The sequence below is a fragment of the Amblyomma americanum genome, chromosome 1 (assembly GCF_052857255.1).
Source record: "Amblyomma americanum isolate KBUSLIRL-KWMA chromosome 1, ASM5285725v1, whole genome shotgun sequence".
Classification (NCBI taxonomy): domain Eukaryota; kingdom Metazoa; phylum Arthropoda; class Arachnida; order Ixodida; family Ixodidae; genus Amblyomma; species Amblyomma americanum.
The window spans coordinates 330,680,215-330,752,303 of NC_135497.1; the positions used below are offsets into that span (position 1 = coordinate 330,680,215).

General features: G+C 47.5%; 1 pseudogene; it reads right to left on the bottom strand.

The window, feature by feature from the left end:
- Positions 1–7,056: 7,056 nt before the first annotated feature.
- Positions 7,057–32,340, bottom strand: LOC144120824 (nose resistant to fluoxetine protein 6-like; annotated as a pseudogene).
- Positions 32,341–72,089: the final 39,749 nt, after the last annotated feature.

Sequence of the window (72,089 nt, forward strand, 5' to 3'; positions counted from 1 at the left end):
TTGCCCGAAGTAAAAAAATGTGTGCCTCTATTTTTCTTCGTCGCTGTTCCATGCAAGTGCTTCCTTCTCTGGAGATTGTGTTACTTAAGAGAGCCTTTACTTCGGTAGAATTCTCGAGGCGTTTGATTGACGCTTTCTTGTGATGTATAAAAGTATCGTTACTTGGAGCTACCATTATTAGGGTAGACCTCATAAACGAGCTTGGTATTCTCCACCTTATGACACAAGGAACAGTTTTTTGTTCATTCGTAAGACAGTTTTATCCGAGATGCTGTTTACAAGGGTTTTCAAGCAATGGATTCAATATTACTAGGTATGAAGACCAATAATCATCTATTAAGGCTGATCATCTGTCGTTGTCATTACCAACTGCATCACAGAACATGGTCTTGCTGTGGGTTCACAAAAAAAAAACTCTGTGAGACCACCTGATTTAAAACGGGTTTAAATTCAGGGACATGAATGAATTCATACAGGACAACATTTTTGGCTACTTCTGCACTTGGATGGGTGTCACGAGAGCGAAGACGATGACGAATGGTTCGTCGAGCGGTCGGCAGGAGCCCCATAATTTTCCAGGCCCTCCCTCAAACTCGGAAGACTGAATGTCGCGTAAGACATGCAGCGCAGCCTTCAGATATCCTCAAACCTGCGGAAAGGAAAGACAGCTGGCAGCTTCTCGACTCCTCAAGCTGGGGCTAAAACCACCCCGAATCAAGGCGACACCTACAGCGTGATAGATGCTACCGTCTGAAGTGTTGCCTGTGTTCGGGCTGGAATTGAGCCAGCAGCTTCAGTCGAAGTCGCTGCCTATCCCAGGACGCCGTAATCCCTGGTTTTTGAACCAGTCTGTATCCGAGCTAGTGCTCCGCGCATCTATAGAAGGACGGCTTCAGTGGGACGCGCCTCGCCAAAGCATTTGGCTCCTCAAGGTTTCTTTAAATCACTGCAAGTCCCTTGAAGCTGCTAACCTGGAGCTCATGTCTGCCACCACGAACACAGTGGCAGCTCTGCTGAAGGAGTGGCTCCAGCAACTTCCGACCGCCCTGTTGCCCTTGCCCATCGCCAGGTACCTCGTGAGGTACCGGGAGGAGGCCGGCATAGACCCAGTGCTACTGGGGTTGCTGCGGCTCCCCGAAGATCGACTCTCTTGCCTGCGGCACCTTTTAGTAGGGCTGGGAAAGGTAGCACAAAGTCGCAGTGGCTCCACGAACTCCCTATGGACCGAGATCGCACCGTCCATCTACGGTATCTCCACGGCGGAAGAAGCAACCGTGAAGGACGTAGCCGGCTTCGTATCACTCGTGGGGGCTCTTATTGGATCCGCGAAGCTCGTGGGCTACATCCCGCCTCCAGGGCCAGAGAGTCACTGCAACCGCAGCACCTTACGGTATCCTTCAATATACCCGCTGCTGAAGACGCTGCGCAGCATAATACCGTTTCACAAGACGCACGTAAACTTAGGCGATGAAGCAGTGTCTACCACCAAGGCCAGCTTACAACAGCGACGAAAGCTGGCGAGAAAGTTTCCTCAGGTACTTCCGTGCTGGATGAATACGACGTGGCATAAGAATACGACCAGCAGGGAGCAGCCGACGAACGCCGGCCCTGCAAACAAACTGCCGGAAGAATGCATTGGTGAAATCTCTGGAAAAAAACACTGAACTGAAAGCCCAAGAGATCTCTCAAGATGCAGGCCACACTGCCAAGAATCGAAATGCTGACTTCGGTTCCGCAAGCCCATTGTCTAAGCCGCTGAGACAAGGCCTGGAAGTCCATTCAAAAAGTTCATGTGCGACCTGCCATGTGCTTATGACTTCTACTGCGGGAGCAATCCTACCGGTGGCAGTCATCGAAATGGAGTCCTAAACTCCGTGCCATTCACGCCAACCACTGTGAAGCTATATCGTGAGAGACGGTCCATACTTAAGCCCCCCAGCACTAACGCGAAGCGAATAAAGCGCTTCAGGAAATTCCCGCGGAGATCCACCGAACGTAGAGTGCAGTTTGCACCGGAATTGTGCATTGAACGCTCACCTCCATTTATGCACAAGGCTGGTGTATCACAAGTAGGCAGTGCTCAACTTGAAGCCGAGCGAATAACTATCGGCGTGAGTGGCCATGTGAACAACACTAGACACAACTCGCCGTACCGCACGCATGGAGATTTGAATGAATACCAGCGGAGGACCTCAATTTCTTGGCCTTGGCGGATAGGTTTGAAACTGGTTCCGGCGAAATGTCGCCTTCAACAGTACTCCGAATTCGGCTGCAAAGTCAGCCAAACTGCGAGCTCACTACACCGTTTTAGCTGTGTCTGTCGGAGACTCGGGCGCCGCTCCTAGACCGCACCAATTGCGTAGCGAATGGCACGTAGACAACATAAGTCCTTCTAAAGACGCGGCTAGAAATCCGCGCTGTAGCCCTACCAGGATGAGATTTCGTAACGTGTCACAGGCTTCTTGCAGCACGGAGCCGCTCAACGCAGCCCCGGCGTGGACGAACGTAAAGTCATCCAAGCGCTGTCAGCAAACGCCCGCTATAGGCCATTTGTACAGTCAGCGGCGCTAAACATGGCACTCCGTGAAGTGTCACCGCTGCCCAACATGTGTTTCTTCTCCGCCAGTCCGCACTCCACTTATCACGACGTTGTGGCATTTTACACCAAGTAGTCTACTGCGTTTACGTTATGGTGCTGCCGCGTTCACGGCCATTTCGAAAAAGACCAGGTAAGAAGAAGCAAGACAATATTTCTAGTGATTGCGAAAGGTTTTAGAAGTAAATTGTGTTTGTAAAAATTTTGAAACGCTGAAGTTGTGAATCAAAGCAAGACTAATTCTCAGAGCTCAAGAAAGGTTCCAAGCGACGCGAAACGCCCTTTTAACACCTTCTTTTGCACAAAGTAGTGGTTCAAGGAAAGTGGTTCGAAGAATCCGTACCCAAGTGTTAGAAGCTGGAAAATGCGCCAAGAAGACGACGGAGGAGGAATGCTTCGAGGGACACTATCTTACTCCTTTCACCGATGGCTCCACGAGGAAAGAGGACGGCCTGAGCGGTCATCAGCCGTGGATGCTTATTCCGAACTGTGGAGTGCAAACTACAGAACGTAAACAGCGCTGAACGCACATACAGCGCCTACGCAAGCAGCTTGTAAGCTGTGCTTTGAAAGCGCGCGTGCGTTCGCCCGATTTCATCGACGCAAGGTGAGGCACGTTATACACACGGGCGCCGCACCTTCTACTGCCCACGTCGCAGTTCTCAACCCTGTAAAAGGCTCGTCTTTTACTGGGTAACAAAGCTGTAGCCCAGCCTAACCCCTGCTCTTCGTGGGTGAGAAGGAAGCATCGGCACACGCTTCGGCACACAGGCTGTAGCCAATGAGAGAGACGGAACACTGCGGAACTATGTGGTTCTCGGGCCGGTCTGTGCATATATCGACGAAATTTGAAAACCTCACACTGCCTACTTTAACGTTACTTCCGCTGCGAAGAAACATGTCTCATCTCCTCCTAACCCACCCGGCCAATCGTCTCGTAGGCGCTCCGTAACCGATCTTAGAACTGCTGACAACTGTACTGGCCTTTGGTTCGTTGGTTTATGGTTTATGCTGGTTTAACGTTCCAAAGCGACTCAGGCTATGAGAGACGCCGTAGTGAAGGGCTCCGGAAATTTCGACCACCTGGGGTTCTTTAGCTTGCACTTACATCGCGCAGTACACGGGCCTCTGGAATTTCACCTCGATCGAAATTCGACCGCCGCGGCCGGGATCGAACCTGCGTCTTTCGGGCCAGCAGCTGAGCGCCATAACCACTAAGCCTCCGCGGCGGCTCCTTTGGTTCGTGGCGTTGTTTGATTACTGAGAACTGTTTTAAGGAAGAAAATGCGGGGCTCTAACCATGTCCCGGCATTTTAAGAGCGTCGGCAAAACCCAGGCTTCATCATCGTGCGCACGTGAAGGTTGCGCTGATATGGTTCAGTTGATGGCCTAATCTGCAAAGCACACGCTGAGACCCACTAGTTAGAATTAAGGGCTGGGTGAAGGTGGATGCCCAATCAGTTATTTTGTAGGTGGCCGTCATGGCAAGGCAACCCCAAGTTATTTCCCATTAAGGAAAGTACAGGCGCTGAGAGATACGGGCAGAGCACGCTGATCTTCAGTGGAAGTTGGGGGGGGGGGCATAATGTGAGCATGTGGAACAATGTCGCAGATGCAGTCTCCGTGGTACCACCGGACCGCACTCGACAGTGATCGCACAATCGCCGTTACAGTCACAACACGGAAACATGCTTTATTAAGGCATGTTTCAATGGCTCAATGGCTTTCAATGGCTCATACTGGCATCCGTTCGTTACATTTTAGGCCTCATGACCTTTAGATCACGTGACATCACATGGTCATGTTACCTAAGGTCCACGTGACATTAAGATCTCGTGACATCACGGCGCAGCGCGTCGTTATGTCCCGTGATCTTTCTGCACGCTTCGGCCAGCAGCTCTTCTCCTCTGTCGTGAAATGAATTCAAGCCCGGCAAATTCAAATCAGTGCAATGAGTCGCGAACAGCTTTCACCTTAACGCAGTTAAGAGATATCGAATTGCCTCCAACGAATTTTTTGCCTCTGGCCTGGTCAGCATGAGTAAAATCTGGTTTAATTTCACTGCGCTTACTGATAACCGCTGTAAATTAGATTCCACTGCCATCTTTTCTGCGATTTTCGTATGTCTTGATGACCCTTTGACAGGGGTCGACTTTTTCATTTTTGACACTGCATTGCTATGAATTGTTTTGTCTACACTGGTTCCTTGTTTTCGCCTTTTTCTTTTTTCTAGTTCGACGAAGCCTGGCTAAGAGATATACAATTCGGCGTTGATAAACACAGGATATTTTTCTTTATTCCAGATTATAAGCCGATTTTATGTCATATTTCTTGTTTTTTACTGTGGAGAACTGTGGTATGTCCAGTTAATAAGCAAAGACTGTACGGGGCAATAAGGTTTATCGCTGGATCGTGTGATAGATGTTTTGCATGGGTGATGGTCATACCTATGCCCCTTTGGAACTAAATAAATCAGTTGGTAGTCGGCGCCCGTCTTGTAAATATCCCTTCTCATCTTCCACGCCATCTCGGCGCTTTTTCTAACAGTTCAAGGAAAAAGCAGTTTTTTTTTTTATCACAACGAATCTGCCGGGCACGACGTATTGCAAGAAGAATCCATAGATGTCACCAGTTGCACTAGGAAGGAAGACCGCGGAAAACGCTACACGCCAGGCAGCCATGCTCACTTTTGTGAGCCGCCGAACTATTTAACGCAATCGTATCATCACGGACGCTTCGCCCCGGTAGCCTTTTATGCAAAGAAGTAATTTATTACCGGTAAACGGTAACATAACGTTAACTGAATGCCCCGAAACGCTACCGTTTGAAAAAGAAATCGATTGGTTACAAATCTACACAAAATGTAGTTAGTTACAAGGAATCGATTATGTAAAATCGAATATTGACGCATGTGAAATTGAATATCGAGTAAGGTAGACTTCTTCGAAGCATGTTATGTGTATACGACTGGGATTTGATTGGCTAATCAAACCGTGGCAGACGATGATTGGGAACGTCGCCATCCGCAAGTGCACTTGGTGTTTGTAAATTGCTTTCTGTGGAAAGGAAATGACGCAATATCTGTCGCACATCTCGGCGGACATCTGAACGGCGCCGTAAGGGAAGGGATATAGGAGGGACGGAGAGAAGAAAGGAAGAAAGAGGTGCGGTAGTGAAGGTCTCCGGAATATTTTAGACCACCTGGGCATCTTTAACGTGCCCTGTCATCGCACAGAACACGGGCGCCTTTGCGTTTCGCCTCCATCGGAACGCGGCCGCCACGGTCAGGTTTGAATCCGGGTGCTCTTTTATGTTTGTAAACTCGTCACTTGTGTATATATTGCTTGCATCTGACCTTAAGGGTGCCACAGTGAAACAACACGCCTCGCTGATACGAAGTTTTCACAGTTCAGGTCGCGACAAGCCGCTTAGACAAGCGCGCGAATTTTTGCCGTGATCCTTGTCCACCAACATGATGGCCATCTGGCATGCGCCAGTGGAAGCTGTCTATACGTTCCTACATAGAAAGCGACGGGGGGAAGGGGGGGGGGGCAGGTGGAGAACGCTTGAGCTACTGGAATACTGTTTCTTCGCGTGCATTAATTTTCCCAGCATGGCCACTTGTATGAAAAATTGAATAAGTTTAGTCAGTGAATAAGGGGTCTATATACCATTGAATGGGAAAGTGCCTATATACCATTGAATGGGAAATTCCTGAGCATTTCGGCTGTTGTGGGTCTTTTCCTTGCCCGCGTTACTTCTCGTATAAACACTCGTAATTTAGTTCGAAATTGAGTTCTTTGGGATGTCGCCTCAGCTTCTACCACGAATCCGTGTAGGCAAAGAAACAGTGAGGGTGCAGTTATTTTCTGTTGTACTTCTTTTTTAATTTCCGAAAGAGTGCAATATGAAGAACTTTCGGTGCTGCTTAACGAACAAATTTTGTATTCGGAATGGAATTCACCACTGCTTCTTTTTCTCACTTAGGAACACAAGTGGCATAGAGGAGCTTTAGCCAGTTCAAATCCTTAGACCGTGCCCTGTAGAGCCATTTTATTACGCGAGAAGAAAAACATGACAGTGTGCGTCATTTGAAGAAGTGGATCATTCCTCGATTTCGCACCGATATCAGGCTGCAATCTTCAAAGCACAATCGTCCTGTTATATGGAATCGGTGTAAAAAAAATGAAGATATTTAACACAGAAAACTCCGACATTATTTCAGTCAACTGTACTTTCTCATCTAATATTTCATGTCTTGTTTTGAACCTGATATTTTTTACAATTTCTTTATTCTGGTTTCGTGTCTCTGCATACGTGTCAACTTTTGTACGCTTTGTATTTATCTATGTATCTTTCATATCCCTCGCATCACCTTGTTTTTTTCCTCCGTTTAGATATGCCGTGTATGAACAGGTCAATAGGTTTCTGCATAAGTTCTATAAACACACCAACAACCGAAATGAAGGCAAAACGAACTATTTACACATTTGAGCACCTAGACAGACAACATGCCCTCAAAAATTCACTGTGATCACGGTGGCACCGGGTGCAGTGTCCTTTTCGCTAAATTCACTTTCACATGCGCTGTTGACGTAGCCGTTGAGGTTACGTCCGTTGATAGCGTTTTTCGTGACGTCAGGGAAGCCGTTCATGCACTCATGCATGGGCAGCGCCATGTCCCATGTTTTGCCGGCGGCGTCTCCGCTGGAGACTTGGATGGCTTTCAGTTCCTGATTTTCGTCCTTAATTTTGGAGTTGTCACTCATGATCGATTTCTTGGGTATGATTTTGGTTAATAATGCATTGTCCAGACAGGCCACGGGACACTCGATGAAGATGTACACGATGGAACCCACTACATAAGACATGATGGCCTGGGACAGGTATGCTTGAGCCTGCAAGCATCAAAAATGGCTGAGGTTAGCAGCGTGTTTGGACACCGAGCTGCAGTTACTCTGCGTTTCCGCTGCCGCGCCAGCGACTAACAACGGGCTGTCCCACATTTGAACGCCGGATCAAGAGGCCACTTATCAAACACAAAGGCAGCACTGATTAAAGATCCCTAACGTGTAATCAAGTTAGTAAAGAATCCTTTCATTGCAGTTTGGTCTGTGAAAGTTAGCCGATCTTTGTGGCGTTGGACGATATGCCTGTGCTTGTTTCGGGATTCAAGCGACGTATGCGAGTCAGACGCGTTTCATTCACGTACCTGCAGGAATGGCTGCTGACTGATGTTCTCTCGGCTGAGGATGGCGTTGCAGCCCATCAGGGTGACGTGCACGAGGTAGACGGAGAAGGAGAGCCTTCACAGGGGTTACATATGGGCTAGGCGAGGAGGTTGTTGACGAAGCCGCCGTGGCCCGTCGCACACGCGTACATGACCCAGGAGGCGCCCAAGCTCCAGGAGGCGCGGTGGAGGACCGCGTAGAAGGCCGACTCCAGCCTCTCCGGCTGCCAGCCATCGAACCAGGTGCGCACTCCCAGCAGCGCGGCCAGGGATGCGGTGGCGGCCAGAGCCCATGCGGCGCCCTGGATGAGCCTTGACAGCTGGTTTTGCCGCACGGCAAGGCAACCGAAGGTCATGCCGACGAACAGGGAAGCCGCATGCGTGTACGCCTTGATGTAGATGTTGATGATACTCCTGCGCAGTTCACAGAGGTAGAAGGTATAATGGCATGCCCTCATCCTCTATAGAGATGATCTAGCAAACGTTAAAGGCCGCTAATGATAGGTACGCAGGTACACTGAAAGACGGAAACCAAGGGAGCGAGACTCTGTGAAGCTCCCGCTACTCCAGAATGTGAAATTAGGAAGAAAAAGAAGCCCCTCAACCCACATCTCGTGCTTTTCTTCTTTTAAGGGCATGATCGACACACGAATGCAACCAATGCGATCAGGTATACTCATTGCAGTCGGGGGCAAGTTCAGAATTTGTTTCACGTTGTAGACGTTTCCGTTCTAGCTATGCCGATCGTGCAGAGTTTATACCTTTTGTGAGCACCTGACGTTTCCATGCTACACCCCGTGCACGCCCTTCAGGGCCATGACGGTTTCAACAGCATTTCACGCCTGCTCCTTTGTACAAGCCCCAATCTGACGACGAAGCTTTCTGTTCATGCTTACAGGCAGGCGCATATGAAGCTGTACGCATATCATTTGCCATGCATACACTGTACTCAAGGAGCTTGCATTGCTCCTCCTCTGCGTCGTCGTTACCATAGCCCCACCAGTATCATGCTCATTCTCGCTCCGCACCTTTTGTCGCAACTACTAAGAATCTTATAAACGCCCACTTTTTCAAAGACTTACGTCGTGTTCGCAAAACAAGCCTGCACGTGTACTGCCAGAATGACTTACTGGACGTCTGCAGTAAAGACAATGTTGAATTGTGTGTAGTTTTTGACGTAGACTTGGATGCCCGCCGTCAGGCAAGCGGCAGCTACGGAAGCTCCCGTAAGCCACAAAGCTACCTTAGGCCACCTGAAAAATGCACATGAAAGAAACGTTTCTTCACATTTCTCTTTCACTCATAACTGAACGTGCGCAGACAAACTCAGAGGAAAACGCCAAGGGATCAAAAAGAGAAGAGCTTAACTGAATGTAGTTGATGCGCCAGGCTTTATGGTTTTTCTTTTACGCCGGTTGGCAGCGTAGACCGTAGGTAATGCCAATATTTAGGGCATATTGAAGGAACTGAGCGACAAAAAGGCTTTCACGCTGATACTACACAATAATGACATTCTTGCGTATGAATCAGCGGCTCCGTTTGCTTTACGCTTATGTAGACGATTATCCATTGCCTGTTACGACTAAACATGACAGCACACTTCAATTTCAAACAGATTATAAGCTTCGGAATACACCTCACATTGATTCAAAAGAAGATAGGTTACTATTTGAAATAGATCAAAATAGCAACACGTCAGCTCTAATGCTTACACTAAGTCTCTTTGGCAAAGATGGAAAATGAGTCACTCGATGTAAATAGCAGTTTATCTCAAGCAAGCAAAGTCTCCCATAGCAGTGACAACACGAGAAATAATGTTCACCTGGGGAAGATGGCAACCATGACTATAGTGCTGTGAACTGCAATCTGGTATTCCATGGAGATGTACCAGTAGTGTGGCATACACTGCAATCCAGAGAATAAACCATGAGCAGCTCATAAAATACCTTCTGACAAGCGAGATACACAAAATACAAATGTTTCAGTTACACGTTGCAGTTAAGATTTACGGTTTATGGTTTATGAGGGTTTAACGTCCCAAAGTGGCTCAGGCTTTGAGAGACTTCGTAGTGAAGTACTCGGGAAATTTCGACCACCTGGGGTTCCTTAACGTGCGCTGACATCGCACAGTAACCAGGTCTCAAGAATTTCGCATCCATCGAAAGTGGACCGCCGCGGCCGGGATCGAACCGGACGCTTTCAGGTCAGCAGCCGAGCACCATTACCACTGAGCTACCGCGGCGGGCTGAAGTTAAGTTTTTGCATTGTTTAATGGGAGAAAAAAAATGTAATCGTTCGTCAACGAACGAACAACGTACACTTTTATTCTTGCTCTATAGGTAACGGCTTCAGGCGCATTAGACAGCAGAGTGATGTAAGTTTACATCGGTGCATCCTTATACGTGCCTGCTCGTGTGGGGTCTTTGAATCTAAAGTTTATGGCAATAATAATAATGCGACAGCCCACACTGCCATAGAAAGAGACTTATATCCCGAACACAACAAAGCGCAGTACGGGGTCTGTCAGCGTGCCCGTTAAATGGCCACACACGTCACAGCCTCCCAATTATCGTTTCAAGTAGGAAAATCGAACTTCTGCACAAGCAGCTGAACGCGCTTCAACGCGAAGACTCACCAGGTCCTTGTAGTCGTCCATGTACTTCTGGCTCATGGTGAATGTCTTCCACCAGTTCTTGTCGCACGGCTTCATCAAAAGCGGCCAGTAGTCGTGCAGCGGGGGTCCGTCCACGATGGCCGGTATGAGGTACACGAATCCCAGCAACGCAGCCATCGGCACCATCAGTCTGTGCAGATGCAGTGGATGCATGCGTTATAGCCTACCCGAGCACGCGTACAGGTGCGAGCAGCTATGGAGACAGCTTGGGCGTGACGTCATAGGCGCCGCGAAAGTGGACCATGCTTCCTCAGTACACGTTGGCGTAGTTGGCACTAAGAGGATTAGAAGAGCGCGCAGCCTTTCACCGTGGTCTGGATCCGCCAACATGGCAGCTGCTGTGATGTCGGTGCAAGCTATCCAGAGGTTATCCCGAAACTCAGGAACGCCTCAAACGGAAACAGAGAAACAGACCAACTAAGAAAGAGTGTGACTGCTACAGAATGACCCTTGGGCGATATGGATAAAGGCGGCGCAAGTGATGAGTGCTTGTGTATAGGTCCTCTGTGCTGATTGCGCTAGTGGCATTTGCAGGATCAACAGTGTACTTCTCAGGAAACGAGTACCACGATGTCTACCGACAGAGTTATCAGCGCCAATAACCAGCTTTGAAACACGAACTACCTGTGGGTGTGTAACTACATACAGCAGTGCCGTTATTAGTTCGGAACATCAACGGCCATCGGCTGTTCACAGTCACCATTTCGTAAAAAAAAATAACAAAGACGATTTCTGGCGTGAACTCGCGTGCGTTTGTTGCCTTTTTATCGCTCCTTTCTCTGTAAGCAGTGCTCACCCAAGCTTTCGATACGCATGAGGCTCGCTGCAACAGAAAGGAGGTAAATAGCTCTGTGTGTGTAGCCGGAAGAAACAATAAGTCGTCGTAGTTTTCTTGCAGCCCCGTCACTTGGACAATGCGCCGTCACTTGTACAATGAGCTTCGTGAACATAAAGAAGTGAACATATTCCCTCTCATGGGATAAAACACACAGGAAGGATATGAAGAGAGGTTAAGTACGCAGTCTTTTCTTCGCATTTATCTTCTGTCAAAAACTCTACTTATCTATACCCTTTCTTTTCGTTCAGTAAAACACGTCACAAATCGAAGCTCGTAGTTCAAGCCGTGCAGTGTAAATCATTCTATTCTAAACTATGTATCGGCACAATACACGGCGGCATTCCTTCCCATTCCGGCTCACCTGATATAGCGTCTCACGAGCGGCATGATGTAGAGCAATACCGGCGAAACGTCCCTCCCCAGGACGCCGGAAATGAATGCGCTGCAAAAGTTTGATTTTGGTGCAGATGAATCCTCTCTCGTTTATTCAAGCGGTGCTCATGAAGAAAACAGACTTAGGATAGAAGAGAAAAACATATGAGGGTCACTGTGGGAAGTCCGGTTAGCATTTAGATTGGGTATGATAATTTAAGTAAGGAGCTTATTTTTATATTAGTGCTCTTTTGGGTCAATTTAACCAATAAACTGGATATGTCATGGAACTGCAAGAGGAGAATAATGATACGGAGTTTTTTTTTCCCCAAAATTCAGTGGTTGAGTAGAGAATCACATTTTCAACTTTCGATTCCTGTGCTCTCTAATGATTCTCATTTCCCGGTGATAGTTTTCAATCGGGAAATTCGAGTGGCAGGAGCAGAAGGGTATGTCTCCGCGCGGTCATTTTCACTGCCTGTTTTACAACAAGCGTGGAATTAACGATATAAACAAACTTTTCTCTCGCAGTCGTGCGCGATTCCTCTCTCATCAGCCAAACGCTGAGCCTGGAACCATTTGGGTAGAGTTGCTACAGTGCTGGTCGAAGTGTTATCCGTCTACTGTCGCCATCAGTCCCAGTTCAAGCGCTGCTATAGCCCCCTCATCCGTTAAACCGTTATCCGCTAAAGCAACGACATTGCGATACTTACGTTATGGCGAGAAATGTCTCCACAGCCATGAAGGAGTTCAAATGGACAGTAAGCAAGATGTCCTTTTCTACCCGACGCATGAGGCGAATCGTGTTAGCTGAACGGAAAGGAAAAATCGTAAATATACAAATGTTTAATGTCATCCTGAGTCATTGCTGAGGTCTGCTGACTGGACTACCCGCGCTCGATTTTGCATTAATTCTGGCATACATCCGACCAAACTAAATCGTAGCTATCGTGTTAAGTTCATGCTGTGATATCGTTGTATGTGGTACATGAGTTTCGACGTCCCGAAGCTCCACGCGGGTTATGAGAAGCGCTATAATAAAGGACTCCGAATTAAATTCGACTGCTTGGGGGTCTTTTACATACGCGTTCAGCGCACAGCACTCGAGCGTACTTTGCATTTCGCCTTTGTCGAAATGAGACCGCGTTTCGGTTCCACGAGGCTGCACTCGTCAGCCAGACGCCACATCCACCGAGCCACCGCGGCAGGTTGCCTTCCAGCATTCTGGCGCCCCTTCCACTTTTTCTCCCGCTTAGGTTTCGCGCCAGCACCCTGGCGCGTCCTTGATACTCACAGCTGGCGTGAAGGTCTCGAAGCATGTGGTTGTGTCCCAGCACCACCCACGTGGCCGAGAAGACCCGCACGCCGTGGTTGAATCCGAGCTTGTTTGAGTAGTCTCCCATATTGGGCATCTCCATCAGCTTCTTGAAGGCCCTCCGCAGGGAGACAGACTGCACGGCTTCGTGCACGAAGCCTGCGAAATGGCGCCAGCGATTTTCACAGCTGCGACAGAGGCAAAGTGATCGGACATCATCGCGTTGCCGAATCACAGAACGCGTCGTGAGGTTTGCTGGAAGCTGTTCGATTATTCTTGTCTCCCAACATTGTGAAAACACTTTCCTTGAGGCTTCAACGCTCTGATAGAGTCCCAGGCTGTTGTTTGTGGCCGGATACGATACAACCTTTTACACTAGCCCCGAAGGTTTCCTTTGTACGCTAGGATGCCTCTATTGTCCGCCTTACTCTGTTTTATTTACTTTTTTGCCAGAATAATTGTGCTGTACGTACAACTGTGCTTTGTACATTGAAGCAATAATTCAAGTTGACGAATGTGCCTATGAGTACACAGGCGACTGCAGCCGACGCAGCGCTGGCTATCGGAATTACACAATACCTTTCGGGCGAGAAGGAGCGCCGCAGCACACAGACACTATGTGTGCGTGTGTGTGCATTGGTGCGCGCGTGCGTGGAGTTTGTAGATACTGCGCTCGCGACCGGAGAGCGAAGAAATGAACTTGACAAGACTTGTTACTTCGGCTTATTATGTATACATAGTTCCGCAGGAAGGAATGGCGCGCCAAAAACAGTTAACGTTGGAAGAAAAACACCCGCGCATGTTGTGTTCTTATTCCAAAGTCCAGTTTTTGTTGCGCCATTCGTTCGAGCGAATTCACGCGACCGAAAAACTTTCTTACCCGTGAAGGCGTTGTATTTCGTCAACTTGTCTTCTGCCGCCACCACCGTCCTATAGATGTCGTATGCAGTTCCGAAGAGGATGAAAGCCGTCCACAGCACAAATATGCACCTGCAAAAAGTGCGTAAAAAAGAAGTGTCTTAGGTTGTGCCTAAGGGCAGTGCAACATTCGTAGAGCCCACAACCACTAAGAGGCGAGTTACTTACAAAAACTGGTTACACGACTCGCATTCGCACAAAAGCGAAACAGAAACGACAACAAAACAGGGTCTGAACATTTTGAGTCGACGAAAGTTTACGCAAGTGACAAGAGAGAATACGTATGGGCCCACAAAAGTTTCTGGAACGCCAAAAGCGCGCAAGTCTTGGATTACCTCGCTACGTACAGGCACAACCATTCATCGATGCATGTCTCGCAAGAAACTGCGGAGCACATTTCTTCAATTTGTGGCTATGCGCGTAGACTGGTCAGGAATTAAGCTTTGTTGTAATTTTCTTCTTCCGAACGCTCTTGTGGGCACCGGCACGTTTTGGCTGTAATTGCCGAGGTGTTGACCACAAGACAAGCACACTGATATGAGAGGAATGTACTCGCATATTCACTAACTGCTGCTGCCTGCAGTACCAACCACACTTGGTTTAGTGGTCGAGACTTTTTAGAGTAGATCGCTCGTGGGCAGACTGCGAAACTGCCGTAATAGAAGCAATGCGCTCAATCACAGCGCAGTAAATGGGTCAAGAGTGAACTGAAAGCAATCGGTGTTTGAGGGAGAGAAAGGAAATCCATACACATGGAATAATACACGTACCCACACATAGGAAAAGGAAGCACGATTGTGTTTGCCAAAAGAAGAAACATTTGCATAAATAAATAAACAAACAAACAAACAAACAAATAAATAAATAAATAAATAAATAAATAAATAAATAAATAAATAAATAAATAAATAAATAAATCAATAAATAAATAAATAAATCAATCAATAAATAAATAAATAAATAAATAAATAAATAAATAAATAAATAAATAAATAAATAAATAAATAAATAAATAAATAAATAAATAAATAAATAAATAATGCCTCCGGGGCCGACGAAACGGGGCTTGTGGCGGTGGAGCATAAAAGGCTGGGCTGCTACGGTAGGCGGCAAGGGTGGGAGAGCGACGTGTACTGGTGACTGCTTCAGCATAGGTGAGCGGTGCTGCCTCAGGCAGAAGTGGGCGGCTGGACAGCAGAACTGCAGCGACCTGCTCCTGAATAGCACGGCGGATAGTGGGCGTGAGGGATGCCGCCTGGTGGAGAGTAGGGCAGGCGAGGTCGAGAATGTGATGTAGCAGAGAAAGCTGGCGAGCGACTTCTTCGCGGCCGAAGTCTTCGACGTGCTGCATGAACAGGCACTGTTCAGAAGACGATACATTATGGGCCAAGCCAGCAAGACCCTCCACCCGCGCGCCGGACTGGCGCGTAGAACCGCGTTGCTTTCGTAGTTGTCGTAGCATTGGCACAATTTGGATGACGATAGTGACGGAGCTGGGGTTCTTCGCCAGGAGCATCTGAAAAACGTCATCGGCAATCCCTTTAATGATATGGTTGACTTTGTCAGTTTCGGTCGTGGACGGGTTGACATGCTTGCACAAGTCAACGATATCTTCAAGATAACTAGTGAATGCCACTGGCGGTAACTGAGCTAGAGTACAAAGACGTTGCTCGGCGCGAATTTTCCGGACGGCGAGGCGGCCGAAAACGTCGACGAAGATCGTCTTAAAGGACGACCAGGTGGGAAGGTCGGCTTCATGGTTGCGAAACCATAGGTTGCCAACGTCCGTGGGGTAGAAGAGGACGTTGATCAGTTTAACGGAATCGTACCACAGATTGCAACTGCTGACACGCTCGTAGGAGGCCAGCCAATCGTTGACGTCCTGGTCGTTGGTGCCACTAAAGAGTGAAGGGTCACGCTGGCGCTGCAAGCCGGAACAGGGGATGGTGGTAAGTATGGGCTGCGATGGTTCGCTTGGACTTCCCGACGAGAAGCGTTCCGCTTTGAAGTTCCAGGATGAGGAGCGGGACGGGAACCGAAACACACCCACGAAGTGTAGAGGTGTTTATTAGAAGCGCCGGTTAGTGTGTGTTGGTCGAACAGCGACGCGATGGACACACTCACAGGCATAACTCGAAATCCCAGCTGCACTTCGTCTACATCTTCGCTGCGCTGCTTGAACTGCTGCCGGTCGGTCCCATTACAATGTAGATAAATAAATAAATAAATAAATAAATAAATAAATAAATAAATAAATAAATAAATAAACGAATAAATGGGCGTCTGAAGGCTTGCATATTCCTCATTTTTTACCCAATCAGGGTTTGGCGTTGGTCCAGCTTGACTGGCCGGTCAATATAAGACCTCGCAGCCTTGATATTAACCTTGAGATCACCCACTACTGCATGGAAGAAATGGAGACGCGGGTGTCCGATATGCAAACACGAGAACATTGAAGCCGATATTCATTACTTACTGTGGGAGTGCCCAGCTCTCAAGCCTACAAGGATCCGGCACCTCAATGTAGCGGGTCTTTCACCAAGCAACCCTGCTTCATACACTGCCTGGACGTAGGGACCGTACCATCGTTCGCCACTGGACTTCATCAAATCAGCTAGCCTTTTTCCATACATTTAATTACGGATTCATATTTAGTCACACGTTCACCCATAATTGATACCCTGTGGCAAAAAATTACGTTTTAGAAAAATGGAAATGCCAGTTGTAAGAGTTCGTGGTATGAGAAGCTGTACCTCGGTTAGAACATGGGAATACTGTAAGGTCAGCTGACTTGTGGTACTGACTTGTGACTGACTTGTGACTTGTGGCACTCCGTCAACTGTTGTTCACACGCTGACAGAGATCCGTTCCGAACACTTATGGTCAGAAAAGACGATGCCAAGACAGGGTTTCTTTTTATTCATTTTAATAACAAAAGTCTCCCAGCGTGCGCTGGGAATTATAGATAAAGTCTACAAATAGTCTGCACTTTTTTTAGCTTTTCTCTGGTTCTCTTTGCCAAAGGTGCATTATGATATACACTGTCAACAAGCAGCTGTTCACGACAGGCACCTGCTTACTTAACTGGACGGAACCTGGCCCTGTTCGCTGCTGCGTGACCTATTAACTCTGCTGTAGTGATTAAAAATCGACTGTAGAAATTAAAGTCAACAGGGGATTAGAATAAGTGTTCTAATTGATGTGAATTAATTGGTCATTTCTGCAAGTCGATCACTGGTCCTAGTAAAGTTTCAAAAAAAAAAAGAAAGGTGTGCGAGTGTATTTTCGCTAGTCCAAACTCAGAGTTCCGTTTTTAGGTACAGAAATCTTAGCGAGGCGTAGATGTATACGACACCTGTCACGACATGGGAACAATAAATGCGCCATTATGACGAAGAATAGAGCTTAGTAATTTCAACTGTTTTTGTTTTTTTTTCTTAACGCCTATTCCGTACGTATTATCATGGTGATTATCACGGTACGTATTATCACGGTGGAGGCGAGGATGCAGTTCTCTTCAAATACGTCACGTATTTACGTGGATGGCGAGGTTTTTCTGAAGAGCGATGTGCAGCCACTTCAGCAGAGACACACTTCTCAATTAACTTTTTAATTAGCGCAGTCTGGTCGTTACGGCCAACGGCGAGGTCGCAGCTGCTGTGAAAATGATGTGAAATTGGTTTTTGAAATGATGAAAACGTCTTTCTCAAAAACCATGTAGCGCGAGGAAATCTGGTGATGTTTTGCCCGAAATCGTAATCGTAGCCCATGATGAGTGCTGGAAGTTCGGTGCAGAAGCATTTTACTCTGGTGACGTGATGCAATTCGTACGGTGCCCGATTCGAGCCGCCTCCGCTATTGTACCGCGGCATGCATTTTGTCATTCACTTAACAATAATAATAGTAATTGGTTTTGGGGGAAAGGAAATGGCGCAGTATCAGTCTCATATATCGTTGGACACTTGAACCGCGCCGTATAAGAAGGGATAAAGCAGGGAGTGAAAGAAGAAAGGAAAAAATAGGTGCCGTAGTGGAGGGCTCCGGAATAATTTCGACCACCTGGGGATCTTTAACGTGCACTGACATCGCAGAGCACACGGGCGGCTTAGCGTTTTTCCTCCACAAAAACGCAGCCGTCGCGGTCGGGTTCGAACCCGGGAACTCCGGCTCAGTAGTCGAGCGCCCTAACCACTGAGCCACCGCGGCGGGTCATCATCATCATCATTCACTTCGTCGCTTACAAAAACGACGGCAGCGAAGTAGGGAAAATAGAAGAAGGATAGTGGATATAGTTGAAAGAAGGAGAGCATCGAAAGGTGGCTCGTCCGCCACAGACACTCTGTGTGCCAAAGACAACAGTCCGTCCGGTAATCTGTTAGCCTCATATACCAAGAAATTCTGGACAAGCGCAATTTTCCAATAGGAAGTTAACTTCTCGGTTACAAACACTTATGCCCCGACGTTTTCTCAATCATAAATTGCTCCATGACAATCAATACACCCACAGAACACTACTTCGGACGCTCGTACTTTTCTGCTATTTGTTGTCAAAGGCGTCCCTTATTGGATTTCAATGGCCATCACTACTCGGCGCCAGCGCAGGACAAACTTTAAAAGCAAGATTTTGCTACGGCTCAGGACGTTTCACCATTCCCGCCAATATGTTCATAACAGTATCTTATAATACTCCACAGTTGCCTCACAAATCAAAGTGTTGTCCAAGAAAGCTCGACTTGGGGTGGCCGTTGAAATCTATGTCCTCCAAGAAGGCCAGAAAATCCAAGAAGGCCTTGGTAGAAGGAATATAATGTACGTCGCGGTATCTGTTGGAGGCCCAGGCGTCGGAACCTGCATGCAATTCGTCGTGGAACGAAGTTGAGGCACTGACAAATATTTGCTCCGCATCTCCTCAGGGGCGCCACAACGTGGGCAATCGCCGGCCAGGGAGAGGAGGTCATGTCGGCAAAGACGCGAGCCAGTCCAGCAGCATACCAATCGTAGCCACACGTGTTCAGGCAAGCGAGGCACCTTCCTGCAGCCGGACAGGGAGGCGTTGGAGACGCCGGGATCGCGAGAAGTTCAGCGGCAGCTGGTGCTCGATAACGGGTCTCCCCAAGTCTGACGGTACCACATCGGGCTCCGTGCTTCGCTTTCTTCAGTGCGCCTGCAACCTCGTTTGAAATATTTGGAAAATTATTCAACACAAGACGAGAAGCAACTATTCGCGGTCGGCCTAGCTGACCAGAGGTCATTTTAAGTAGGTTGTCCAAAAAGTAATGACCCTCATTTTCAATGCGGAAGCCTTACTTGCCCCATTAAACAAAAATCTATGTGCGTGTCCGCGCGCGCGCGCGCGTGTGTGTGTGTGCGCGTGTGTGCGTGCGTGCGTGTGTGTTGTGCGTGCGTGCGCGCGTGTGTGTGTGTGTGTGTGTGTGTGTGTGTGTGTGTGTGTGTGTGTGTGTGTGTGTGTGTGTGTGTGTGTGTGTGTGTGTGTGTGTGTGTGTGTGTGTGTGTGTGTGTGTGTGTGTGTGTGTGTGTGTGTGTGTGTGTGTGTGTGTGTGCGTGTGTGCGTGCGTGCGTGCGTGCGTGCGTGCGCGCGCGCGCGCGCGTGGGGGGGGGGAAAGGGGCGGGCGGGCACTCGATGGTACTCATAAAAGAAGGCGTCTAAATGAAACCTCGGGCCATATTCTCGATATTCGCCTAACCGCCCAGAGTGGGGCGTACACTTGACGCGCACATAGGGGCGGTGCCAAGGTACGGTAACGCAGAATGGGATGACAAAATTGGAAAAGAAAGGAAAAAGCATCACAACGATACATACTGTCGTCAGCTACTAGGCGCTAAGTTCAAAAAACACCGATGCCCTAAAGCGTGCCTGAAGCCGAGCATTTGCGGCGCGTAGGTGCGCACGCGTCCCGTATTACAGCCACTGAGCGAAACAGTGCAATGCGTTGTGGTCTCAGCGTTTCAGTGCATACATATGCGTTGGCCAGCAAAGGAATATATGGCTCTGGCGTTGGTTCTTAACGCGGCGCGAATAGTCGCAAGATTAGTGAAGGCGGTTTAGCGGTAACTGCGTGAAGCGATGTTCTTCACGACTCTCCCGCTGCTATACCCACAAGAAGCGACGAAACTTGGCGGCAGAGCATGAAAAACACTATAAGTGAGAATTATTTGGCGGTCCCTGACTGCCGCTTCGTTGGCACATGCGGCGTTAAGCGGGAACTCATCGCGCGCCCATACAATGAAGGCAAAACAAAATGATATAGTGGAAATTTACCGCTTCATAACTTATTTTCGTCGCATGAAAAAAGAGGTAAAGAAAACAACTTGAATTAAAAATTTTGTGCCTTGGTCCATTCACGGCTAGGAACATAGGTGGAAGAGCTCTACGAAGCACGCAATCGCGCCAGAATTAAAATGGACTGTGCAGAGGGAAGCAGTGAATGCGACAGCGGCACCGCGCTGCGGCGCAGTTCCACTGGAAGCTCTGCTCAGTTTTATGCAGAATCACCGCGCGTCGGCCCGCGCGCCCGATGATAGTATATCGGCCAAGGAAAGGCGGGCGCTACGCGTGCGGCTGGCAAAGGATTTTAATTGGAGGCACATGGGAGAGTGTTGTGTTGTGTTCGGTTTTATGGCACATAGGCAGCTAAAGCCATCTTGCGCCAAGCTCAAGGTTGTCTGTAGAGTGTTTAGGAATATGAAAAATCGTCGATGGTGTCGATGGCCTAAAAATATTGAACTGCCTTGTAATAACAGCGAAGAAGAAATCTGGAAATAGCTAATGGTAAAAGCCGCAAAGAAGGTCTGGTAGCCTCAGCAGCTATCCTTGGCTGAGCAAGGATCCTGAGGTTCCCAACCAATGAAATAAAAAGCCTCAGCCTTCTTCGCAGGAATGAGAAAGTGGCTGATGTGTATCCTGTACTAAAGCAAACCAGTGGTTAAAGGTTTATAGTTTTTCAAGTAGCCCTGCTTCTTTTAGAAAGCTAAAAATGGAATGTATGTTAAGAATAGCATTATAACTTGAGATCAGTGCTGGATGAAAAAGATTGCATTCATTATAATATTGAGTAAAATACTTTTTTCTTAGTGTTTCCAGTTGCAGACATGAAAATAAAATGTGATTAATCGTAAGATCATCTCCGCATTCGCAAATAGGTTTTTCTTGTTTTGTTAGCAGGAAGTTGTGTGTAAGGTGCGTGTGAACTATCCGGAGACGGCATAAAATCACTTCCTTAAAACGTTCCTGGTGCACGCAATATATAAATTCACCTAAACTGGCTTTACCAAGTCTAGTTTATTACTCACTTCGCCGTTCCATTCCGACTGCCATTTGTCTTTTAATTTACGCTGTACTAAGTTTATGAAATCATTAAAAGGTGTATTTACTTTTTTATTTTCTTCCCACGAGCTTTAGCAGTGAAGAAATCTGCCCTCTCGTTGCCTCTTATTCCGGCATTACTGGGAACCCAGCAGAATTTTGTGTTTTGCCCTCGAGTTGTGGCTGTTACTATCTTGTGTATGATGTCACCAAGAATCGGAGTGACTGCATTTCTAAAGTTCAAAGCTGTAAGTATACTGAGGGAGTCTGTGTAAATAATACTGTTGGTAAGGTTCTCGTTTTGTATTTTTTCTACGGCCGCACAGACTGCGTAACATTCTGCAGTGAAGATGGATGAGCACCGTGGAAGTCGTACTGTTTTCTCCGACTTCCCTCGGACCACTGCACTCCCTACGTAAGCGTCTGTTTTTGAACCATCTGTATAAAACTGCGTAAAATTGCTGTATTTTTCTTCGAGTGAAAGGAATTCTTGTACTATATGTTGTTGTGGAGTTTGTTTTTTATGAAACTGCGTACGAGTGAGATCACAGATTGCAGGAAAATTGCACAATATAGGCAGTGGATCTCGTCTCCGAGCAATGTCAGGTAATGCATCTAGTACGCCGAGGCTTTGGCACATCTCTTCAAAACGCAGGAGCAGTGGCCTGATAGTGAGCGGTTTGTTGTTAAACAATGTTCTAGATGGGCACTTTGTGACTATTGGGTAACATAGGTGTTTGGGCAGTGAACGAATTTTTTAAATGTAATAGCATGTGAGCATGGTTCTTCTATCTGTAAGCGACGGTTCGTTGATTTCTACATATAGGCTATTTATGGGTGACGTTCTGTAAGCACTAGAGGAAAGACGCAAACCTAAATTATGTATTGGATCTAGTCGTTTCAGGTAGGAAGGTAAAATACATCCATAGTTCAAGGTGGAGCGTACCACTCAGCGATAAATTTGTAAAAGACATGTCCTGTCAGCACCCCAACGTTTACGTGACAGTACTTTGAGTATATTTAGGGATCCGGAGGCTTTCTTTTTCAGTGCGTTTATACGAGGCAGGAAGTTGAGTTTTTTGTCAAAAGTTATCCCTAGAAATTTATGCCCATTTTTGACGGGTATCTGTGTTCCGTTCATATGTATAAATGGGTGGGCTTGTATGCCTCGTTTCAGCGAGAAAAGGATGGCTTCTGCTTTCTGTGTGGAGAACTGGAAATCTTTCTGATCTGCCCATGTCACTAGTTTAAGCATTGTCAACTGTGTTTGTTTCTTGCATGTTGCTACGTTTGAGGATGTGCAGGCTATTTGAAGATCGTCTACGTACACTGAATACAGGATGGACTTTGGGATTGTTTTACTTATCGAATTCATTTTTATAATAAACAATGTCGTGCTTAATATACACCCCTGAGGAACCCAGTTCTCTTGAACGAAGCTCCTGGACAGGGTTGATCCCAGGCGTACTTGAAATGAACGGTCCAAAAGGAAGTCAGTGAGGCAGTTTAACATCCTACCGCGGATACCTAGGTTGCCCAGGTCGCGGAGGATCCCATACCTCCAGGTTGTATCATACGCTTTCTCTATATCGAAAAAAACGGCAAGACAGTGCTGTTTGTGTATAAAAGCTTCTCTTATTCTGTTTTCGAGGTGAACTAAATGGTCTGTTTTTGAGCATCCCTTTTTATAACCGCATTGATGGACATCAAGAAGTTCGCGGGATTCAAGGACAAATGTTAATCTTATATTAAGGACACTTTCGAAAGATTTCGCGAGACAGCTTGTGAGGGCTGTCGGCCTATAGCTACTTGGGGAAGTTGGTGGTTTGTCAGGTTTCAGGAATGGTACTATAATGGCTTTCTTTCACTCTTTAGGTATTTTTCCTTCTGTGAATATTTTGTTAAAGAAATTCAAGAGTGCCTCTATGGCAGGCTGGGAAAGATGGGCAAGCATTTGATAGTGTATCTGATCGGGTCCAGGAGCAGTTTTTTTGTCGGCAGACAGTACAGCATTGATTTTTTGGAGAGTGATTAAATTGTTGTATTGTTGGTTTGCACCTCCACTTGTTGGAAGTCTTTGTTTTTAGGCAATACTTTTGTATTTCAGGAAGGGCTGCGTATAGTGAGATGGAATAGAAACTGGAGCGAAGTGTTCCCCCAGAATGTCTGCCTGTTCCCTATGCTTGTTTGTATGCTAGGTTTTGTCAAAAGAGGAATCGTGAACGGTGAGAAGTTGCCATATAATTTCCGAACCTGTTCCCACATTTTCTTTGATGTTATTTGACAGCTTATAGATGAAATGTAACTCTGCCATGAAGCTTGCTCAGCACTGCGACGGACGTACCGAGCTTTTGTTCTTGCCTTTTTAAAACGTACGAGGTTCTCACGTGTACGGTACCTGCGAAATTTGCCCCAAGCTCTATTTTGTTGTTTTTTTGCTTCCTTGCATTCCCTTGGCCACCACACTGTGTTTTTGCCGCATCACTCCTGAAGACTGAGGAATAGCTAGGTGTGCGGCATTAATTGTACAATTCGTGAACATTTCGTTTATCTCGTCGATGCTGAGGTTTTCTAAAACTATATCTTCTAAATTGGCTTGTGCTCTAACAATTTCCCAGTCTGCTAAATGCATCTTCCAACGTCGCGGTTTAGTTGGGATGATTTCTGGCGCAGATGTAAAACTGATTACTGCAGGAAGGTGATCGCTGCCATATGGGTTGTCGATAACGTCCCATTTAAAATCGCTAAAAACAGATGGAGAACTAAAAGACAAATCTAAACATCTCATATTACCCGGGGTTGGAGAGCAGTATGTGGCCTTTTCCGTGTTTAAAATACATATATTGTTTGTAAGAATAAAATCTTCGATTGTTCGCCCCCTAGAGTCGCAGCGCTCCCTTCTCCAAAAAGGGGAGTGAGCGTTAAAATCCCCAACTACCGGATATGGCTCTAGAAGTTCATCTATCAGTTCTTGTAGGTCATGGACTCTTAATGTAAAGTGTGGAGGAATGTACACGGAACAGATTGTTAGTGTTTTGTAGCTGACGATGCTGACTGCTACCGCCTTAAGTTTTGGTTTGAGCTTGATTTCTTGAGCAGGGACGCCGCGTTGAACAACAATCGCGACGCCTCCCGAGAGTCGATTTTCCTGCTCTCAATCGCGTCTAAAAGTTTTATAATGTTTTAGGATAGGCACATGCTGTGGACCAAGATTCGTCTCCTGAAGACAAAACTATGGGTAACGTTCACCCTAAAACATGTGTTAAGTCACTAATTCCGCGTAAGACCTCTGCAATTCCACTGAATTAAAAAAAACCATGTTTATGTTTTTGAGAGGAAATGAAGGGGGATTTACCTATGTGGTGGGCCCGTTATGAGGGGCCTGTCTTTTTTCCGCTCAAGAGGGCTGTTCCACCTCTGTAATGGAGGCGAAGTGGGTGTTGTATCCATAATCTCAACCGAGGTGCTGGAGGACCGCGGAAGGGCCGTGGTTGTGTTAGTTTCAGGCCTCTCCCGACGGGGGGAGGTCCAGCGGAATGCCAACCAATGTACCGGCGCTCCCTAGTTTGAGAGTGGCAGAGCAGCCTTCGCTGTCCCTGCCTGGGGCGTGGATGGCCCTGCCATAGGCTCTGTGTAAGCGGCCTCGGCAGGTGCCGTAGTGCTGTGTGGTGCTACGCCCCCACGCATCACATCAGCGAAGTTGGGTTTTGCTGTGATAGAGAATGTGTTGGTAAAAGCAAAACGCCTCCTTGCTTCTTTGAATGACATGTTTTCTTTTGTCTTTATGGTAATTATTTCTTTTCTTTTTTCCAGGACGGACACGCCCTGGAGTACAGCGCATGGTCTCCTTCGCAGTTTGCGCTGCGCAGTGCTACGTCACATTCGTCAAGTGCTACGTCAAGGGCATTTCGCACAGGTTTTGCGGCCGCGGCAACTTTGTGAGCCGTGGCCAAAGTTTTGACAGTTGAAAGATCGGCGGGGATAGGGTATATAATGTCTGACGTTGACTTTCAAGTATCCAACTTCGATCGTTTCGCTCAAGGTACTGGTGTTAAATGTGAGGACCATGTGTTTGGTATCTATTTCTTTGTTATCACTGCGGATCTTGATTCGGTGAATGTTGATTACATTCTGGTCAGTGAGCCCTTCAAGCATTTTGGCTTCTGTGAGATGGATAAGTCAGATTCAGAGATTACACCTCGGGCTGTGTTTAGAGATCGGCGGAGGGTTAAAGAGACAGAGATGTACCCTGTAGACACAATGTGTGAGAGATTGAAACACTAGATGCTGTCGCGCAGCTCAAGAAGTAAGTCGCCGCTGGCCATTTTTGAGACCTTGTAGCCAGGGCCCAAGGTATCGGTTAAGCATTTTGACTCAAGGAATGGGGATGTTATTCTTGCCTGTATTCCGTCACTTTCACCGTGGATTACGTGGAACTTTGAAAATGTTTGTCTCTTTTTTGAGAAAAAATCAGCTGCTTTGTTCCGCCCTCTTTTTAGAGAGCGATCTGGTTTGGATAAGGGGGGAGCCATAAAAAAAAATTAGTTTTTTGGTCACGGTGCCAGCCACCCACCACGCAGTCCAACAAGGGGACGGGACAGGAACTTGAAAGTAAGTCCTGCCCCCGCCAGCTGTACATCTCAACTAGAACCAAATATGACACAACTCAGGGTAGTTGGTCACACAAGATTAACCCTCGGTGCCAGGGAAAAAAAGAAAAACCAAGAAGTGAGTAGGATATAAGAAAGTTGTGAGACAGAGACAGGAAAGTGAAAGATAGAGGGGAGGATAGGAAAAGGCGACTGCCGATTCCCCGCGATCGGGTCAGGCCGGAGGTGCCGTCTACAGGAAGCTGGGGCCAATGTGGTGTGTTGCCTCCGCCAAGGGGCCTTAAGGGTCCTAACGCTCGGCATCGGCTCAACTACCAGGATCCCCTTTTCCTCGGACACGGCGATGCCACGCACGGCTAGGCGCGGGTGCGCGGGTCCGTGGTGATGCACTGTTCACCATCATCCCCTTGCGAGGATGTGCCTGCGGATGATCGGGAACCCGTGGTGTCGCCATTTACCAACGCCTGCAAGCTGCAGACGCCACCCTGCGGGGAGCACATGGGAGAGGCCTTGCCCTGCAATGGGCGTAGTCAGGCTGATGTTGATGATGATGAATGATCATCCGATGAAAGTTAACACCACAATGTAGAAGGTTAAACAAAATTTGCCACGCAGAGCCCAGTGATTCATTTGCCATAAGGCAACCGTTACGCAGCTGCGGCAGCAACAGACAGCTCCTTTTAATGCAGCAACATTCCTAGTAAGAGAGAAAGGTTTAACGTCTGGAAAGGTGAACATAAAACCTGGAAAAAAGTCTTCACATATGCTACTCAATCTTGCGGAACGGGACGAATACAGAGCTGGAGGGTGATGCCACATTACAAACAGCTTCATGCAGTGTGCAAGACACTTGGTTTATTCGCTTCGTGCAAGTTATCTTAATGTGCACATACACAGGCATTATCTAGTGCATGTGGCACATTAAGCATGAACATGTCTCAGGGTGAGGCGAAGGAACCAAAGGAGAATAAAAACAACTGTCAAGTTGCAGGCTTCACAATTAAAAGGGAAGAACAGTAACACGACAAGAAAAGCACAAGCATGGCAGCAACAAGATAACACACAAAGGACACAAGAAATACAAGGCTAACGTGGCCCTCAGAACAATCTTTCAGGGAGGCAGCATCCCACGCATGCAGTGGTATTCTGGCAAAAGGTTCATTAATGCTGCATGATAACACTGGATGTGTAATGATTTTGGCAAGCCCAGTGCACTCCGTGAGGAATGTACAACAGGCTTCATCAATGTTTGTTGCCTGATGTGCAAGTGTATAACCTTCCCTGTATACACTTCTCATCACATACATATTAGGGCCATTGTTGGTTCTTTTCAAGTGGTGTATCACAATGCGGTTAGGCAACATTTACACCATACACTGATGCAACGAAGACCCTGTGATGGCACTAATGTGCACTGCAGGAGAGTAATGCTCCAATGAATTGCATTCACTTTCAAAGTAGTTTCCTTTAATGTACATTAACATAAACAACCGAAACTCTGTATGCACACTAAAAACATGACGTCTACAGTTCAGTGAAGGCCACCATACCATCAGTAGGCGTTGAAATGTTGGCAAAAGTCTGGAAGGACACTGAGGACAAGTCGAAGTTGCTCTGTAACAATTCATTACCCCAAAGTTGCTCTGTAACAATACATTACCACATTCCAATAAGAAAGGGCCTGCTTGTAATAAGAACAAAGCTCGTGTACAGCTCATAGATTATTTGATCAAAGAAACACTTGAAGTGCGCAAGATTACCGTGGTGAACTGCATTTGGCAAGAAGGCTATTACAGTCCTTGACTATGTGAAAGAAAAAAAATGGAACACTTAAGATGCACAGTGGTGTGTGAACATGGGTGTGTTTTTCAGCACGATTAAGTCAGTTTGAAACATGGTAAGTAAGTCATGAACAGAAAGTATTCATCACGAATATAATGCTACAACAGGTTGCAAAATGAGGAAATTGGAGTCTGCTCGTGCATAACATTTAGGCTTCCTGAAAAATTACCTTCTTGTACAGCTTTGCTAGCTATTTTCTCTTCAAGTTCAAGGAGAAGTATGAAAGCAATCCAGGACAGGTGGAAATAGGCTGCTATCTTGCTTTGAACTGTCAGAAAAAAATTTTTTTCTTTGTGATTACTACCAGGTATTATCTTTACTGCTGCGTGGAATGTGATGGCATCGTAATTAGTGCTAAGATGTTATTGGGCAATATGTACCACCAGAAAAGAAAGGTATGGAAAGCCTGCACACACCACTGTCAAGGAGAGGTTTATAAGAGGACATCATTAAAGCTGCCATTCAGCAGAAAGCCCAGCGTTATTCAACCGGCATTGTGTCAAAAAACTGCACCACGCATGCATGTCTGGAATAAAAGTAAGTGAAAACAGCATTTGTAATTTAAATCAAATTTCAGCACATGTCTCAAACTACTTCGCCTTAATAAAGAAATAGATTTTACATACAAAAAATTTGATTAAATTTCAGTCTGGCTTCAAAGACCCTCGGGTCACCAGCCAGGCACACACAACCGACTAGATCACGCAGGCACATTGACAGTACTGAGGTACAAAAGGGGGGGGCGGGATGTGTGCGTGCTGTTGGCTTCATTTGAAGCTTAGTAATGTAATTACTGCAGTTAACTAGAGATGTGCCAGTCAGTGAGAAACCAGTTATAGTAATATCATGTAGGCGAACTGCAGTGTGCAAGAGTTCAAAAATAAGAATGTCGAACCTGTGTTAAGATAATTGTGATACATGTGCGAGCATGAATGGAAAACAGCGACTGTGTGTGTGAAGAGAAACCACTGCAAGGAGCCATTAAAACTGTCGCATAAAGCCTCAAATGCTGAGCTTAAGTGTCCTCCTACTGTATTGGGCAGCGAGACAAGTTGCTATGTCTTTTAGGTGTTGCAACTTGTCCGAGTAAGGTGTGTTTTGCATGTACAGTGAGTGTAAGCCTGTATTGCCAAAATAATTTATTTTCATCACTATCCTTAATGAATCCAAGAATTCTTTATGCAGCCTAATTCAGACTCATTACCTAGTGCAACATTACATATTGAACAATACGCCTCGTGTTAAAACGATAAGATTTTTTGGACAGACCCTCCTTTCATAAACAATCAACAGTGGGCACGCACATTATTGTTGCCTAATTTGCAAAGAGGAGTACCCAGCAGTTACCTTCGCTAAACAAAAAAGTGGAAGCACGTACACTATCGGTCCAGCCACAATAAGGGTGTAGAGGGTAAACAGGTTGTCTGGGATTTTTCTTAAAGCCACCGAACATCCCCAATTTACATGAAGCAAATTGCAAACGGCTGAGTCAATGAAAATGGGATCGAACACAGTTTGACTGGGAGGTTGATAGCCCAGTGCACAAAATTATCTCGGAAAAAGAAAAAGATCCTGGACATGGGAAGACCCCCTGAGTAACCCAGAAAGATGAATAACAAAGTTTAATACTACTACTATTACTGTCAATTTCCAGCTGGATTACTGAACTGGATCATACCCTTTCAGCTGCAAAATGCCATTTGGAGCTTTACTGTCAAAATTTCGTCCAGCTGCATAATTTACACTTACAGTTACCTTCAACTGAATTAATGTAGAATTTGTAGCTTTTCGTCAGGGGTACAAATTTCAGTTCGAAGATGGCAATAGCTAGCCTGACAAATCTCTGCCCAAGCCTTCCATTTTTATCTCGAAGATAATGACCATGAAAGAATCGGTTTACTTTTCCGTCAAGAAAAAACAGTTAATTGCTGTTTAATCACATGCAGCATGGGAAAGAGCCAGTCGAAAGCAAGCACACAGAGGCAACCAAATGCCATGAAGCAAAGCATGTTGCAATCTTACCATACAAACAGTGCCACACAAGATGTGTTGCACCCTGGAGAGATGCTGTAAATGACTGCAGACGCAGCAACCATGCTGTATGTTGAGCATGTTGTGAACTGCTGGCTCTCCACAAACGCCAAAGCAAACAAAAAAGCACTGATGAAAGCATGTCCAGTCAACACTATGATGCTAGAAGGAAAATATTTTGGTGCCTTCCTGTCTTTCACTGAAGCACCAAATAAAATGTGCGTTGTTTACAAACAGAACACGTAAGGAGGCAATACAAGGAATGGCATATCTTAAAAATCACCAAAGCATGTGTTGAAGCACACACTCAGTAAGTTGGCCGATGGTAGGCGGAAAGCACTTGGGAAACTTCCTGACTTTGTAACAATACACACCCCGGGAAAAATTTGAGGGGGCACTTTGTTGACCTAAACTGCGGTGAGGCGAAAGCCTTTAGCGCAGTATTGCTGCTTGTGTCGCTGATGTTGATTAAAGACTGCACAATTATTCGCTTCACAACACCTTCGCATTAGCACGTGCACGCTTGGTTACTGGAGACACAGGAGAGGGTTTAGGCGGCATCTTTCCAGGTCGCCATTCTGGAGGCGGCTGGCAAGATTGCCAGGGCAGCGCTCCTCTCTAACGATGGTGGCGCCACTCAGTGACGTCACACGCATGCGCAGTAGGCTGAAGCGCAGGTATAAAGCACTATTATTGCTAATTAACTAATTACTATTTAACTCTGAGGACACTAGCCTGTTTGCGTGGAGGAATGTGAAAGCATGTGTTTTGGGGACAGGTTCTTGAGGGTAGGACACAGTAGCTCTCATCCATGGTAAAACAGAGCGGAAAAACACGAGGATGGAACAAACACGCATTATCACACCGTCTGAAGAAAGTGGGGCCAAAATTTCAAATTCATGTTATGTTTTCGTCTCGCAGAAAATTAAGTAACATTTTCTGAGCTGTGCAGCGGAAGCGAGAGTCCCTAGTAGGAAGGAGGATTGGTGGTGGTTGTACCACAGCACACGTAGAGAGGAGGGTAGAGTGCGTCGAAGGTGTTGTATACAAGATCCTCCTTTCATGCGGTGGATGGTATGTTGGCCAGACTGGGCGATATCTCAACGAACGCCTGAGGGTGAATCCCAATTCTTTGGACAGGGCAGCTGGTTCGAATTTTTCGCTGCACAGAAGGCAACCTAGGCACACATGCGCCCCATTGCTTCGTCAGACATTCGTCATCTTCAAACATAAGAATCAGATAGTAAAGGAACTAGTAGAGGCATATCACATTGACAAGGGGAGTGCAGCATGCATTAGCAAGCCCCCATTATCACTGGCTAACCGCGAAATCACCTTTTGGAGCATGCATTTGTAGAAATGTAGATTTAAGTTGTTCAGTGATGACGCATTGCTTCTTCAATATTTTTTTGTTCTGATTAGTGTTTCGCGGGAATAGTATATGTACACATGTGCTTAATAAATCACCAGTTGAAAGTCAGCGCTCGTGTCGTCGTGTTTGTTCTGTCCTCGTGTTTTTCCGCGCTGTTTTACCATAGATAGTAGCAACCAACTTGCCAAGCTTTCCGTACTTCTAAGTAACTCTCACATCTCTCTAAATCTCGGTGGACACCTTAACCACGTTTGATTATAGATATAGTGTCACACATTTATGCAAACATCCCCGCTGGCAAGTCATGAGCCTATAAAGGCTTTCGCCTTGAAACTATTCTCTGTTGTCATGAATACCACTAATAAATTGAAGGCCAAAAATATGGTCGTGTTTATAGAACAGCACCAAAATGAAGAACACTTCACCAGCTTCTTAGCAGTATGCTGTCATACTTGAAAAAGAGAAAATGCACATTGATTCAACAGGATAGATAAGCGGGCGAGTTGGTGATACATAATGCAAAAAAAAACAGCGCGAACAAACGGGGACTAGACGAAGAATACACAGGAACAAGCGCTGTGCGGTTTTGGTAGTGGCGTATCACCAAGTACAATCACTTTTCCTGGTTTCTGCGACGTCCCTTTCCTTGACGGGAGATTCGGTCGAACCCTGCTCCACAAGAACTCAGTGCACTCGTCAACGGTTTTGCACCATTCACGGTACATACGAGGATGGTGATGTAGACTTCCGCTGTGCTCACAGGCAACTCTCAGGCGGTCCTTGAAAAACCGGCCTTGGTGCCTCCATTCCGAAGACAGGATTTTACATACGCGGCGAGCATGTCCTTTGGACGGTTGCAGGAACCCGCAAATCACTTGAAGTTCTGGTGGACACCAACCTTCCCTTGCATGCCAGGAGGACACACGAGCTTTGCACACACACACAGCAACCAACGAGGCCAAGAACCGGGTCAACAGGGGTCAACAGCGCTTGTTCCTGTGTATTCTTCGTCTAGTCCCCGTTTGTTCGCGCTGTTTTTTTTTGCACATTGATTGCTTGTGGCATAGCTACATGTGAAAACCATGACAGTGAGTGCTATTCCCACACGCAGCTGACCATACACTTACTGTCTGTCTGGTAGAACCCAAATGGTGCTGTGTCCTCCTCCTTGTTGTAGATGTTGATGCTCCTGTTATCACCACTCGCCGGTGGTGTCATGACCCTGCAGCTGAGTGTGGATGAATGCCTTCTGTTACATAATGCAAGCGGTGCTGATCTTCGAAGAGAAATCTTGACCATGCCATGCAGCAGTTGGCATCTTTGCAGACACCTCATGCAATCATTCAGGAGCCTGGTATGGCCACCCAGCTAGGTAAACAGTCAAGCCGAGATGTGAACGAAGATGGATCTGGAATTAGGGCCTTCGAGCTGAGATCCCATGGTGAGAGTGGCCCGCCACATCTGCATTTGACGCACACCATCACCTGCAAGTTAATGTTATACACTTATATCTTCGAACAAGGTAGACATTGGGTTTCCAAATATTTTAAATTGTTGAAGCTGCAAGTCCAACTGCAGTCTGTTTCTCGTATCATTGTAAAATATGTTCAGTGCAAAACCAATCATTAGTACCAAATTGAACTGTTTCCATAATAGCTACAGATACTTGATTGCAGTTTTTCTAAACGGATAGCCACAAATAATTACATATTAGAGTCTTTTTATACTCAGTAAAAGAAACCACTACAAAATATGTTGCAGGGAAGGTCACAAGTTCAATTGTTTATGACTACCTTCAGTTTTTTAGTATATGCAAGCTTTTGCATTTTGCACTAATCAAAATGAGGCTGTCATGACATTGTGGTCCGTAAGAGAAATCCAAAGCCACAGAACAACAATGCGTGTCACCCATACTTGTTTCTGCTGTCATCTGAAAACTATAGCCATGATTCATGTACATTATTTTGTTATGCAGTTTTATTTACACTGTCCTTCCTTGCTCAATGAACTATGTATAAATGCACTCAGATATCACTAGCTGTATGCAATCTTACTCCAGGTAAACACGTTAACCCTTCATGCCTGCCACAACTCACTAAGCACGTGCTCACCAGTTTGACGATTTTCATGCGGGCAGTACAGGATAATGAAGAGATATTCCACACAAATGCGTCATGGATGGATCTCACACAGGCTTCTGTAAAAAAATGTACAAGACTCATACCGAAATAATTAGGGCAAAAAATTTTTTCGCCCTCGTGCGGTCATTCCCACGTGACTGCTGTGTAACTGATGCTGTAACACTGCTATGAAAATTTCAGATTGAATAGAGAAACCACCTTTATGTGCTTCATTAGTAATGCTTAAGGCCGGTTATAGTATTTCTTTAAGCTTTCACGCAATTTTTTTTTTCCACGCTTAAGGGAATGACTGTGTGCTGCAAATACTCATCTGCCTGCTTTGAAGTCCTTTTCAGCCTGCATGCAAAAGGAATGAGAATGATGCTGGACAAACTGTCACCGCTACAGCTTTAGTTTTCCTTACCTCAATGATGGTGGAGGCGTCACGTTGTACCTTTCCCGACAGACGTTTACGCTGTCTTGCTGACACAGCTGTGATCAAGATAGTGCGCCAGTGCACACGGATGTCTCGTCGTGAAGCCCGACACATTCCTGGAGTTTCCTCCTCGGCCGCGCGAACACCTATCATGTCATCCGCTCATCACGCGCGCAAAGGCCACTCGTTCAGCGACGTTCACTGCTGGCGATCGCACCTCAGAGCTCGACAGTTCGGCACTGCCTCTCACCCCAGTGCATCCTTGCACAGTCACCATTTCACACGCCTCGTCAGATTATTGCACAGAAGAGCTGTCTAGTCAGAGACAACTCGAAAGCGTCGTGGTGCTATCGAAAGTCGCTCACCTCTCACAATTCTATGGTTTAATCAACGACGAATAAATGCAACGATCAGAAAAAGTCATTAACACCGTCGAAACTCACCGCCGGCGCCGTCATCTCCACGCTACATTAAGCGCACGGACCGATGATTTCTTACTGCAAGCGAAGGGTTTGCAATGGGAGAGCAGTTAGCGCCCCTATGCGGCTGCACATTTAGGCTCTGGCTAATAACGCTCTAATCCCTTGCTTATTTCACATGTGCCCTTATGACGCCGTTTAATTGCATTGTGCAAACAAAACAAGACTTTTATAAGCTTACTTTTGGCTTCAAATAAATACATGTCAAACTGCGGTGACCTTACGTCGTATAAATCAGTGTTGCATTCACTCATTTGCATAATTCGGGTACCTTTCGCCGGGCGAAATTATTACGGCGAATTTCCGCCATTTTTAGTAATGGTGCACATTGTAAAAATTATGAAACGTCATTTTGACATCACTTCATAATACGTGCGTATCACGTGTTACACGTGACATTGTTCCAGCCAATCAGATCTGAGGAAGCGGCCGTTTTCGGTATGCATCTATTTTCTCCAAATTGGCAAGTCGAGCGCATGTGCTCTCATACGTACCACCTGTACCTTCTTTTGCCCTTCACAATCACTTATATTTACCAGCCGGGCACCAAGAATACGCTGCTGAAAATGTTTTTTCAATGCCACGCCAATTTGACGTCAGCACGAAAAGTGCTTCTGCAACAGACGATGATTGACACCAACCTTGCCCTGCCTTGTCGCTGACTGACACTTGTGACAGCCAATAAGAGAGGCAACATGGCGCCGACAGGCAAACGTGAATGTCGACAATAGACCCCCTGGCAGGTGGCGGTTAAATCACTGATTGGTCGCACGAGGTTGTGCGGGAAAAGAAGCTTGGATCGCACGAATTCAACGGGGGCAAAACCAGCTGCCATCCCAGGACAGTGGCGCACCGCTTAACTGCTGCACCAGGAGTGGTAAAGGACTCCCAGGGATCTTTGAATGTGAAGTAAAAAATAGCAATTCTGCGTACATGGGCAATAAATTATTTGACATATCGTCATACCTTTAAGGCGGAGCGCGGGTCGCGCTGGGGTGGCGACTGCCTTCACGAAGCTAGCGCACTGATCAGAAGGGGTGCGGCGGCGAATACGTATAGCGAAGCAAATGTAGAATCCTCAGCTGCATGGCATCGGGTGGCATCACGCCGCATCACGGGCCGACTGCGCTCACGATGCGAGCCGTCCGGCGTACGCCTTCTCACTCGTGGGGGCATCGGTGTCGCCGGGTGCCGACTGTTAAAATAGGCACGAGGACGTTTCCTGCTTTGTGCTCGGCCATCATGGGACCGAAACGGTCGGAAATGTGACCCAGGTCGTTCTGGCAAATTGCCCTGTTGGTAGGGGCGGCCATCTTTTAACCGAAGCGATGTGCCTGTTTTAGAGCATCCACCTCGCATTCGAGGGGTGCTGGGCTAGGTCCCCACAGCTGCCGGGTGGCCATCTGTTTTATAATGGGTACAAGATTTCCCTCGGCCTAGTGATCGACTCTTCTGGGGTGAAATGCTTCGAGAAGGGCCTTTGGTCACTTCGGCCTCTCGCTATGGAAAATCTATAGGCTATAGGGACCGAAGTTATCCTTGTGCGGTAAAGCCTACCGTGGCCCTTTTTTGCACAAGGTGGGCTCGAAGACCCCTTTCCCAAGCATTTCGCCCGAAATAAGCCGAGCACAAGGCGAGAGGAAATGTTTTACCTATTGTATCACCGGTGGGTAGACGGCGGCACAGGGAATCGAACCCCGCACCTACCGCATGCGGTGTGCTCAAATCACCTTAGGGGCTCAAACCTACGGCAGAGTGACGAGATTTGAAGGCGCAGGCTCCTTTGCTATAACCCAACCACCCTGAAAAGCCGAGCACCACGCACTGGGATAGCCTTGCATCCATTTGAAGGAACCGGTGGGTAGCCGGTCGCAAGTGGGGAACCGAACCCGCTTCGTCCAAGACAGGAGTGAAATTGTGAAATTTTCTCTTTGAAATGTCGAATGATTGCTTGCACTTGTGACAGTCGAACGTGTACGTCTGTTAAGACACGCTATTGAGAACGTGTACGTGTGGTGAGGCATCCCCATGCTATCACGGTAACACGGACCACCTTTGCATGTCGAAGTGTTCGAAACTGGGTTTAGCCCCAAAAAGGCGCACCGGGGGTGCAGCCTCCTCCAAGCGCACATCCGTGAGGAGTCCAGGCACCGGCCCGGAGGACGTTTGCACACATTTGCACCGGTCGGTGTCAGGCGGTGGGTTTCGAAACAACCACTAATAATCACTTTGAGCGAGAAACGAAAACACTGTGCGCTAGACGTGGTCCCACATTTATTGAGATGGCTTGAGGCTAGATGAGAGGAGGCGACCAGCCAACAACACGTCCGCTCTGCCCGTGTGCCTTAAATGTTCCACTGTGAGCGTGTCCGGCACCTCCTCTTCATTTGAAGCCCCAGTCCATGTGGTGGCGCTGCAAGGCAATCGATGGAATGGTGCCATATAAGTTCGCCAAGAATACGAAATTTCAAGGCTACTGAGTCAGCCCGGTAAAGACGTAGTCACTGTTTTGAGGGACATTGATCCAGTATTCCTTGTAGATGCGCTGCCTAAGAGGGAGACAGTAAATACTGGCATTCACGAAAAACCCTGCAGAGGCTAAAGCAGCGTTACCATCGTGTCCGAAATAAAAAATGTGCGTGGGAGATTTTTCTCCATCACGATAGCACCCGCCCTCACACCAGCCTGAAAACAAAAGAAGTGATTGCCAAATTTGGGTGGACAGCGCTGCCTCATCCGCCATACAGTCCTGACGTAGCACCGCCTGATTTTCATTAATCTCGGGCGGCTAAATGATGCGCTTCCCAGATTCCGACTTCAGCATATGACTAGAGCCTTCATTCGCCATCACTTCTGTCGCGTCGTGAAGACACGGCTGCACCAGAAGGAAAACAGCTGGTACAAAGCAGGCATGCATGCCCTTGTTCACTGCACGAGCAAGGCCATTATCGTTGACGGAGATTACGCTGAAATGCAATATAGGTCCGGCAGATATGTGGTGGTATTCTCTGTTAATTGCATAAATATTTATTAAAAGTGTTTGAGAAAAAAATGAGGCGTGTTAATTTTTGAACAACCTAGTTATGACGCATGCCGACAGTCTTGGAAAGAAACTCGGGCCTTAGCCTAACATTTCGGTCGGTCCGTCCATGCTCTGCCTTGTTTTGCACCGCCACGAATAAATCTTGGCCTGCGACCGAAACCCGAACGTGAAGCGTGATACTTGTGCCTCAATCCGCTCTCCTGGCACAGAAGACGCCCAGGCGACAAGCGCCGGGGACGCAACGCAAGCGCAAGTTGGCCCCGGTTGGTCGAAGTGCGGTGGTTGCCTAGAAGCTCTTCGCACGTGATCGAAGGGATGTAGGCCGCAAGAGCGCCAGAGAAGGAATATAAGCTGCGGAGCTCCGATGGTTTATGGTTTATGGGGGTTTAACGTCCCAAAGCAACTCAGGCTATGAGAGACGCCGTAGTGAAGGGCTCCGGAAATTTCGACCACCTGGGGTTCTTTAACGTGCACCGACATCGCACAGTACACGGGCCTCTAGAATTTCGCCTCCATCGAAATTCGACCGCCACGGCCGGGATCGAACCCGCGTCTTTAGGACCGGCAGCCGAGGGCCATAACCACTCAGCCACCGCGGCGGCTCGGAGCTCCGAATATGCCCATTAACAGTACTCAATCGTCGGTGCCTTTTATGACGTTGGGTTTGTATTTCTACCCTGGAAGCTTACTTTCGTAGCTATAGCTAAACTACGCCCCCTCTTCGACCCTACAGCGTGGCACCAGTTGAGCTCCGTGGCAGCGCCGTTGGTCACGTGGCTGGTCACGTGGGTTGATCACGTGGTGCGGCCGCTGGTCACGTGGTTGGTCACGTGGTGCGGAACAGCCGGCGGCGCTGCGCGCAACAGCTGTGCGCATGCGCAGTTTCAAGTGGGACGAAGACGAAGACGGAACGCCCAGCGAAACGGAGCGGCGAAAGACTGACTTTGCAATTCGACTGAGCCACTCGGCCAGACGTAGCTATCGCGTCACTCCGAATTTAACCAGAGCTAAATCAAAGCCGTTTTTTAGTACTATTTCATCGCCGCGTATTATTGGCCACATCGTACACAGCAGGTACAAGCCGTTTCCCTTATGTATAGCCAGCAACGACGACAGTAGGAGACATAGTCAGCCCATGCAAATGGTAGCTTTTATTGAAGTGTATTAACTCCTTGTTTATATACTACGCACTTGCCCTCGTTCAAAAGAGCCGTCTATTGCTACCTAGCTTACTCTGGACTCTGCTCGATGCAAGTCATCATCCAAGGTTTTGCATCTATTTTTTTCCCAGCCATATCTTGTTGCTGACCTGAGAAAATATGGCTCATGCACTTCGATTTCTTGTTCTACGCTGGCCCCGCGGGAGCGATATGGAAAACAAAAACGTAGTAGACCGAAAAGCACCCATATACAAGCGCGCTGTGGGGCTAGAGCAAACAATAACCCGCTTATGCTTTTGGGGGTAAAAAAAAGCAAAACGAATGTCTGCTTACGCCATGTTTAAGATACACTGCTGTTTCTGGGGAATCAATCACTATTCAGGCGATAACAGGTCACAGACATGGTACGTACCCGTAGCCGCACCGTTCTTAGCTATATACTTTTGCTCATGCACTGAAGACAGGCAAAGGTGCTCACGAATCACGTTTTGGTACACTGACTGCCAAGAGCCGGTCGCAGTTATCTGGAAAACTAGTATAACTGATAGAATTTCCTTTTGTCGAGGTTCTGCATTCCTAGGATCCCAGGCTGCTGACTTCCACTTTTTTAGTAACTTATCATAAACAACCTTAACAATATATGCAGGCAAAAATGTCTGCTTGAGTCTTCTAACCTGTTCCTGGTAGCTACAAGCCATCTCATGAACATATATGATTGTGGCACAGCCGACGAAAGACACAAAAACAACAGGGAAGTACCGGGCTGAAGACTCCCGGAGAACAAGACAGAAGTGCTCTACAAAGAACACGTGCTGCTTGAGCAATGTTGGAAGGGTGTTGTTAACAGACGGGCGCTGTCGTGTGGCAAAGTGTACATAATCAAAACGGGGCGGGATGCAAACACACGCCTAAGAGAACACAGAAATTCAATGCGGTCGAACACGAACGTGCACTTGGCTGCCCATAGCAAAACGTGTTCCTGTTATCGCGAGTTTGAAAAAGGCGGTATTCCTTTCAAGCTTGCTAATCAGATTCCAAAAGTGAGACCCTGAAGCTGTCCGCACAAAAAGCCGCGATGGGAAGTGTGTAAGCATTCCTTCTATGAACTTGCATGATAATGCGATTGGCTTTATGGGTGCCTCGTGCAAGGTCTCGTTCCTTTGTTGGTTTATGTTTTGTTCGTGTGTCAAGGATGCCTTCTCCTTTTACGGTGTTCTTCCTCCAATAAATATCCATTTGTGTGTTAGCGAGTGAGCTGTGTGTTCTGCTCTGTGTATAGTACCGCTCCAGTCTCTATATTACACCAATACATGCCGCGTTGCCGCCAACGTGTTGTCACCTGACAGCAGGCAGCGCGTCTACGTACAATAACCTGGCATCCCTGCGGGACAAACGTAGCAAGGAGAAAGGGGCACGGGTACACCGCTGCAAGTCAGCCTGCACGCACTCGTTTCGCAGGAACTTTTGCACGGGAGAAATCTGAGGCACAAAAAAAAATATTTATTTATATCGTTGAGCCCTTCAAGATTCCCTGTTGCGGTACGAGACTAATGTATCGCAGGTTTTTTGGCAAATAAGGCGTCGATTTTTTATTTCGAGTGAATTCGTGACTGCGAACATTTAGGCCCCTTAGTCCACGTCTGAGAGATTACTGTGACCTTTCTGTGCTGAAAAACATTTCGTTTTTCGCGACAGACAATGAATACTACAAGCTCTCACTGGTTCACTAGACTGATGACACTTGTTTCGCCAGACAACCGGCTCACATAGCTAGCAAAGCAAATACTAAAGCAAGTCTAATGGCTTTCAGGTTGACAACACAGGCGATTACTTGGAATGCACGTGCGCTATATAGTAGGATCAACTTAAGTTCTCCCACATTCGGGACCGACAGCCAGAATTCCGCTGTGACAAAAAGCAGACTCACGAGACGAAATCATAGCCCAAGAAATCTGATGCCTCTGGGTTGTTTGATATAGTTAAACTCTAAAAGCTGTTTTTTTTTGCCTTTTGTGATTGGTCAGCGGAATACAGGACGCTGCAGACCGTGGCCCGTTGTTAGCAACTGCTGCTTTTTTTCTTAAATTTTGTCCTACTATAGAGAGACCTCATGCGCCTAATACAAAACTGTGACAGCCGCTACCATTATGGCGAAAACAGTGACACAACCAAAGAGACGTCTTAGTTTTTTCGACAATATAGTGGAAAAGCAGGAGTAAAGTAGACGAGAACAAACTGCTCCGAATAACATAATTTAAACTGCAACGGGACGCCAGAAAGAGATGGCTTCTGTCAGTTCAAATGAAATGCGATTGTCTGTCTGAGTCAGAACAACTACATTTTGCGCTACTTCCGCCAACAATAGAACCCTCCTAGTTAGTATACAGAACTTGCGCTTTCAGTTTTTATTATTATTATTAATCATAAAGACATATATAATACAAAAACTGAATTGAAAAATTAATACAGCAAGAGGTCCCGAAACTGCAGCGGGACCTCTTATGAGAAAACTAATAACTTGAGAAAGTAGACTAGTTTCATTGTCCACTGTCTCGAATTCGCAGAATTGTGCCGTTTTTCAGGTGCGCTTTCAATGTTGGTGCACTGGCGCAATGTTGGTGCAGTGCAGCAGTTATTATTTCTTCACTCCGTTCTTCCATAATTTTTGCATTAAAAGGTCTAAATATATGGAGATATTGACCGGCACGAACTGCTAGGTTTTTCAAGCAAGTTCAGGAAAGAACGAAAACCAGTGTTAGGACAACGTTGTCGTCGGCGGTGGAGAAACGAACGAAGAGGGGACAGCAGCGGTGGTCGAGTGGTTGAGCATCTGCCTTGCATGCGGGGTTCGATCCCCAGTGCCGCCGGCTACCCACCGATGATACAATGGGTACAAGCTTTCCCCTGGTCTGGTGCTCGGCTTCTTTAGGGTGAAATGCTTGGGAAATGGGTCTTTGACCCAACCTTGAGAAATCGAAAATACCTTGTGCCATGGCACTCTTTGGCCTCAGATGCCCTTGCGCCATAAAAATTCATCGTCATCATCATCAAAGAAGAGGGTTAAGGGAACGTAGTCAAGCTTTCGACGCGGTTGTCCAAGACGCACTGCACACCCTAATATGGAGGCACTAAATATAATAATCAGAGTGAAGTAGACTTCAAAGGCTCATAAGAAGCTGAACAGTTAGTGGAGTTAATGACGGACGGCTAGAACGGACGACGCAGATAGAATTTGTCAAGCTGCGCGCCCTTTATGTTCCCCACGCATAGTGCCGCCATCAGTCTGTGCGCCGGTGAACTGCATCCGCGCGGCGCCGCAGGACTCAGTCAAGGGATGGCGCGGGTGTAGCCTTGTAGTCGGGGTCAACGTTTTAATATAAGGGCAGTTGGAAAACAGCGGCGGCGCGCCAGATCGGCGCGTCGTCTGCTACTTCCAGCTTGAGGAGCGTCAGCAGACGGTGACTCGCGTGCGCACAGAAACGTATTTATAATGAACACAAACGCAACTTTCGCCTTCATCTCTTTTGCATTAATGAAACAAGACGGCTTAGTTGCATTTATAACCATAACATTAGCCGGGCACTTTGAAGACGCGTTGGCAAACAGCTTATCACATGCGTATTTGATACGCTTTCAAGAAAAAAGCTACCGTGCTCCCAGTGCCGATCAGTTTACTTACAGAAAATGCCTCAACCACCAGGACGATTATATTACGGCGAAAGCCTTTAATGTATCATTCTCGCGGTGTCCGTCCGTCCGTCCGTGGCACTCTTCAACTCGATAACAAAAAATATTTGTGCACGACAGCATTTGAACCACCATCCCTCCGTTCCGCAGCTGCGCCTGCTAACAACTACGCTACTTCCTGCCGACGTATATGTAGTTCTCCTTTTCTAGGACGCTGGAGAGTGTTTGCGGAAAGGCGTCGAATCAGATGGATGCCTCCCAAACGCCATCCAGTGTCTCCAGCATTTAATATTCACAAACAATTTTGTACGTAACATCTTAACCAAACATCAGTAACACAAGCAGCAACACTGTGCTAAATGCTTTCGCCTCACCGCACTTTCGGTCAAAAAAGTGCCCCTGAATTTTTTTCACCTCGCCGCATCAAAACAGAGAAAGTGGCTGAAGGAAAAATTAAAAGTGCGTACGCCGCAAGAAAAAAAGGAAGAATAAGTATTTAGTGTATTAGCAAGCTTTTGCCAGGTTTTATGTACAGAATGGTAGACACTTGGGCTTGTTGCTTCATTTCAAGGGTAGAAAACGTAGCACAAAAAATACAGGGACACAGAAAGGCAACACACACAGCGCTAACTTCCAAGACAGGTTTTTTTTAGGCAAAGGAAGGGTGGTTTTTTATACCGACTTATCATACAACCACTATCACACCATGCGCTAGCAAAGCGTATCAGAGAGATATGAGAGCTTCTTTGGCAACAGAGCGACAGAAGGGCTACTCACACAGTCATCTTCCAACAAGGAAATCCATTCCCCTTCAATTAGTCGCTCGGTTGCGAAAGGAGCTCTCATATCTGACTGATATGCTTTGCTAGCGCATGACTTGACAGTGGTATGATTAGTATGTATAAAAAACCACCCTTCCCTTGGGAAATAAATCTTTGTAGGAAGTTAGCGCTGTGTGTGTTGTCTTTCTGTGTCCCTGTCGTTTTTGCGCTACGTTTTCTACCTTTATTTACATGCACCTAACTTTTAGTGATCCCATCAGCAGAGGAAAGTTTAAAGACTAATTTGCACAACCACATATTACACACGCGAGGAACCGAAGCGACGAGGGGGTAAGCGGCACGTCGTGTTTCTCCGATTTTGACGCGTGGAACCGCGGAAAGAAGAGCTTTTAAGTTTCGGTCAAGATGAACAGCCAAAAACTACACCCACGGCATCCTAGCCTCTCGTACCGCAGGCGTAGAGCAATACGCAGACAAGCGCGGCTTGAAGCAGCCGCACCCGGCGCAGACGATGCGAGGCGCGAGCCAGCCTAGACCAGTAATGCAGCAAACTGTCCACGTGACCAAGCGCAGACAATGGGCCTTGCGGCTGCGAAGACAAGCCAAGGAAACTAATGTGGAACTGTCAAAATCCTAGAGATGGCGCTCGCGACTCTTTGAGATGAAAGCGGCAACGGAAGTGGGGCCGCATCCCGGTGGCAAATCTCCAACTTTCCTAATCTAAAAACTTTGGTCGGGGTGCTTCAATGACGCTAACGTCAAGGCACCGTACGTAGTTGTGATTGTGATCTTACGTGCGCCGAACGACACTGCTGCCAGACATCGACGTATTTTCTGGCAGAAATTCGGAAGCTTCGTGCCCACATCGCGCGTTACGCAGGCGCCACGTGCCAGCTGCTTTTGTAACAGGAGTAAAATTAGCGCATCTATGTGCAACCGCTGTGCAAATGTGCCATCCATACCGCCGTCATCGCATTCAGTCAAATAAAAACTGCGTTTTCCAAAAGGAAATCTCTGTTGCATAAACAACCATCACACACGCGCACAAGCACACCATCGACGCCCATTTAGACTCTGCACAAGTCTCTGCACAGGCCATGCGCCACGCTGTTGCCACTCGCGACGTGATTGAAACGTTTAGTACTATGTGAAAAACAGCTAAGGAGGGAGGAAACCACAACAGGCGTTCCATTTCGATACATACGGCTGCGCTTCCGAAGAGGGTGCAGCATCGATGACGGCGCAAATGCTGGTGATAGCTCGCTCAAACTGCGAGCAGATCAAGCTGATAGATCACGAGGCACCGAACGAATCCACTTTTCGATTGGCGCACGTCGTGTCGCATGCCGCAGTCGCTTCCCATCGACGTACGAGTGACATTTCTGCTCGTTACGCACGACCGGGTGCGCAAGCACCGGTTCGCGGCATTTGTGGGAGCGCTGGGACGTGCTTAACTACGTCTCGACATCGGCAACCTGCAATTAAGTTGGCCGCTACTCGTATCGCCACCTAGTTGGCACGAACATCAACGCTGAGGCGGCCAAGCAGTGCTCAGGATATGAATTGTTGCCTCCGTTCGCATGCCCCGCCGCGGTGGCTCAGTGGTTAGGGCGCTCGACTATTGATCCGGAGTTCCCGGGTTCGAACCCGACCGCGGCGGCTGCGTTTTTATGGAGGAAAAACGTTAAGGCGCCCGTGTGCTGTGCGATGTCAGTGCACGTTAAAGATCCCCAGGTGGTCGAAATTATGCCGGAGCCCTCCACTACGGCAGCTATTCTTCCTTTCTTCTTTCACTCCCTCCTTTATCCCTTCCCTTACGGCGCGGTTCAGGTGTCCAAAGATATATGAGACAGATACTGCGCCATTTCCTTTCCCCAAAAAACCAATTATTATTATTACTCCATTCGCTTAGAAATTGGGTGTTTGCATCAAGCTGGACTAAACTGACTCATCGTAATTGGTCTCGTTGGGCTCCTCTAACGCTTCGACTGCTACGGACCTCAAGTGGAAGAAAGAAAAGCTCCAGTGCAGCTGCGCAACAGACTGCCACAGCATCACGCCACAGTCGTGAAGGAGACCCAGGCGACAATAGACCTCTTCCCGTCGCGACCGTGGGAAAAATTCACCGCTCGTTTACCGTTGTGCGAACGCGACTCTCAGCAACGGGTGGGTTTGAGCGAAGTTCTTACAACAGTTGGAGTGTCATGTGACTCGATGCAAGGGTGTATACCTCCGTTGTGTTTGTGCCGCTACACTTGCAGTCGCTCACGCTCAAGCTAGAGAATGCGCTTTGCTTAACGTTATAAAATACAAGGGTGCAGTAACCAGTGCTGGGGTGCGGAGGGTGAGCGGTCATAAAAACCGGCGATGAGGCCGTGATATCAACGAGCGTGCATTCGACCGATGTGGATTGCGAGTATGCCTTGCTGTCCTGGTGAGCAACATTTTTTTTTTGTCTTGTGACTGAGCACAGATATGAAGGGAGCCTAACACCCTCACAACGGCTTAGCGCGTGGCGCGATGGAAATTCCTCCCTTTGTCTTCTGTCTACGAAAAGCATTGTTCTCTTCTAAAGCCACGAAGGAGACGATAACAACTGGGCATTAGGCAACGATGCATAAGTTGATATGTTATCTTTCTTGGCACTCAGCGTCCTGCATCGTTTTTATAGTGAACTTTAGTTGTGCATGGTTTCGCAAACAGGTACGCTGAGGGCAATAGAGGTCATATATTCAGCGAGTGGTCAGAGACTGCTTAGATTTGATAAAAATTCAAACATAAGCACCATATAAATAGGCGAAGTCATGCAATAAAAAAATGCAGCACAGATTCGGCACGTGGCATTGTCACAGCAGGTGTAATTTTAGAATACCTCGCTGTAAACGGTAGCGCATTGGTTCGGCAACACCAGTTCATGATATCTGCAGTAGCTCCCTGATTAACGTTTATGTCTGAGGGCTTACTCATCCACCGTCTACCCCCGCACTTGATCCACGCTGATTCAAGGTGTCTAGCTGCTCGGGAACATCAACGAATCTCGTTAATCCCAAGCAGTGATTTTAATGGTCAAAACAGTCGTGGCGGCAGCTGCACTTGCTTGCCTCTGAGGTTCGTAGCGTTGTCACAGCATATAGAATTCTAGAATGCCTCGCTATACACGGTAGCGCATTGGTTCGGCAACACAAGTGCATGATATCTGCAGTAGCTCCCTGATTAACGTTTATGTCTGAGCGCTTACTTATCCACCGTCTTCCCCCGCACTTGATCCACGCTGATTCAAGGTGCCTAGCTGCTCGGGAACATCAACGAATCTCGTTAATCCCAAGCAGTGATTTTAATGGTCAAAACAGTCGTGGCGGCAGCTGCACTTGCTTGCCTCTGAGGTTCGTGGCGTTGTCACAGCATATGGAATTCTAGAATGCCTCGCTATACACGGTAGCGCATTGGTTCGGCAACACAAGTGCATGATATCTGCAGTAGCTCCCTGATTAACGTTTATGTCTGAGCAATTACTTATCCACCGTCTTCCCCCGCACTTGATCCACGCTGATTCAAGGTGCCTAGCTGCTCGGGAACATCAACGAATCTCGTTAATCCCAAGCAGTGATTTTAATGGTCAAAACAGTCGTGGCGGCAGCTGCACTTGCTTGCCTCTGAGGTTCGTGGCGTTGTCACAGCATATAGAATTCTAGAATGCCTCGCTATACACGGTAGCGCATTGGTTCGGCAACACAAGTTCATGATATCTGCAGTAGCTCCCTGATTAACGTTTATGTCTGAGCGCTTACTTATCCACCGTCTTCCCCCGCACTTGATCCACGCTGATTCAAGGTGCCTAGCTGCTCGGGAACATCAACGAATCTCGTTAATCCCAAGCAGTGATTTTAATGGTCAAAACAGTCGTGGCGGCAGCTGCACTTGCTTGCCTCTGAGGTTCGTGGCGTTGTCACAGCATATGGAATTCTAGAATGCCTCGCTATACACGGTAGCGCATTGGTTCGGCAACACAAGTGCATGATATCTGCAGTAGCTCCCTGATTAACGTTTATGTCTGAGCAATTACTTATCCACCGTCTTCCCCCGCACTTGATCCACGCTGATTCAAGGTGCCTAGCTGCTCGGGAACATCAACGAATCTCGTTAATCCCAAGCAGTGATTTTAATGGTCAAAACAGTCGTGGCGGCAGCTGCACTTGCTTGCCTCTGAGGTTCGTGGCGTTGTCACAGCATATAGAATTCTAGAATGCCTCGCTATACACGGTAGCGCATTGGTTCGGCAACACAAGTGCATGATATCTGCAGTAGCTCCCTGATTAACGTTTATGTCTTAGCGCTTACTTATCCACCGTCTTCCCCCGCACTTGATCCACGCTGATTCAAGGTGCCTAGCTGCTCGGGAACATCAACGAATCTCGTTAATCCCAAGCAGTGATTTTAATGGTCAAAACAGTCGTGGCGGCAGCTGCACTTGCTTGCCTCTGAGGTTCGTGGCGTTGTCACAGCATGTGGAATTCTAGAATGCCTCGCTATACACGGTAGCGCATTGGTTCGGCAACACAAGTGCATGATATCTGCAGTAGCTCCCTGATTAACGTTTATGTCTGAGCGCTTACTTATCCACCGTCTTCCCCCGCACTTGATCCACGCTGATTCAAGGTGTCTAGCTGCTCGGGAACATCAACGAATCTCGTTAATCCCAAGCAGTGATTTTAATGGTCAAAACAGTCGTGGCGGCAGCTGCACTTGCTTGCCTCTGAGGTTCGTGGCGTTGTCACAGCATGTGGAATTCTAGAATGCCTCGCTATACACGGTAGCGCATTGGTTCGGCAACACAAGTGCATGATATCTGCAGTAGCTCCCTGATTAACGTTTATGTCTGAGCGCTTACTTATCCACCGTCTTCCCCCTCACTTGATCCACGCTGATTCAAGATGCCTAGCTGCTCGGGAACATCAACGAATCTCGTTAATCCCAAGCAGTGATTTTAATGGTCAAAAAAGTCGTGGCGGCAGCTGCACTTGCTTGCCTCTGAGGTTTTTGGCGTTGTCACAGCATATGGAATTCTAGAATGCCTCGCTATACACGGTAGCGCATTGGTTCGGCAACACAAGTGCATGATATCTGCAGTAGCTCCCTGATTAACGTTTATGTCTGAGCGCTTACTTATCCACCGCCTTCCCCCGCACTTGATCCACGCTGATTCAAGGTGCCTAGCTGCTCGGGAACATCAACGAATCTCGTTAATCCCAAGCAGTGATTTTAATGGTCAAAACAGTCGTGGCGGCAGCTGCACTTGCTGGCCTCTGAGGTTCGTGGCGTTGTCACAGCATGTGGAATTCTAGAATGCCTCGCTATACACGGTAGCGCATTGGTTCGGCAACACAAGTGCATGATATCTGCAGTAGCTCCCTGATTAACGTTTATGTCTGAGCGCTTACTTATCCACCGTCTTCCCCCGCACTTGATCCACGCTGATTCAAGGTGCCTAGCTGCTCGGGAACATCAACGAATCTCGTTAATCCCAAGCAGTGATTATAATGGTCAAAACAGTCGTGGCGGCAGCTGCACTTGCTTGCCTCTGAGGTTCGTGGCGTTGTCACAGCATGTGGAATTCTAGAATGCCTCGCTATACACGGTAGCGCATTGGTTCGGCAACACAAGTGCATGATATCTGCAGTAGCTCCCTGATTAACGTTTATGTCTGAGCGCTTACTTATCCACCGTCTTCCCACGCACTTGATCCACGCTGATTCAAGGTGCCTAGCTGCTCGGGAACATCAACGAATCTCGTTAATCCCAAGCAGTGATTTTAATGGTCAAAACAGTCGTGGCGGCAGCTGCACTTGCTTGCCTCTGAGGTTCGTGGCGTTGTCACAGCAGGTGGAATTCTAGAATGCCTCGCTATACACGGTAGCGCATTGGTTCGGCAACACAAGTGCATGGTATCTGCAGTAGCTCCCTGCTTAACGTTTATGTCTGAGCGCTTACTTATCCACCGTCTTCCCCCGCACTTGATCCACGCTGATTCAAGGTGCCTAGCTGCTCGGGAACATCAACGAATCTCGTTAATCCCAAGCAGTGATTTTTATGGTCAAAACAGTCGTGGCGGCAGCTGCACTTGCTGGCCTCTGAGGTTCGTGGCGTTGTCACAGCATGTGGAATTCTAGAATGCCTCGCTATACACGGTAGCGCATTGGTTCGGCAACACAAGTGCATGATATCTGCAGTAGCTCCCTGATTAACGTTTATGTCTGAGCGCTTACTTATCCACCGTCTTCACCCGCACTTGATCCACGCTGATTCAAGGTGCCTAGCTGCTCGGGAACATCAACGAATCTCGTTAATCCCAAGCAGTGATTATAATGGTCAAAACAGTCGTGGCGGCAGCTGCACTTGCTTGCCTCTGAGGTTCGTGGCGTTGTCACAGCATGTGGAATTCTAGAATGCCTCGCTATACACGGTAGCGCATTGGTTCGGCAACACAAGTGCATGATATCTGCAGTAGCTCCCGGATTAACGTTTATGTCTGAGCGCTTACTCATCCACCGGCTTCACCCGCACTTGATCCACGCTGATTCAAGGTGCCTAGCTGCTCGGGAACATCAACGAATCTCGTTAATCCCAAGCAGTGATTTTAATGGTCAAAACAGTCGTGGCGGCAGCTGCACTTGCCTGCCTCTGAGTTTCGTGGCGTTGTCACAAGCTGGAAATAGCAAACTCAAATTTAAAGCATGGTGTGACATTGCAGGGCGAGATCACAAGGAAACATATATGTTGGGGCAGAAAAGACAACGACAAGCAACTGGTATGCTTTCTATCTCGTTAGGTTGAGGCTGCAAACATAAAGCGTGCGTAAAAGTAAGCGTAACTAACTGGTTACTTTGGTAAGTGCAACGGCGCACGCATGCTTATTTTGTTCCCATAGGCACCTCAGGCGCCTCGCAGTCAGGTCCTTTCCGCTCTCCTCTTGGACGCTTTATACGTGGCCGTTTTTAAACAGGCGCCCTCCTCGAGGCAATATCGCTGGCGGACAATAGCCGAAAGGGCCCTCGAAGGCTTTAAAACCGTGAAAAACGGTCACCGCCGCCTTATAAAATGCCTTGCTCAACTGCCCGACTGCAGCCTCAAGGCTACTCTGCGCCGGCGTTGGTAGCGCGTTGAACGCTGTGCTCCAGTGGCTCTGCCTGGCCACTTAAGGTTGCCTGAAATCGTGTATTTACAATCGCGGATTTTGCGTAGCTGTAGGCGAGAGGGTCGCCTAACGAGATAATGAACTTGATGTTCCGCAGTCCCTGCATCGACTGAGCTAGGTACAGCCGGAGACGTACTAAACTGGCGGGCTAATCTTTGGAGCTCCTTGAAAGTCGCGAATCTGGTGTGTAACTTTTATACGCTACGTGGCGAAAAGAGGGCGTAGAAATAACATGACGCGGATATTCTGGACTAGAATTTAGCCATGAACCAACAAGGACATCTGCCATACCTTTATTGAGAACCAACTGGGAACGTTGGATGTATCTTTAGATGCTTTGTAATAATATTTAGTAACAAAGATGACGTCAAAGACCTGAAGGCCTGTACACCCTTTAGTCTATTCGTCGTGCACAAGACATTGAAGGGCTTAATACAAATCGGCGTGTAGCGACAGTAACTTTAACTTGCCCGTTCTCAACTACTACCGCCATAAACTGTTTCATGCTCTTCACATGCACCGAACACCTCTACATCTGAAAGTTTTAGCAAGTAAGCCACCAGGAGGTCCATTTGACAAAGTTTCAATGTTTGCACGTTTTAGCCCATCTTCAACATATCTTAGTGCTAATAGTAAAGAGATTATAACGTGTGCGTAAATCTGCCATTATAACTTTGACATATATATGTTTGGTAGATCATATACTTCATGGCTACTGCACCATAACTCCCGAAATTGTTAGCGCTACTAGCAGCAGGCGCTACCATACCTTAATACGCCAGCAGCTTCTCCTTCAGAAGTGGCAGTAGTTGATGACCAAATTGCTCGCCTTTCGGCAGAGGTCATCAAGTTCCACCTCTACCACGAACATCTAGCTTACCAATCGATTGGCTCCACCACCATCAATTACTGCTCGTCAGTGCTCTCATTCAATGACTGGATTCACTTATACTGTCTATGCTACCAAACATGTTTCCTACATCTCGGCCATGTTTTATAGCCAACCAGTTGTCCAATCAGACACCCGTGCTTTTACAAACCGTGGAATCTTATCCAACCATGCCCTATACTTGCATTTCTGGCGTGGTTCAGTAGAATTACAGACGCCCGAAGCGGGAGAGTTAAAGAGCCATCTTCTTAGAGACAAGCGTAAGGAGCCCTACGCCTTGCCCACTCCGTCCGTACAGGCAACCGTCGTTTGCACACCACATTCCATCCCGTCTCCACCAGGAAACGCTCCAGCTCTTTAGGTCAGCATCCAGTACTCCCTCTCGAGTTAAGGCTCCTTACAGTTTATCCGTTGGCATGCTCTTGGCGATTCAGGTTTTAGTACAGAGGGGACTTTATCACGCCTCATTGGACTGTGGTTACTTCTCTTGCAACCGCCGTGGCTGGTATGTGCGGGATGCCTTCGCGAACAGGTCCCTTGTTCTGCTCGTTTCATCCACGCTTGCAATGCGGCATACTTGTGGTGCGTCGTACTTATGGGCCGGATCCACATGCAATCTGGGCTTTGATTCTGGAAGTAGTGATCACGACGCTGTAATACGCCTCCACTCTTCAAACGTGGGCCTCCTGCGTCAAAAAGTACAGTTTGGACAACTTCTCCTCAGCCCTTGATGCTCTCTTTCTGGGATGCCGCACTATACTTCGTTTCATGCATCAGGTGCAACACTGGTAAAGCTAGCGCACTTTTTTGCAGCCGCCGCGGTGGCTGAGTGGTTATGGCGCTCGGCTGCCGGCCCGAAAGACGCGGGTTCGATCCCGGCCGCGGCGGTCGAATTTCGTGGAGGCGAAATTCTAGAGGCCCGTGTGCTGGGCGATGTCAGCGCACGTAAAGGAACCTCAGGTGGTCGAAATTTCGGAAACCTTTCACTACGGCGTCCCTCATAGCCTGAGCCGCTTGGGGCCGTTAAATTCCCATAAACCACAAACCACTTGTTTGCGCTGCCCGCATCCGCGACCATAGAGTAGTGCGTTCCTTGTGGTGAGCGAAACATAGTGGATTCTTTGTCTGCAGGCTTACGACATGACACATTTGTCATGAACTTGATCAAATGGACACTTACTACTGACGTCACGCTGTACCTCTCTCGTGTCTTACACCACTCGGGCACAGAGCAAGCTCGGAGTAACACGCCTCCCTTTATTTTCCCGTCCGGACTACTTCCATACCTTTCACAGCGTTGCACCTGATGTATGAAACGGAGTATAGACTTCCTCGACCATCTGCAAAGCGCACTCACCTGTGCGACTGCCACTATCTGCTAAGCATAGATAGGCCAAGGCCAGATTTTGGGCGGCTAAACTTAGTGGCACGCCAAGATGCAGAGCCGGCAGCTGGTCAAGATCGTGCTTCCCCACACACACGTGCTGGCCCAAATGATCTTAGTACATCATGAACTGGACCTATCACCATGCCATCCGCATATATGGCATGAGGATGAGAATTGGCGACCGCCCCTGGAGCAGTTTATATTCCATTTTTATTTTCGAAGTGATTTTTCACAAGAAAATCACTTTTGGGTCATTCTACGCCAAACGTCCCACACGTTGAGCTCGACCATCTCGAATTTCTTCAAAAAATTCATGGTAACTTATCGTAATCTGCGTAATCAAAGCCTGAAATTTTTTTGTCGAAAAAAAAATTATTCGTGAGGTGAGGGCAGTTTGAACACTCAGAAAATGCGAGAAACCAGGCACTGCACAGAAAATCAAATTTTTACAGAACACTTCACCACTATTTCATTGGCATTTGCACAGATAATGCCATTCGATATAATTTGGAGCATGAAGCTTTATAGGGCGTAAATATTTAAAAAAAATTGAACAAAGTATCTAACCGTACCATTTTTGCCGTTTTTTTGTTTTAAATATCAACTTGCTATCGCAAATTCGGAAATAACCGTTTTGTTTTTCTAGATGTCTGGTACCTATAACAAATGTTACAGGTGATGAAACTGCGTACATGGAAGTAAAAAAATACTAAATTTCCAAAAAGTGCGTTTTTAGCTATAAACACTCGTTAATTTCACCCTGCGGTGTTCCAAGCAAAATACAAGCAATAACGTGTTACGTAGAACAGTTTATTGCCTTTCATTTCTGAAATTTTTGTCGAGGTAATTCTTGTTAAAAGCGAGAAAAAAAATTTGAAGTTGAGCTCTCGCGCCGCAAGTTGCGTCGTCTCCTGACACACATCGGCTCAGGGCCAGTTTGCCTGAGTCCAGAGATTTGAATCCTCACGAGGGCGAGCCCTCATGAGGGCGTCCTCACCCTGACCTCAAGAGGATTTCACTCGGTGAGGTGAGGGAGAGGGAAGGTGGGTGCAAGAAAATTCGAGAGTACGGGGGTGCGGGAGGAAAGACATGGTGAGGCGAGGGCGAGAGAGTGCAAGATGTACTGTCTGAGAGCGAGGGTTGGGGTCCAATTTATACCCCTGGCTAACTTTTTTTTTTTCTGTGCAGCACGTTTTAAATTCCCATTCTAAAGCACTAGTTCTTGGGGTGAAGGCTCCCGGGGAAGACGTAGTTTCTGCAGAATGGAGGTACACGAGGTGAAGACGAAAGGCGGGGAGCCGCACGCCTTCTCCGTCGCCGCGATGTACTACACCGCTGACAATGCTATGCCGAAAAAAGCGCTCTTCTAACTCAAAAAGCCTATTCTTTAAAACGCTAAGGCGCCCGTGTGCTGTCAGATGTCAGTGCACAATAACGATCCCCAGGTGATCGAAATTTTTCCGTAGCCCTCCACTATTGCACCTCTTCCTTTCTTCTTTCACTCCCTTCTTTATCCCTTCCCTTACGGCGTGGTTCAGGTGTCCAACGATATATGAGACAGATACTGCGCCATTTCCCCCTTCCTTCCAAAAAACAAAAAAACAATTAAAATTGTGTAAATTCATAGAAGAGACACCCTGTATAGTGCGCTAACAAGGGGGCACTTGCCGGGCCTTGCGGGTGGCCGCCGGTCCAACAGGAACCGTGGTATCGCAGTCAGCATTTTTATTAACAGCCCCGAGTCTGTCAGATGATAGAGTGGGGAGTTAAACATGTAGAAATTATGCCTCGCAAGGTTGTTGAATTCCCACGTTTTAAGCCTTGTTTTCCGGAACGAAGCTCGATTTCAGCTTAGTCAGGTTTCAAAGAACTGGCTGCGGCGCAAAAAATGCTTCTATGAAATTCCACTGTCAAATCAAAGCGTGTTGGCGGCGTTGCTGTGGAATTTTTTTCATTCACACTGTGAGTAGTTAAGTACAGTCTATATTCGCTGGATTTGCAGTATAGGAAAGCGGTGCCACAATGTGTTGAGCAAGGGCTACCACTGTAGTCTTACCATGAAAATAAAGCAGCACCTTAATCACCTTGGTCGGAATCATCGCTCGCTCCGCCTTGCATTGTACGGTGTGCTAAAGAAGAAAAAGTTGCACTGCACTCCAAATAACAGTAACACTTTTGGTTTTTGTTAACTGCGTTCAGGTGAATAGCCACCCGATCCTTGGCCGATCCCCCAGTGTGGGTATGTGCCATCTTTTGATAGGCTAACAACAACAACATCTTTTGGTTTATTTCTCTCCCTGGTAAGGGCTGTAGCCACGTAATCGCGCTCCTGAATATATGAACCAAATTTCTTGCAGGCATTGTTGAAAATTGACACTCAGTGTTTGAATAAAGCGTAGACGTGGAAACAAAAAAATCACGGGCGTTTTAGCTTGGGGTTAGCTACGAATTATCGTGGTCTACCACCATTAGCCCCGGGTTTGAACGGTTTATCCTGACTTTCTATGCTTTTGCTTGACCTGAACTGGCTTACTTAGGGTGACACATTATACGATTTAAGTTTACGTGATTTTGCATCATTTTAGACTTGCACTGCGGTAGAAATGGTCAGTCCCTACTGTCACTGATTCCTGCCAGTTCTGATTCCGATCTGAACGCAGAGGTGCAACAGTTAAGCTACGCGCCACTGCCCTGCGATGGCAGGGGCTGCCATCGGTGGGGCCTGTTATACCCACATTGTTCCTAAGTAATTTCTCGCGACTAATCAATAATTGAACTGCACGGTGGGCAGTTTGCTCACAATCCGGGGACAGGTTGTAATGACCTCACAACGTCACGTGACCAAGGTGGCCCACGTACTATATACAGGCTTCGGACAGACAGACAGCCGCTTTCGGCAGAGTGGAAGCTCTAGGGCACTAAAATAGCAACCACAGGATTTATTCATTCGAGACTCGTGGAGTTATTTTTTAGCATTATTCAGCCCAATTGCTGCATTTAACGACTCATTTGATTTTGAAGTGGCCTGAATAATGTTTTACTTTAGGCGACTGCATAAAAGCCTCTCTGCAGCGGAAAACCGGGATCACACTGGGAAAAAGCCCTAAAGAAATGAAAACTTCATAGCTGAGGGAGTGGGATGCTAAACCGCGGCAGCGCTCAAAAATAAGTTCCGCTGGCCACTGCTTCCGACCAATATGCCATCACGACAAATTTTTTTAAAGCATGATATCTATTACATTGAAAATATATTCCATTTACATTAACTAAATTATTTACAAACCATTAAGGAAATGCCACGAAACACATAGCAAAAAGAGAGCAATAGAGCACTAGACGCGAGGTAAGGCTCAGCACATCACCAAAAGGGAGTGCCACTCCTGTTTAAAGTAAGTTGGTTCATACACTTCCCTTAATTGAATAATCAGTGTGGAGAAATCTTAATATCCTGCCTGAGCAAACTCCCAAGCTCTCAAGGTGTGCTTGCGATGTCGTCTTCGTCCCGTGCCCGCGTTCACACGCGTTAAACTGCCAGTCTCTCATGCTGTAGTTTGAAAGTGTCGTCTTCATCCCCTTTCATCGGTGCGCGTGGAAGCGTCGTCAGACGTGCATGCCGCACACCGCACAAAATGGCGGGAGATTAGAAGAGAGAAATTTAGAAGACCCAGTGCTGTGGCAATGTCATCGGGTAAGGGTAATTAAGCGACCTACTAACTTTCCTTGTTGTGAGTCTATTCTGTAGTTAGCACTTATTGTAATTGTCGTGGTAAACGCTACTGCATTGTTTTCTAAATATTCTTGGCGTACATTACTTTCTTTACACAGACATAACAACGCTCTGTCTCATTTGAGCAGCGCATATAGATAACAATGAAATGTTATAAGTGCAGGACACATGTATGTATGCGGCGCGTGGCAGAAGTAAAGGCAGAGGTATATTTTGGGGCTCAAACTGTCTCGGTTTTTTTTCTCACGTATTAGCTCAAACAACACTACGCACACGTACAGGGGAGATGGAAAGAAATGCGAACAGAGCGGGGCCTAGGCGCTCCACAGTTCGCATTTCTTTTCATCGCGGTTTTACTTAGGTGGCAGGAAGACGACGCTAGAGTCGTCCGTCAATCATTCTGGGATGACTCTATAATATCGTTTCACTGCCAGCCAGGTAAAAACGCGATCAAAAGAAATTCAAACAGCGGAGTGCCTATGCTCCGCTCTGTTCGCATTTCTTTACATCGCGATAGTACACGCACAACAATATAAGCATGTAGGCTTTCGTCCAGTAGTGCCTTGAGGGCTTATCTGATATGTTTATTACATCTCTTTCCGTAGCCTTTGCGGCGTTGCACTGCAAATGCTGCCAAACGTTCGCCGACGCCGTCTTACCCGAAGTTTTCTACCGAATGTATTAGTACTCAGCGCTAAAAGGTCTGCTCACTCAACTAAATATTTAGGCAGAGTTTCCTTAAAATCCTCATCGAAGGCTCGGGAACTGCAAACACAATCGCTGTCCTCAAGGAGCTGCACAAAATTGTTAATTGAAATAACAATAGTGTAAAATGTAAATACAAGAAAAACTATCTTTTCTGCACCTTTTCTTTTTACTTGCTGGGCCGAGTGGCACGGCGCGATTGAGGAGTGCATTGAGAAGTGAGACGGGTACTGCGCCATTTACTTTCCTCAAAAGCCGCTTTTTATAATCTCTTATGCTGCATAGATAGAGCATACCTTTGGTAGGGTGGCGACACTGATCGTTCGATCGGGAGGCGCCATACTGAATCACATGGATTACGCCAATTGCATTAATGTCAGTGCACGTTAAAGATCCCCAGGTGGTCGAAATTATTCCGGAGCCCTCCACTACGGCATCTCTTCTTCGTTTCTTCTTTCACTCCCTCCTTTATCCCTTCCCTTACGGCGCGGTTCAAGTGTCCAACGATATATGAGACAGACACTGCGCCATTTCGTTTCCCCCATAACCAATTATTATTATTAATTAGACGCTTTTATATTTAATAATAATAATAATAACTGCTTTTTGGGGAAAGGAAATGGCGCAGTATCTGTCTCAAATTATCGTTGGACACCTGAACCACGCTGTAAGGAAAGGGACAAGGGAGGGAGTGAAAGAAGAAGGGAAGAAGGAGGTGCCGTAGTGGAGGGCTGCGGAATAATTTAGACCACCTGGGGATCTTTAACGTGCACTGACATCGCACAGCACACGGGCGCCTTAGCGTTTTTCCTCCATAAAAACGCAGCCGCCGCGGTCGGGTTCGAACCCGGGAACTCCGGATCAGTAGTCTAGCACCCTGACCACTGAGCCACCGCGGCGGGTTAATTATATTTAATCCGAAATAAGATTTTCATGTCTGGAAGAAGTACTGGACACTCTGGTAAGAAATATTGGAAAGGACAATTATGCTCCGCTTTAAGGGTATGACGTGGAAGCGCAGTGGGTTAGGCTTTCCATCCTGAGTAGTTTGACAAGTTTGACACCTTTGAACGCTTTTTTCATTTCTTAAAATTCTTTAATTTAATTACTCAATCAATTGCACACACTAAATTTTCTTAATCAACATAATCAAGCATTGGTGTTTCATTCTGAGCATATTGATACCTTTGAACCACCTTTTCCCAATTTTGCCACTTTATTTTTCTTTATTATTCAATAAATTACAATGACTATCACACACCAATCAATCATAAATCACTAGAACCACCAATTACTATGCTACGATTTTTTTCCGCAACCCCCGATTATTTCCACCTCGCTGTGCCGACTAATACTACGTCGACGGCTTTTCGACCGAACGAGCTGTATACCCTACCGCCTAATGCGCGATAATGCTGTTAGGCTCATAGCCTCGAAGGTGTAGGAGAGTGCAAGGCACGGCGAAAGGAGAGACATAGGAAAGCGAAGTGAAATTCTACATGGTTGAGTTGAAAGCACCGAAACGACACTAATTTCCCAAGCCGAGATATGCATTTGTCGCCTCGGAACGTTAAACTCATATATATATAAAAGTACTTATCTTTCCCGTGGGGTACCATGTGGAAAGACAGAGCGAGGAAAGATGAGTGCAGCCGCAATCACCTCCACTAGTCTTAGAAATACGAGGCATTTAGGGGGTCATCGGGTTTTCACCCTAAGTTGTGGCATTTCTGCTCTCGTCGCAAAGTAAAGAGGATGAGCACGCGGGCACTGTACCTCTGCAGTTTTATAGATAAAGTCGCTAATATATTGGCAGTGCATGCTTGGTAATAGGGACAGCGTAGAGGGAGTGCGCCTATAGATTAAAGAGAGTCTCATACATCGAGAACAATACGGTCATGCCGCTCCTTCCAACAGCTATATTAAAAGGAAGTTACATGATTGAAATGTTCTTGCGGTATCGTTTAGTCTGTGTATATATATTTATAGCATTTACCACCTAAGAGTGTAGCAGTTTATCAGCAAATGGATAGTGGTCAGAGAGTAAAGAGAATATAGTCCAGATCATGAAACAATAGGAGACGTTGTGAAACAATGATGACAGGTTGCTGATGTAGCACAGAGTACACCCAAACGTAGACACAGTTTCAAGACATTGCACACAACGTGCAGGATTGAGGTCTGCTTCTGTACTGCTGGTCCTGTGAGGTTTGCAAGACGGTGATGTTTGTCCTCCGGCTACTGAATTCCCACAACACTGCCCTAGCATAGAACTTGTGTCAGTTTACCTTCTTAACGATACGAAGGACGATGGACATTATTACTAATGAAGGAATCGAGTTGCATATCCCCAATAGCACAAATTTTGTGATATGTGGGCAGACGCATATCATATGATATGGGCCTGCCAGAAAAATCCGCAAATATTGAGAGGAAATCAACAAATGAGAGAGGGCTGGGAGCCGACCTTGCCCGGGCTCTTGGACATGGAGTCGCAGAGGGCTCTGGTTCAAAGAGTACGGGCAGCAGCTACCGCCAATGGTGTCGCGGAATGAGGAGCACCACTCAGGCAAGGGAGCGGTGAAACCTTCCACCCTCCTCTAAAACCCGTCCCAGTGCATCCAATAAAGTTTTACCACCACCACCTCAAAATCAACGGATAATAAAGCTTCCGCTGGTTTTGAGAAAAGGAAAGGCGCATAACTGCCTCAATATTTAGGTGGATGCCACCGTTTAGTCACAGCGCTTTTGAGGTTTCCACTGAACGAATGAACCAGCTACATTTGCTTCTCGGAGGCTTCACAGACATGAACACACCACTGTAACCCAGGAAGTGCGGCTAGAAGTGTTTTCGCACTAAAAACAATGACTTGTGGTTTAGCATTCCTATGCACGAAATATTGTGTGAAAGCATGCTAGGCAACGCGAATTTTGCGGGTGGGCCAAACCCTATTCGGGAGTGTCCCAGGTACCTTCCGAACGGTGGTCACTTAATTTTCAAATTTTCGGGGGTCGGCCAAGCCAATTTTGCCATTGTCCCAGGTCGGATCCGAACGGGGACCAAGTCAAATTTGAAATTTCCGATGGTGGCCAACCTCATATTTGGAGGTGCGTCAATTCCATTTTGAGACTAGGTCATGCCTGTCTTCCACCCGAGCCTGTCTTACACCCACACCATAATCACCGAAAAGCCAAATCCGGCAGAGGTCATTTCAAGGTCAAACTTGGGGTGCCTAACCTGCCCGCCATGGTGGCTGAGTGGTTAGGGCGCTGGGCTACTGATCCGGCGTACCCGGGTTCAAACCCGACCGAGGCGGCTGCGTTTCGATGGAGGCGAAACGCTAAGGTGCCCGTGTGCTGTGCGATGTCAGCGCACGTTAAATATCCCCAGGCGGTCGAAATTATTCCGGAGCCCAGGACTACGCCACCTCTTTCTTCCTTTCTTCTTTCACTACCTCCTTTACCCCATCCTTTATGGCTGGGTCCAGGTGTCCAACGATATATGAGACAGATACTGTGCCATTTCCTTTCCAAAAAACCTACTTTCAATTCATTTTTTCAATCTTACGAAGGAGAAGAAACGCTAAGGCGCCCGTGTGGTGTGCGACGTCAGTGCATGTTAAAGATCCCCAGGTGGTAGAAATTACTAAAGATAAAGTTTTACGGGTGCGAACATGCGATTTCGCCGTGGCGGTGCTCCGAGGAGGCACATGACGCCAAAACGCGCGCATCGCCACGGATATTTCTCTCTCGCTCTCGCTCCCTATTCACTACTGCGCATGCGCGAAAAGCGGCAGCGAGCCACAGGTGTTCCACCGCTGCGCAGCGCCTCTTCTCAAGATCCAACTTTAAATTTTCAGTTTTCTCTTTCTTCTTTATCCCGGGTTCGAACCCGACCGCGGCGGCTGCGTTTTTATGGAGGCAAAACGCTAAGGCGCCCGTGTGCTGTGCGATGTCAGAGCACGTTAAAGATTCCCAGGTGGTCGAAATTATTCCGGAGCCCTCTACTACGGCACCTGTCTCTTCCTTTCTTCTTTGACTGCCTCCTTTATCCCTTCCCTTACGGCGCGGTTCCGGTGTCCAACGATCTATGAGACAGATACTGCGTCATTTCCTTCCTCCAAACCAATTATTATTATTATTATTATTATTATTATTATTATTATTATTATTATTATTATTATTATTATTAATATTATTATTATTATTATATTATTATTATTTCCATCCCTCGTTAATCCCTTCCTTAGGGCGCGGTTCAGGTGTCCACTGAGATATGTGAGACGGTTACTGTGCCATTTTTTCCCCTAAAAACCAAACAAAACAAGTGGCCGACGACGTTCATAGTGTTCATGGTGTTGACAACTTTGCAAAGGCCGTTCATCTTCACGAAAGGAAAGGCGTACAAACCGGCTCGGCGGGTAAGTGGAGACCTCAATCTCGCTTTCAGGTTCGTGGCGTTGGTGTCCAACTGCAAAAGCCTGCTTTGATTGCGTTCGGCACACTGGATAGAATAATAATAATAATTGGTTTTGGAGGGAAAGGAAATGGCGCATTATCTGTCTCATATATCGTTGGACACCTGAATCGCGCCGCAAGGGAAGGGATAAAGGAGGGAGTGAAAGAAGAAAGGAAGAAAAATGTGCCCTAGTGGAGGGCTCCGGAATAATTTCGACCACCTGGGAATCACACTGGATAGACAGCGCGCCCTTTCTGACACCCTGAGAGATGGCATATAGTTAATGGTTGATAGCGAGAGATTGATCACCAAATGAACGCTGCGGCCTAGCCATTGCTGCAGTGCCGCATGTCAGCCACAACGCTGTCAGCGCTAATGCATTCAGGCCATATCTCTCTCTCACCACCGCCACATGTATCAAAGCACGAACGATGCGTCCGCATATCTAGAGTGCCAGTTATGCGCTCTTCCTTTCCATAAAGCCATCGCCGGCTAGAACATTGTCAACGCCAACGCTAATGAACACAGTGAACGCCGACATCTTTCGTCTTATATATCCTAGAATAGCTGAGCTAATCCACATTAATTTTTCTGGAGCCCTCCACTACGGCACCTCTTTCTTCCAGTCTTCGTTCGCTTCCTCCTTTATCCCTTCCCTTACGGCGCGCTTCAGGTGTCCGCCGATATGTGAGACAGATACGGGGCAATTTCTTTTCCCCAAAACCAATTTTCATTTTCTATAGATCATCAGGTTTCATTGTGTTCATTGCCGCTGGCGTTGACAACGTTCTATAGACTCCGTTGATTTTGAGGAAAGGAAGGCGCATAACTCGCTCCCTGGGACAGTGGACGCCTCCATCGCGCTTTGAGGAACGAGGCGGTGGTGAGAGAGAGATGCGGGCTGCATGCATTAGCGCTGACAACAATGTGGAAGTCACGCGGCGCTGCAGCAATAGGCCGGAGCATTCATTGTGCGATGTCAGTGCACGTTAAAGATCCCCAGGTGGTCGAAATTATTCCGGAGCCCTCCACTACGGCACCTTTCTTCCTTTCTTCTTTCACTCCCTCCCTTATCCCTTCCCTTACGGTGCGGTTCAGGTGTCCAACGATATATGAGACAGATACGGCGCCATTTCCTTTCCCCCAAAACCAATTATTATTATTATTATCATTCATTGGGTGACCAGCCTCTCGCGATCAATTATAAATTTAACTGCCACTTTCCAGGGTTGCAGGATGGGCGCACTACCTATCCAGTGTGCGGAACGCACTCAGCGTTAGAGACTCCAAGCCGTGTCCAGCCCTGTTACATCACAACCTTCAGCCGCCTATGCAGTCTCCCGTGCGGCCAGGAAACAACCGATCGCTCGGTCTCCAGCAGGTGATTTGGCTGTAGGTGTGAGCCTTCAGCTGCTTGACAGCAGAGGTGGGCAAATGCCCTCATTTTTACTTTTCCTCCCTCACCCTCACTTTTGAATCCATGGCCCTCCCTCACCCTCATTTTGAAACGTTATCCGGCCCTGCCTCGCCCTCACGCTCACTTCGAAAAATTTGCTGGCCCCCCCTCGCCCTCACCCTCACTTCGAAAAATTTGCTATCCCTCCCTCGCCCTCACCCAACTTCTATAAATTTGCTGGCCCTCCCTCGCCCTCACCCTCACTTCGAAAAATTTGCTGGTCCTCCCTCCTTAAGTTCCTGATTCCGCTCCACCTAAATTCGGTAAGGTTGATTTGGGTAACAGGTCATATGGGCTTTCACTTAAATGAGGTTGCAGATTCCTTAGCAAGGCCTCTCTCGGCGGCCCAATTATTGCTGTCCTGCCAACCTGTGCATTTACAGCTGCGGTGATGTTTCGCTACTACACAATATTTCAGGAACTTGCTGCCTCAGCTCTTGCATCATCTCCCGAATATCAGCATCTTCTGCATCCTTGGAGTAGCAGACTGGCGCTCGCGCAGACTAGAGGCCTCATTCACGCGTTCGCGTTGTCGGGTTTCCCTTTTAAATTTCGACCTTCACAGATCTGGCCTGGCGGTTTCCCATTGCGCCCTTTTTGTGCCGAACCTGAGAAAATAGATCACTTCCTGCTGTTCTGCCGCCGCTTCGCTCATTTGAGGAAGCCTCTTTTGCAAATTCCATTTCATCAACTGGGTTTGCCTGTGTCGCCCGCGGTTGTTTTTTCCATTGGCGCTTCTTTGTTTGGATGAAGCGACAGGAATGTGCGGTGTGCTGTGCAAAATTTCTTTCAACAAACAAGGACTAATGACTCCTGTCCTTGCGTCTTCCAATCTATCAGCCTACATGCTATTACCACTCCTATTCCCGTCAAAACTTTCCTGTATCCAGCAATTAACCGCCTGTATCTTGGCCACTTCCCCGCAGTGGCTATGTGGCAGCATTGTTTGAGGCCTACCTACCTACCTACAGTGTGAGAGACTGGCACTTTCAACAACTCTGTTGAACGCGGCTATGTGACGAAGACGACGACATTGCAAGCACAGCACGAGAGCTTGGCAGTTGATAAAGGCATGATGTTAGGACTTCTCCCAACTGATTATTCAAATTAGGGAAATGTATGAACCGACCGACTTAAAACCGGAGTGGCAATCCTTCTTGGTGATGCGCTCAGCCTATACCTCGCGTCTACTGCTCTGTTGCTATCTTTTTGCGACGTGTTTCGTGGCGTATCGTAAGAGCATTGTAAATAATTTAGTTAATGTAAATAGAACATATTTTCAATCTTATAAATGTCATACTTAAATAAAATCCGTGGCGAAGGCTCAACTGATTTTTTAGTGCCGCCGCGAGTTCGGATCCCGCTCCCCCAGTATAATTTTTTTCTTTACTCTCTTCCCCCGGTGCGGTGCCGGCTTTCCGCTGCAGTGAGGCCCTTAAGCGGTCACTTAAAATAAAACATTACCTAGGCCACTTGAAAATCAAACGGCTCGCTAAACTGCAGCATTTGGGCTGAATAATAGTAATCACTAACTCCCCGAGTCTGGAGTAAAAGATTCCTGTGGTTGCCATTTTAGTGCTCTATTGCTTCCAATCCGCCGAAAAGTGGTTGTCTGTCCGAAGCCTGCTTCTATCACGTGGGCCACCTTGGTCATGTGGCGTTGTGACGCCATCACAAGCTGCCGATCGGATTGTGAGCAAACGACCCAATGTGGCAGTTCAATTTAATGATTAGTCGCTAAAGATTCCTCAGGAAGAACGTAGGTCTCACAAGCCCCACGGCTGGCAGCACCTGCCATCGCAGGGCAGTGGCACGTAGCTTAACCTCTGTACCTCAGCGCCTGGAGCGGAGTCAGGACTCCCAGGTATCTGTGATTGTAAATAATGACCAATTCTACAGCAGTACAAGTCTAAAATGATGCAATAACAAGCAACCTTACATCATATGACATATCCACCAAAGTAAGCATGTTCTTCCAAGCAACTGCATAGAAATTCAGGATAAACCATGCGAAATAGGACTAACAATGCTAGCGCGCGATAATTCATGATTAACCCCAAGCGGAACCGCCCGTGATTTTTTTGCTTGCACGCCCATGCCATACTCAAACACTGCGTGCCAATTACCTACAATGGCTGCTAGACATTTAGTTCATAAAATCAGGCGCGAGATTACGCGGTTACAGCTCTCACCAGGGACAGAATTAAACCTAGAGATGTTGATGTTATTCGGGGAGCAGTGCAACTTCTTTTAGCACATCGTACAATGCAAGGCGGAGCGAGCGACATTCAGACTAAGGTTGTTAAGGTGCTGTTTATTTTTATGGTAAGGCTACTGTGGTCGCCCTTGCCCACCACACTGCGGCACCCCTTTCCCATGCCACATTTCCAGAGAAAATAGCACATAGAAAGAAGATATGACTGTACTGAACTGCTCACAGCGCGAAAAAAAATTCCACACCAACGCCGACAACATGCTTTGATTCGACAGTGGAATGTCGCAAAAGCATTTTTTTTTCGCTGCAGCCAATACTGTAAAACCTCACTACGATGAAATCTGACATCGTTCCCGCAACGAAGGCCTAGAACTTGGGAATTCAACAGCCTTACTAGGTATAATTTTTACGTGTTTTACTTTTCACTCTGATCATCCGACAGACACCGGGATGATAATAAAAAAGTTGACTGCGGTACCATGGATCCCGTCGGACTGGCAGCCACCCGCACGGCCCGGCCAGTGGCCACTTGTCGCACTATACAAGGTGTTTCACCGAATCTTTTACCAAAAAAGCTTTCTGACCTAGAAGAGCGCATTTTTCGGCGGTGTAGTACATCACGACGACGGAGAAGGTGTGCTGAACCCGCGTTTCGTGTTCATCTGGTGTACCTCCAGAGTGCAGAAAATACGTCTTCCCCGGGATCTTCACCCTAATAAGTAGCGCTTTAAAATGGGAATTCATAACAGACGGCACATGCAAAAGCGTTAGCCCGGAGTACGTTTAGGGCCACCACCCTCGCATTCGAATAGTGAATTCTGCCCGCCCTCACCCTCACCTCCTGATGTCTTCCCTCCCTCGCCCTCACCTCACCATGTCCTTCCTCCCTCACCCTCGTCCTCACGTATTTTCATTCGGCCACCCTCCTTCACCCTCACCACACCGAGTGAAATCCTCATGCGGTGAGGGTGAGGACGCCCTCGTGAGGATCCCCATATCTGTGTCTGACAGAAGCATCCATAGAGAGTGCGCTGTGACGCGGAGCGTACAGGCGCGTTTTTACATAACGAAGATGACAACAAAGATTGCGGCCCGCAGCAGGCGGTGTTTCCCAGTCATGACTCGGCAATGATGTATCATGAATAATGAATCATGAACACAATCCCAGACGCGCCAGATCACTCCCTGCCTAACTCATAGCTTGCAAAAGGCTAAGAGAGCAAATCAAAGCAATTCTCGCCTACCAGAGCCAGCGCGACGTACATTGATGAAGTGAACCCGTGAAAACTTCTCTATGTATGGTGATCGAATAAGTTTTTCATGTTGTCAAATTCTTTAATCACCATGATAATACGTACGGAAAAGGAGATAAGGAAAAAAACAAAAACTGGAAATTTCTAAGCTCGATTCTTCCTGATAATAGTGTATTTATTGTTGCGATGTCGTGACAGGTGTCTTATAGATCTACGGCTCGCTAAAATTTCTGTAGCTAATAACGGAACTCAGAGCTGGGACTCGCGAAATTACACTCGCACTCTTTTCATTTATTGATACCGTACTAGGCCCCGTGGTCGACTTGCAGAAATGACCCATTAATCACACCAACTAGAATACTTACTCCAATCCTTTGTTGAATTTATCAATTTTTAATGACTACAGCGGACTTAATTGACCATGCAGCCGCGACCAGGGCCAGGTTCCGTCCAGTTAAGTAAGCAGTTGCCTGTCATGAACAGCTGCTTGTCGACAGTGTATACCACAATGCACCTCTCGGCAAAGACAAGAGAAAAGCGATAAACTGTTCAGACTATTTCTTAACATTAGCTATAACTCCTAGCGCACGCTGGGAGACTGTTTATTAAAAAGATTAAAAAATACCCAGTCTTGGCATCGTCTTTTCTGACCATAAGTGTTCGGAACGGATCTCTGTCAGCGAGTGAACAACAGTTGACGCAGTGCATTGCAGCTCTCTAACACCACCATCGCATTTTCTTCTGGCGCAGTGGTGGTCGCCATGGGCAAGCCTCAAGCTGGCATAACCTTAGGCCGCATCGCGATGTACGGCCAGTACGACGAGTGCCTCGGCATCCGGTATCATGAGGGTCTCTTCCAAGGCAGGTACTGCATGGTCCACGTGTACCACGACGCCTCCCCAATGCCTCCCAAGCTGATGAAGGCCGCTGAGAAGTTCATCAAGCACCACAATCTCTAAGTGAGTGCCAGCAGTTGGCGCCGCAGGAATTGGACGCATGTGGCGCGTGCGTCCTTCGCGGTATACACTGCACTACGGAAAACATCAGTACGATGCTGATCGCATTTGCACGACTTGCAGCGCTCGACGGAACGAAAACTCTTACGGAGAGGATGGTGGCAAAGAGCGCAAGAACTGAAGCAGGATAACACCGTTAAGTCATGCACGCCCTAAAGGAGTACGGCATTCGTGCATTCAAAACATGTGCATGAATGCATTTGAAAATCAATGGCTTTCGATTGACGACAGTCGGATGTTGTACGCTAACAATACAAGCCTTCATTGTTGCCCCCTCAAAGTGTTCGTGTTCTATAACGGTGGATCTAGCATCAGTCGTTAAAACGATAAGTGGGCCATAACCGCTAGAGTTCATGCCACTGCATCTCTGGGCTGTTTCAGAGCTTCAGTCGGAGGGTCACATATTTAGAAGGGCGAATTGTATTGCGTTTGAGGCGCCGAGGTTTTCAATTTTTATGTCGGCGCCTCACAGACAAATTTTAATGCGACTCTTCTGCTCTGTTTTGTTAATTTTTTGTGTGTGTTCGTTCGTTTTTTATGGCCGCTTAACTTACGAGTTCCTTCTGTACTTTGCTTCTTTCATCTCAGTTGTAACAGTATGTCGGCAGTGTCTTCGAAGTGGCAACCAACTATATCACTACCATAGTCCCGCTACTCAAGTACAGTGTTCGCGGACCTTGCGTGTGTCAGTAAGAAGACGTGCAAGTCATCATTGATCACTGTAAGTACACCCCGAGGTGCGAGGAATCACTTGCGTGTGTCTTCCAGCAGCTTTCACCACAGGCCTCGTAGCATGTGAGACCAAATCAAACAAAAACGACACCAGTACCGTGGTGCTGTTGTAATGCTCCTCCTTTTGCTATAATTCAGCTGACCTTACAGTATTCCCATGCTGAAACCGAGGTACTGCTTCTCATACCACCAACTCTTACAAAAGGCATCTCCATTTCTTCAAAGCAGTAGTGGGTGATCTCAAGGTTAATCTCAAGGCTCCGTGGTGCAAGATTGACCAGCCAGTCAAGCTGGACCAACGCCAAACCCTGATTGTGTAAGTAATGAGGATTATGTGCACCTTGAGACGTTTATTTATTTATTTTTTTTATTTATTTAATTTGTAATGGGACCGACGGCAGCAGTTCAAGCAGCGCAGCGAAGAGGTAGACGAAGGGCAGCTGCAATTTCGAGTGATGCCTGTAAGTGTGTCCATCGCTTCACTGTTCGGCCAACGCCCACCGACCTGTGCTTCTTATAAACGCCTTTATTCTTCGTGGGTGTGTCTCGGTTCCCGTCCCGCTCCTCATCCTGAACTTCAAAGCGGAACGCTTCTCGTCCTAACCACCATGCCGCAAGGTCCAAGCGAACCATCGCAGCCCATCCCTACCACCTTCCCCTGTTCCGGCTTGCCGCGCCAGCGTGACCACTCTTTAGTGGCACCGACGACCAGGACGTCCACGATCGGCTGTCCTATTACGAGCGCGTCAGCAGTTGCAATCTGTGGGACGATTGCGTTAAACTGAGCAACGTCCACTTCTACCTCACGGACGTTGCCAATCTACGGTTTCGCAACCATGAAGCCGACCTTCCCACCTGGTCCTCCTTTAAGACGACCTTCGCCGACGTTTTCGGCCGCCGCGCCGTCCGGAAAATTCGCGCCGAGCAACGTCTTCGTGCTCTAGCTCAGCTACCGCCAGAGGCATTCACTAGTTATATCGAGGATATCGTTGCTTATGGAAGCTTGTCAACCCGTCCATGACGGAAACTGATAAAATCAACCGCATCCTTAAAGGGATCGCCGATTACGCATTTCAGATGCTCCTGGCGAATAACCCCAGCTCCGTCGCTAAGTTATCCAGCTGTACCAAAGTTACGACGAGCTCCGAAAGCAACGTGTAACTACGCGGCAGTCCGGCGCGTCTGCAGAGGGTCTCGATGGCTTGGCCCTTGGTGGCTCGTCTTCTGAGCAGTCCCAGTTTATGCAGCACGTCAAAGACTTCGTTCGCGAAGAAGTCGCTCGGCAGCTTTCTCTGCTACATCACATTCTCGACCTCCTCTGCCCTACTCCCGACCGGGCAGCATCACTCACGCTCAATATGCGCCGTGCTATTAACCTTAACTGCCCACCTGTTGTCCAATTTCCTCAGGCGTTCTGCGCATAGTATTTTACTCTGAGCTTCCCGTGCTTCGAACGATGTCCAGCCCATGTCCCCCTGTACTGCCTCGTTTGTGGTTTTTCCGTAGGCATCTAGTGCTAATCTTTTATTGTAGAAAGCTACGCGCCACCTGGTGGCAGCCATGGGAACTGAAAGCACTTGTCCCGAATTTCTGCTAAGGTGATAGCGGTGTGTTGTGCTGTGGAGCACGGCGGCGCACCCGTAACACCGGCCGCGATGCTCAATATCATGGAGGAAGGGACGAATTTAGGAGAGGCCGTAAAGTCATTTTCTTTAGCGAGACGTGAGTGCTCCCCTCGCTGGTTGTACGCAGTCTCAGCGGGCTTCCGCATGCGCAGCAGACAGTCTCGCGTCTCCAGAACTGACAGAGGCGCCGATGATGCAGACCACGCCGCTGCGCCCAACGTTATCTATTGCCATCGGCCAAAGACTCCCAATGGTCCTTGCGAAAGCACGCGTCACCCGGCGCACTTTTCGTCACACTGCTCGGATAGCACGGGCCTATCCTAAGCTTTCCTTCCTCCATGCTCAACACAGTTCCCATTGGAGCACGCGCGGCCGAAAAAAAATATGTGGTGTTGCTTGCTGCGTGCCCCCCTTTTCGCGTCACCGTTAGTGGTAGAAAACTCCGGTTATAGCTCCGATTTCTACTACTTTGGCGCGCCTGGCGACTGAAAGAGAAAAAATGTTTCCCGTACAAAAATATCCTGTGGCCAGCTATATTCAATTCGCCCAAATAGCTATAGCCTTTCCTGGGCGTCTTTATCTGTAGTTTCAGGTGGATATACTTATCTATTGACAGCTAAAGGCAGTTGTATGGGTCGGAAAATATAGCTCTAGTGGCATAGATTTTTCAACAGCCAGCACTAAGGAGTGCTTTGGGTATGTAGTCCTTGTTATGTCCTAGTTATGCAGTCCTAGTTACGCAGTCCTTGTTATATTTTACGTCTAACAGTAGCCAAGCCACGTAAGATACACCTCGACTTTCCGGCATTCCCACGGCGGATGAGGTGCCCCACGGAGGACGTAAAGAATTCTTCCTCCGTGAAGTGCCCTTTTAAGGAACTCGCATCGATGGTAGCACCAGCTTTACGCGTAGGTGATATTTGGAAACTCTATGGGCAGGACAACGGTGCTTATAAAAAAACCGACCTCTTGTCACCGCTTCCCGCAGCGACGGTGGCGCTTGCGTCGCTGGCATTAAATGTGCACTAAAGAGGAATCTGAACTCGTCTTTTAACGCGGAAACTCTATCTACACGTTCCGGGATTTTTAGAAACTTCGAATTATTGTGCTGTGCGGCCGATTGCCCTAATTAAATCGGAATAAGCGCCCCGGCTCCCGCCTTTTTTTTTTTAACTCAACGCGGTAGGTAGGCGAAGTCAACCAACGCGTCAAACAGTTCCGTGGCGGCTTGCCGCTCTGCCATCGTCGGAGTGACACGTAAATCAATGAGTCCTCGTGTATTTTTATTTCCGTGGACTTAATTTGCGGCTATATTGCCTGTGACGGAAATTGCCTATTCACTGAAACCTAAAAAGCGGAATAAAAGCGAAACCGAAGCCGCCAGTGGACTGGCTGAAAGGCGCTCCACTCGTTGTCTGACTCCTCCTACCTACCGCGTTGAGTTCAAAAAAAGGCGACAGTAAGGACATTTAATCCGATTTAATTAGGGAAATCGGCCGCACTGGGCAATAATTCTAAGTTTCTATGAATGCCTGGAAGGTGTAGATAGAGTTCCCGCGGTAAAAAGACGAGTTCAGATTCCTCTTTAGTGCACCTTTAAGGAGGCTGGCCCGGTGCAGCTTCATCGCTGAGCAAGCGCGTGCAAAAGAGTTGGTCACTGACTTCGCACATTTGGGTGCACGCCGCGAGGTTTCGTTCTTCTCTCGACGCGCCTGTTCGCACTGCGCCATCCGTAACTGAAAGGTGCATATTTACATGCCCTCGTCAGCGCATGCTATAGGCTTACGGCGTATTCCAAACGGGGATCCGGAGCTAGTTTTCTTGCTGCGCGAAACAGAAGAGCTGGCTTCAATGGCCAGATTTGGATTCAGATCCTGAATTCTGACTGGACCGCGACGGTGTGGTCCCTTTATAGGCATCTCGCTGCTTCGCGGGTTCAAAGAGATTCTCCGGATCGCCCTTTGGAATTCGCCGTTAGTTTCTGAGGGATGGTTCAAATATACGGCGGCCACGCACGCCGCCAAGTTATAATTCCCATCCAATAGCGGTCGCAGTAGGCCGACTGACATGGAATGCCCTTTGATTTGAGTTGAACGCCTCCATACGTTTATGCAATGGGTTCAAATCTCGTTGCGGCATAGTTAATTTAGTAATTTGTTTCATGCGTAGCTTTCTTGACTAGTGCAAGCAGTCGTAACTCGCACGAGACAACACAGGGTCCAAGAGTGGAATTAGCCGGGCCAGTTGGTACATGACACACAAATAACAGCGCGACAGACGGGACAATAAGGAAGAGACACAAACACGAGCGCCACAAACACGATCGGCAGAAACAGCGCTCGTGTTTGTGTCTCTTCCTTATTGTCCCGTCGGTCGCGCTGTTATTTATGTGCAATACAGGGTGTTTCACCTCAGACTTTACACGATTTAGCCGCCATGGTGGCTCAGTGGTTATGGCGCTTGGCTACTGACCCGAAAGGCGGCGGTTCGATCGCAGCGGCAGTCGCATTTCGATGGGGGCGAAATGCTAGAGGCCCGTGTACTGTGAGATGTCACTGCACGTTAGGTGATAGAAATTTCCGGAGCCCTTCACTACGGCGTCCG